This window comes from Amphiura filiformis, chromosome 5 (genome assembly GCF_039555335.1).
Source record: "Amphiura filiformis chromosome 5, Afil_fr2py, whole genome shotgun sequence".
Classification (NCBI taxonomy): domain Eukaryota; kingdom Metazoa; phylum Echinodermata; class Ophiuroidea; order Amphilepidida; family Amphiuridae; genus Amphiura; species Amphiura filiformis.
This window is the reverse complement of record NC_092632.1, coordinates 72,128,472-72,200,560: the sequence shown is the minus strand read 5'-3', so window position 1 is coordinate 72,200,560 and position 72,089 is coordinate 72,128,472. Positions and strand designations below refer to the sequence as shown.

At 35.1% G+C, this 72,089-nt stretch overlaps 1 protein-coding gene across 1 annotated transcript; it reads left to right on the top strand.

The window, feature by feature from the left end:
• The first annotated feature begins 29,622 nt into the window (after positions 1 to 29,622).
• Positions 29,623 to 69,129, top strand: LOC140152374 (homeobox protein SIX6-like). The gene is made up of 3 exons (XM_072174681.1): positions 29,623 to 29,819; positions 60,488 to 61,141; positions 67,542 to 69,129. The coding sequence occupies exons 1-3, from the start codon at positions 29,623 to 29,625 to the stop codon at positions 67,801 to 67,803; spliced, it is 1,113 nt and encodes a 370-aa protein (XP_072030782.1). The 3' UTR covers positions 67,804 to 69,129.
• The last annotated feature ends 2,960 nt before the right edge of the window (positions 69,130 to 72,089 follow it).

Sequence of the window (72,089 nt, the reverse complement as noted above, 5' to 3'; positions counted from 1 at the left end):
AGCCCGTCGTATTTAATTCGCGTTTTGTGATTGATATTTATTTTTTCTTTATCGTTGAAACGAAAAAAGCAATATTATATTAACAAAACGACGAATTAAATGTTTAATTCGCGAATTAAATGTTTAATTCGCGAATTAAATATTAAATTCGCGAATTAAATATTAAATTCACGAATTAAATAATTTAATTCGCGAATAAAACATTTAATTCGCGAATAAAACATTTAATTCGCGAATAAAATAGTTTAATTCGCGAATTAAACATTTAATTCGCGAATTAAATATTTAATTCGCGCATTAAATTATTTAATTCGCGAATTAAATGTTAAATTCGCGAATTAAATGTTTAATTCGCGAATAAAATAGTTTAATTCGCGAATAAAACATTTAATTCGCGAATAAAACATTTAATTCGCGAATAAAACATTTAATTCGCGAATTATATTATTTAATGCGCGAATTAAATATTAAATTCACGAATTAAATGTTTAATTCGCGAATTAAATGTTAAATTCGCGAATAAAATAATTTAATTCGCGAATAAAACATTTAATTCGCGAATAAAACATTAAATTCGCGAATAAAATAGTTTAATTCGCGAATAAAACATTTAATTCGCGAATAAAACATTTAATTCGCGAATAAAACATTAAATTCGCGAATAAAATAGTTTAATTCGCGAATAAAACATTTAATTCGCGAATAAAACATTAAATTCGCGAATAAAATAGTTTAATTCGCGAATAAAACATTTAATTCGCGAATAAAACATGTAATTCGCGAATAAAACATTTAATTCGCGAATAAAACATTTAATTCGCGAATAAAATAATTTAATTCGCGAATAAAACATTTAATTCGCGAATAAAATAATTTAATTCGCGAATAAAACATTTAATTCGCGAATAAAACATTTAATTCGCGAATAAAACATTTAATTCGCGAATAAAACATTTAATTCGCGAATCAAATAATTTAATTCGCAAATAAAACATTTACTTCGCGAATAAAACATTTAATTCGCGAATAAAACATTTAATTCGCGAATAAAATAGTTTAATTCGCGAATAAAACATTTAATTCGCGAAAAAACATTAAATTCGCGAATAAAATAGTTTAATTCGCGAATAAAACATTTAATTCGCGAATAAAACATTTAATTCGCGAATCAAACATTTAATTCGCGAATGAAATAGTTTAATTCGCGAATAAAACATTTAATTCGCGAATCAAACATTTAATTCGCGAATAAAATAGTTTAATTCGCGAATAAAACATTTAATTCGCGAATAAAATAGTTTAATTCGCGAATAAAACATTTAATTCGCGAATTAATTCGCGAATAAACATTTAATTCGCGAATTAAATAATTTAATTCGCGAATAAAATTTAATTCGTTTTAATTCGCGAATAAAACATTTAATTCGCGAAAAAACATTAAATTCGCGAATAAAATAGTTTAATTCGCGAATAAAACATTTAATTCGCGAATCAAACATTTAATTCGCGAATAAAATAGTTTAATTCGCGAATAAAACATTTAATTCGCGAATAAAACATTTAATTCGCGAATAAAATAGTTTAATTCGCGAATAAAACATTTAATTCGCGAATAAAATAGTTTAATTCGCGAATAAAACATTTAATTCGCGAAAAAAACATTTAATTCGCGAATTAAACATTTAATTCGCGAATAAAATAATTTAATTCGCGAATAAAACATTTAATTCGCGAATAAAACATTTAATTCGCGAATAAAATAGTTTAATTCGCGAATAAAACATTTAATTCGCGAATAAAACATTAAAATCGAGAAAAAATAGTTTAATTCGCGAATAAAACATTTAATTCGCGAATAAAATAGTAAAATAGTTTAATTCGCGAATAAAACATTTAATTCGCGAATAAAACATTTAATTCGCGAATAAAATAGTTTAATTCGCGAATAAAACATTTAATTCGCGAATAAAACATTTAATTCGCGAATAAAACATTTAATTCGCGAATAAAACATTTAATTCGCGAATAAAATAGTTTAATTCGCGAATAAAATAGTTCAATTCGCGAATAAAACATTTAATTCGCGAATAAAACATTAAATTCGTTAAAATAGTTTAATTCGCGAATAAAACATTTAATTCGCGAATAAAACATTTAATTCGCGAATAAAACATTAAATTCGCGAATAAAATAGTTTAATTCGCGAATAAAACATTTAATTCGCGAATAAAACATTTAATTCGCGAATAAAACATTTAATTCGCGAATAAAACATTAAATTCGCGCATAAAATAGTTTAATTCGCGAATAAAACATTTAATTCGCGAATAAAACATTAAATTCGCGAATAAAATAGTTTAATTCGCGAATAAAACATTAAATTCGCCAATAAAACATTTAATTCGCGAATAAAACATTAAATTCGCGAATAAAATAGTTTAATTCGCGAATAAAACATTTAATTCGCGAATAAAACATTTAATTCGCGAATAAAACATTAAATTCGCGAATAAAATAGTTTAATTCGCGAATAAAACATTTAATTCGCGAATAAAACATTTAATTCGCGAATAAAACATTAAATTCGCGAATAAAATAGTTTAATTCGCGAATAAAACATTTAATTCGCGAATAAAACATTTAATTCGCGAATAAAACATTAAATTCGCGAATAAAATAGTTTAATTCGCGAATAAAACATTTAATTCGCGAATAAAACATTTAATTCGCGAATAAAACATTAAATTCGCGAATAAAATAGTTTAATTCGCGAATAAAACATTTAATTCGCGAATAAAACATTTAATTCGCGAATAAAACATTAAATTCGCGAATAAAATAGTTTAATTCGCGAATAAAACATTTAATTCGCGAATAAAACATTTACTTCGCGAATAAAACATTAAATTCGCGAATAAAATAGTTTAATTCACGAATAAAACATTTAATTCGCGAATAAAACATTTAATTCGCGAATAAAACATTAAATTCGCGAATAAAATAGTTTAATTCGCGAATAAAACATTTAATTCGCGAATAAAACATTTAATTCGCGAATAAAACATTAAATTCGCGAATAAAATAGTTTAATTCGCGAATAAAACATTTAATTCGCGAATAAAACATTTAATTCGCGAACAAAATAGTTTAATTCGCGAATAAAACATTAAATTCGTTACTTTGTTAATATTATTATTTTATTTTTTTGATTAATTTAAAAAAAATTAAATATGTCACATATCATCCACCGTATTAACCTCATAGGATTCTACGTCAAAATATGTGCAACTATAACGTGACTGTTGCACTGAATTAATAAAATCCGTTTACTGTCACCCTATATGGAAGCATTTTAAAATCACCCTAGGCGTGAAACTAACATGCAATATTAGCTCGCCAAGCTTATCCAACTACTCACCATGTCATTAACATTTAAAAAGTTTATTCAATTTAACGACGCGCGTACTCGGCCCAAGACAAATATTTTCGTGATATTGACCAAGGAGTTAAGTGGCATATTTTCTAATTTCCTGCAGACGTGAAAGATGAAGGTCGGCCGCCATCAATAATATTTTGGGACATTGATAGGTTTTGATAACACTTTTCAATCACGACACTAAAAAATTCTCTGGAGCCCCCGTTAAGAAATATGACCACCCCCTAAAAATCGCTCCAAAATCACCTAAATATGTTTTAAAAAGCAGTTTTTCATCGCATTTCAAGGAAATATTGTAAGAAACTCCATAATTCAACAGGTCCCAAACAAATTGGCATTAAAAATACATATATTGGTGAATCTCCTCACAAATTTGCAGAAGCCAGCAATTTCATTAAGGTGGATTTTTCATAAACTCAATATAGCCATATTTTCAAAATGTCGAAAATGAGAAAAAATGCAAATTTTACCTAATTTCTAACTTAATTATTGCCTTTATTCAGGCTGAGTTTGATATGACCTTTTTAGATAAACATTTCCCATCCTTTGACTATAGGAAAATGCTTTTTCTAGTGTGGGATCTTTTTTCAATTTATTATGAGAGGTCTTTAAAATATTGCATTTTGCATTAGTTCGTAAATCAACAAAATCAAAATGAGCATATTAATATTGTCTAATACTATGTACAATCTGTATTAATCAGAAAGAAAATATTATATAACATCAGTATGTAGATTATTAATAACAACTGAGTGCAAGTTTTTACCTAGAAGTGACTTTTTAATGTCCAAATATCCCATTTTTGGCTGTATTTGGTCAATAATTTACATTCATATATGCCTACATACATGGCGCTACCTAACGGCGCGCTTGATTGTTTGAGACTAAACAACGGCGATATGGCCCAGCGTTTAGGACCGGCTGATCTGCGTAGGGATTTCAGTTGGAGAAATAATGGTATATGATGAAGAAATAGTATAGTATCACAAAATGTTCTGGTATAAGCGTGGTTTTCATGAATGAATCCCTGAATTAAATTTGATGATGCGCGAGAATTTGTTAGATTTTACTACATCCACTTGGTCCCATTACCATTTGGTACAATAACCATTTGGTCCTATTTACCATTTAGACCAAAACCCAATAGTCTAGGGACCGTTCACAAACACTTGTGGGGGGCTGATGCAAATCGCGAAAAATTTTCGGGGCCACCCCTTTACAGACCTCAAAGGCCCCTCCCCTTTTTGACATGAAAATTATGGGTCAACCTGTTTTAAAGTTTGGAGTGACAGATAACTCATACTGGCCCATGTCCCATGCCTGTGGCACCCCGATGATGCATGATGAGCCTATACCGGTTATATTATTTATATACCTTGTAAAGACCGGAAAAGAAGAACAAATAGCCCGGCAAAATGTCACTTTCAATACATGCAGGCCGCATATGTCTTCTTTTTAATTTTTTGGGTACACTATATTTGATGAATGTAGTATGTTTATACACGTGCCCGTCTCATTTACATATATTTACAGCCCGTAACCAGTTGTAGACGATTTTTTTGATGAATTGGCAAATACACGACATAGTATTAGATTATAACTGGTTATTAGACCATACGGTTAATAGACCAAACGGTTATTAAATCAAAGGTAATTAGGCCAGATTGTTAATAATACTAGAATTTACGCGGTTCATAATTAAGGTGGCCCCACCCAAAGGTGTGTAAACAACAAATAATATGCAATATGTTAATAAGCTCATTAATATCAATAAAATATATGCAAATAACATGACACAAAACTATCCAGCACATCAGGCCACCATATACTACATGTATCACAAGACCAAGTTAGAAGATGATCGGTTGTTGCGTTTTAAAAGCTGTAGAGTGGATTGATGAAAATGTAAGCAAAATATGCAAATTAGCTCATCAATATTCATAAATATCACAAAACTATACAGCTTATCAGGCCACCATATCCAATCACCAAACCAAGTTTGAAATTTATCGTTTAAGCTGCAGAGTGGATGAATGAAAATATAGGCAAAATATGCAAATAAGCTAAATAATATTCATTGATATACAAATAACATGACACAAACTAAACAGCACACCAGGCCACCATATCCAATCACCAAATCAAGTTTGAAGTTGATCTGTTATTGCGTTTAAGCTGCAGAGTGAATTAATGAAAATGTAGCTGCAAAATGTAGGCAAAATATGCAAATAAGCTCATTATTAATATTCAATAACATGTTACATGACAGAAAACTATACAGCACATCAAGCTACCATAACCAATCACCAAACCAAGTTTGAAGTTGATAGGTTATTACGTTTAAGCTGCACAGTGGATTAATGAATTTGCTTCCGCCCGGACAGCCAAACAAAGAAACAAACAACCAGTCAACCATTTGGATGATAACATAAGCCCCACATATATGTGGGGCCAAAAATATTAGACCAAATGGTTATTAGTCTACATGTATATGGTCAGTAGACATACTGGTTAATGGACCAAACAATATTATACTAAATGGACATTAGACTATATGATTATTAGACGTGGTAATTAGCCTTTCTGGTACTAGACCTTTTGTATATATACAGACTTGATATTTAGTATGGAATATTTTTTGCAAAATTCCAAGACTGGTCTGGAAGGGGTCTGCATAAACCGCACGGGCTAAATATTAATCGGGGTGTGTCGGGAGATGGTGTAACATAATTTTTTGACAGAAAATGTGCTTTCCAATTTCCATTAGTTTACATTATGGCGCTCATAATGTAGTGAATTATCCTAAAATTGCGGTTTTAAGGAGACTGAATTGGATTTTGTGGGGTAAAATTTCTGAATTTGAGCAACATCATTCTGTTATTATCAAATTTATTGAGGTTTAAGGTGATGTTTACTGAACCTTAATACCAATAAGTGTTCATCAGAACTGAAATGCACTTTGTAATTTACCAGTTTTGAAAGTGGGAGGAGCTTTAAAAATATGGCTCTTAAAAGTGGTACGCACTCAGAAATTTTAAATGGCCCCTTACAATCTTACTGTACACAAAGAAGCAGCGTGAGTTCATTGGACAACCAGAAATCCGCGCAGTTGTTTTTGTACCATAAGTTTATAACATTTGACCCCCTGGGGGTCATTTAAACTTTCTGAGTACGTACCACTTTTAAGAGCCATATTTTAATCTCCTCCCATGTTCAAAAATTTGTACATTGCAAGTGTATTTCAAATGTGATAAATGCCAATTGCTGACGAAGTTTAGGAAATATCACCTCAAACCCCTATACATTTGATTTTGATAATAACAGAACAATTTTGCATAAAGTCCGAAATTCCAGCCCAGTCCTCGAATTTTGCGAGAAATATTCCATACTAAATGTCAAGTCTGTAGATAAAATGGGTATTAGACCAAATGGTATTAGACCAAATGGCAATAGATCTGACACCTGATAAAGTCCCCGAATGCGTGAGTCTCACGCTCAATGAGATATTGTAAACGTACATCATTACATGTACATATTCACATTCAATTTTAGACAATGCTTGAAGTACCTGTAGTACATGTTATTTGATAGATAACTCATATTATCAAATTCGCCTTTGAAAAGAAATGAAAATTCCATTGCATTGGTAGTAGATATTATACGAAGTATGGCGTGGTGTTTGTTTTGTTTTGTTATAAATATGTTGTTGTTTTTTGCCTGATCTAACAGTTAACTAAATATTAGTCAATTTTATTTTCAATATGATTTATTACCTAAACAGTGTAATGTTGGTTGCAAATTCCACTTATATATATGTTTAAAGACACAAATTCCTTGGAAAAAACAAATTCCATTAAAAAAACACATTCTGTTATTAGAAACATATTTCTAAAATCAGCAATCAAAATAAATATCATATCAATCTAGGAAACCCGAGTTTCATATCATTAGTTAGCAGGGAGATTCATATGCAAATTCCATGAAAATTAACAAATTCCACTATAATAAAAGAGCAAAATCCACATGAAAATAGTTATCAAACTTAAATCGATAATAACCTTGGTTGAGAATTGAAGCCGTATTGTGAATGTAAAATAATTAGTATGTTTATACATTGGAAAACGTTAATTGAGTCTACAAAAAAAAGCAAAAAACGGAAAATCCGCCAAAATCAACAAACTCCCCCTGCAGTATAGGGAAAAGTCCCATGCTAATTTAAACATATTTCAGAAGTACAACATGTTGGTTATATTATCCAAAAGGTTTGATCCAATGTTAGCCTGAATATAGCAGAAAATGTGATTTGAAAATGCTCTTTTTTCGCTACTTTCAAAATTATGAAAAATCCTGTTTTTGCCCAAATTCCACGATGATATTATGTAATTATATCAAAAGAAATAAATTTTTCTGAATAGGTCATCTTATAAAGCATAGTTCAATTCCAATATGTTCAACTTTCTGTCAGACCCAGGTTATTTCAAAGGACATTTTCATGATTTCAAATGTTGTTAATTTTTAAGCTGTATCAATTCTGAGGCAGGTCAAAAGAGGGCCAATTTTAGGGGGGTCATGGAATTTCCCCCAGGGGGGGTCACCTGATTTTTTTACTATCATAGTTGTGAACCATCTGACCTAGCTAGACTACGTACCAAATATCATTGGATTTGGCTGACCTTCATCTTTCAGCTTTGTGTACAGGCCGCATGGTGCTTAGAAAATATTCCACTTAACAATAATGTACCGTGACCATGTTTATTCTTAAATCGGACACAGCATGGGAATTGTCTACCGAGATCCATCTTCGCCAGTACAGGTATATATATAATGTTGGTGGTGAGAGCCATACAAGTGCTATCTTTATTACACATCGATTTACTTCTTTTCAGAGAAAACATTGGTCAGTTTTTGGATGTTTCTTGAGACTCGAAGTCCGCTGTAGTCAGGCTGGAGGTAGTAGAACACACCGCAGACCAATATACGTATGATATGTGTGTTTTCGATTGCGTCTATGATCAACAATAGATTCGATTTCTGGTCTATTATTTTACTAAAGCGATGGTCAAACATAAGGGGAAAACACTTTTCATCTCTTCCTGTGCCCATGCCCTACGTCATCTAACAAACACACAAAACGTGTGATTAACTAAACAGTGACAAACGTTAATTCTGGAAACTTGGATAGTTTATAAAATGACGTCAGTAAACCGTCAATTGGGCTCCGTAACTGATCTTTCTGTGTAGACTTTATTTTAGAGAAAACACATTTAGCAAATTATCGTAGAAGAGTCTGATGTTTGCAGCTGTTAAGGTTAGCAACTATTTTAAACTGTTGCGATTTGGTAGTTCACAGCATCTTGCGAATGGTAGTGAGCTTTGGAAAAAATTGCATTGATCATTAATAGCGAGTGTGTAGAAGAATTCAAATTTCACATACCGGTATTATATTTTTGTAGATCACGTGGTTCTTGAGTTATGCTGTAAAGAGGGCTGAAACAACAACACTTTTGTCAAACGTACATAACTATTTCACAACAATAAATCAAGCAAGTTTTCAAATATATGATTTTTGTAGAATAAACTATTGTAAAACATCAAAGTGTTATTTTTCAATAATATATTGATTAAGATAATGAAAAGTTTTGGCTGCTTCGACCAACAATACATCGTGTACCCTTAAAGCTCTGAATGAATAGTAATAAAAGGTATGGTGCGGTGCAAAAAACTTACGACTTTTGCCCCTTTTCTTCCTTACCGTTGCTAACTCAGGCAGGCCGAATAGATCAGAGACTGGATCAAGCCCGACCAAAACCGACACATACACTTTGAAGCAACCCCTGAAAATTATGTAACAGTAAACAGCTCCTAATGTACTCATAATATTGTACATGTATAGACACAAAGTATCCACAAATATAGGCTAAATAATATAGATAGATTAAAAAGTAACAAAATGAAGATGTAAAGAACAACTTTAAATAATTCCAATTTTTTGCTATCTACCGTAGATAGCAATGGACACAAGAGTAATGGATACGTCGCTATTTGCTATAAGTCAGAACTATATGCTGAATATTAAACGGAGAGATCGTGTCTCAAATGCCCGTATATGCCCGCCATGACCAGCACCGATTCTCTTACCCACTGCCTAAGGAATCGTCAACTGAGATTCCTGAGGCACATCCTTCGTCTACCAGAGGAGGGGCCTGGTAGAAGATATGCTCTCTATATAGCAACTCATAGAAGACTGGGACGTTCTCGCACCTCCTATGTAATCTACATTAAACGTATGATACGTAGTCCGACGAGTAGGGCATTTTTTTCTTTGTTACCAGACTATACTCAGCTCAGACTATGATCACTATCCCACATGGCGCAAGAAAGACGAATCGCGAAAGCCCAGTGACCACACCGCGGTTACTGGACTTTCGCGGTCAATCTTTCTGGAGCGACCAAAGTCTGGGTATAAAGTTGGTAACTAAGATAAAAACATGCCCTACTCGCCTGACTTACGCTGGGGTGTGATGAAGGCATTGAAGATGAACAGATAGCCACATTTGTCAAACATTGCTGTGCATGGAGAAATCTTGTAGTCGCCTGCTCCGCAGCCGAAGGTTTTATAATGATGAGTACCGGTATATGTTTGAAAGAAACTGGTATACACAAAACCCGGGAGTTCTTCGAAAAAAAAGTTACGTTGCACTCGATGTTCTAGACGACTGTTGTATACCCTGATTCAAACTTGTCCAGCGAAGACCACTGTTGTCTTGCGTAATGTATATCCCACTCTGCTTCCACTTATATACATTGACAAAGGCTATGTGTTATTTCATAAACCAGACTTCAGCAAGTCGACAGAAGAATATATTCCTTTTTTGGGAAAATCGTCCTTTTGGCGTACTCTAAATCCCCTTCGTTTTTTATGGATTAATAGCTATGTAATTATTGGCTATATGCAAATTGACTGGCTCACGTGAACTGTTCTTTAAAGGCACATAGCAATAAATTACAATAAACTGCAGAACAACTCTTTCATAAATCTGCCATGAAATAGTGTTTACATTTTATTGTATATGAAAAGTCTCCTTTATATTAATATCTCACTCTCTCATACCCACATTAAGGGTAGACGAGGTATTGTTGGTCGAAGCAACCTAAAAATCGATTTTCATTATCTAGATCAATATATTATTGAAAATTAACACCTTGATGTTTTGCAAAAGTTCATTCTACAAATTGTATACTTTGCAAACTTGTTTAATTTATTGTTGTTAATGAGTTATGTACGTTTGACAAAAGTGTTTTGTTTCAGCGCTCTTTACAACGTAACTCAAGAACCGCAGCACCTATAAAAGTATCTCTGTGATATTTTAATTCTTCTACACGCTCGCTATGAATTGAGCAATGCAGTTTTTGCCAAAACTCACTACCATTCGTAAGATGCTGTGAACTACCAAATCACAACAGTTTAAAATAATTAATAACCTTAAGCAACAGGGTTTTTGCAAGATGTAATGGAATGAGAATATTGAGTCATCTGGGAATTCCTGATCTATAAATAGATCTGACTGACTTTGTTAGTGTGAATCAAACTAATGAGGGGGAGATTCCCATCTGTCATGAAATAGCCGTTAATACTTTTGTAAACGACTGGAAAATAATTTGTTTCGTATCGTTATAGAAAACAAAATTGCCTGCTATCCCTCTGTCAAATTTTGACTTTTCCATTCTCAAAAATTGACATGATATATTTTGTACCATTGCACGTTCAAACATTCAATATCTGTATGCTATCTACGGTAGATAGGAGTGGTAAATATATAGATCACGTGCAACACAACAATCTTGAGACTAATAATTACACTGATTTTAGAAACGAATATAAACAAATTCGGTGCTAACTACTCTACATATTATAGACCCAAAAATGAAAGAGCTGAAAAAAACGTACATATCCTCATTGCATTAATTGTTGCCATTAAATACATTTATTGGATGATTACGATTAAATATAAAGCTTTGACCACGATCCATTGTTAAGAGTATAATCATGATAATGAAAATTTGCAGTTCCAGAACCGCTTCATCAACATGATCAGTATTCCAAGCACACTGTTCTAGTTTATCGGTGTGCGGTTTTTCCTGATGATGTATCTAATTGTAATTCATAATACATCCTGACAAAAATGGAATTCTACTGAGAGATACTATAAATCTAAACCAATTTATGACCATAACCAATTTTCTTTAGTTAATACGTTTAGGGTGAAATGTAAGAGCCGCTTTTGGATATGGACGACACTTCTTAATATTTGGCGTTTAATTTAGGATGTCATCAATAAAAGATACACGTAAGAAATGTGATGTGAAGAGGTTATAGACGAAAAATTGCAATAAAATCAAGTCATTGACCAATATGGAACTTAAGGTTGGTCTGAACCCTGGAATTATGAAAACTTTCGGGCCTCATAACTGCTAAATTATTAGTCTAAAGAATATAAAAGTATACATTTTAGAATGGAAATGACTTGATGAATTCATCTGTGAGGTCCAATTTGGGCCAAAATGCTCATTTTTGGAGAAAATCCCCAAAAACGGTTTTTTGGCCCAAATTTTTTCGTGCAACGTAACAACAAAATTGTTTGGCCAAAAATTTTTTTATTAATTTTTAAAAACTAGATAAAAATATCTAGGGACCGTTTTTTCATTTTTTTGAATTTTGACCAACTTCACCAAAAATATTTGAAATTTGGGCGAAAATCAGAAAATGAGCATCTTGGCCCAAATTGGACCTCACAGATGAATTCAGCAAGTCATTTCCAGTCTAAAAATGTATACTTTTATATTCTTTAGACTAATAATTTAGCAGTTATGAAGCCCGAAAGTTTCCATAATTCCAGGGTTAAGACCACCCTTAATTCAATATTTGCCCTTTTCTTACTTCTATCGTTTTCTTTTACTTCCGTTTTCTTCTCTGCCATGTCTGCTGTGTGTTGTGAATTTTCCCCCCATACCTTTATTTAGCCTTTTTCGTCTCTCTCTCTTCCTCACATTTTCTGTGGAGTAGAATTCCCATGCCATCTTTAACGTTTTGAAAAGAACATGATTTTTCTTAGGAAATAATTCCCACTACTTAAAATTGGGTTTATTGGGAATTCCCACTGCTGAAAATCCAAATTAATTGTTGGAAACACTTTCCATGTCTTTTTTATGTTTTGAAAATAACGTGAATTTTTAGGAATTTCCACTCCTTAAAAAAGAGGGATTTTTTTCATCGGCAATTTCCACATTCTCATTTTTTTTTAGTGTTTTGAAAAGAGTGATGATTTTTCTTGGGAAATCCCATGGTAAAAAAGGCTAAATTTTTGGGAATCCCATGACTACTTTCTGTAAGGGATGCCATTAATTTCTGGAATAGCCCAGTGTAGTAGATAAAAAAATAGTAAATCGATGGTTTATTACCTTCTACCAAAGACAGCGGTTTTGCTAATGTTTACTGCTGCTATCTACGGTAGATAGCAATGTTCACTCGCAGTCGATGGTAATAATGTGAAATGTTATAGGCGAGGCAATTTTGAAAAACACATGGATATAGATGATAACCTTAATATTGAAATTGCTTACTCACGTAATAATTGAAATATTTAGAATGTCTACAATATTATGGTAAAATTGACTATTGATGAAAAATCTATCACCCACTTCACCCCTAGATTTTGGTATTTAGGTGAAAACTCATATTTCACTCCTAACTTTATTGAAATTTGATATGTTTGGCTGTATGGTAAATTACCATTGGTAATTCGGTGGTACACCACCCCGAAAGTTTTGTACTAATGTGATACACGCTTTTGCTTCCAGAATCCAAGCCAAGCAAACTGGAATAAGAATGTTTGGGTGATGTGCCTCAAAGTGAGGAAGAAAACTTTAATGTATTACTCTCGGACAAATAGTAATGAGCTGTTCCATTTAAAATACACACTACCCCTGTGGAAGATTTTGGAAATATCTTCTACAAGGGGAGTATGAATTGTTAATGGAATTAGTACATTAGGTGGCTCCATTTGAATTTCATACACCCTCTGAGACAGATTCAATCTGAATCTGCAGAGGGATGGTGAGTTTTAAATAGAGTTTGATGTGCTAATTCCATTTGAAATGTCCACTCCCCCTGTGGAAGATATTTCCAGAATCTTCCACAGGGGTAGTGTGGATTTCAGCTGGAATAGCCCAATTTTATGTTTTTAATTTTCGATATATGTTGACATTCTCTACGGAAGATAGTAAGATTGATAATGATTAGGTTGATGTCTACGGTATAGATAGCAAGCTTGATAATGATTAGGTTGCTGTCTACGGTAGATAGCACGCTTGATAATGATTAGGTTGCTGTCTACGGTAGATAGCAAGCTTGATAATGATTAGGTTGCTGTCTACGGTAGATAGTAAGCTTGATAATGATTAGGTTGCTGTCTACGGTAGATAGTAAGCTTGATAATAATTAGGTTGCTGTCTACGGTAAATAGCAAGCTTGATAATGATTAGGTTGCTGTTTACGGTAGATAGCAAGCTTGATAATGATTAGGTTGCTGTCTACGGTAGATAGCAAGCTTGATCATGATTAGGTTGCTGTCTACGGTATAGATAGTAAGCTTGATAATGATTAGGTTGCTGTCTACGGTAGATAGCAAGTTTGAACAATGCACGTGAAACTCTGCCCAAAATGGTCAGCACTATTGTTTATAAAAGACGGGAACAATGGACAACTTTTATGCTCAAGACAAGCAAACTAACAATGATGATGTTGATGAACAATAAACAACTTGACTTCAAACATAAACATCAACTACATTATATAAACGAAATGGATATCTTCTTATTGTGTCTTGTGTCGTAATCGTATGAAAAAGGTTATTTATAGAATGGGCATCTTTGGTCGGACACATAAATGGTTTGAAGTAGGACAAGTGGACAACCGCCATTTAATGCCATATCCATTTCATGCATCTGACAGCCTGTTGTTTTGTCATCTAACACCAGCAATATGAACCTACAAAGAGAAGCATATTCCATATCTAGGATGCGCAATATGGTCACCACAATGAAACAATATAAACTAGACCATGGGTGTTATTAACAAATCGATGTTATATTGTGACTAAATGGGTGCCTTAAAGTGACCAAAGTCGCCTGGCCGGGCGGTGGAGGCAAGTGGTGTCGAGCTGGACATGCTGTAAAGGTCCAAGGCACGGATTGAATTATATATTTGGGATGGAATGAGATATGTATCAATTCAAGCAGGAGCCTTAAGCAAAGGACGTGCACGTGCCTACAATGGGATCGTTATCATATGGTCAACTTTTGGTAGAAGGAGAAAAGCTGGACTTTTGTTTAATTAGCCTCCTATGAAGCGGTTCTTCATTTCCTTCCTTTTTGTAAATGTTAACAGGGGGTATTTTTTTCTGGTTTAAAATGCCATACAAACTCCGTGCCAATTCAAGCTGTTCGTGAATATATTTTTATGGATTTCAATAAAAGAATATCCAGGAAAATTATTAAAAGCCCTAAATTTGTTTTGTGGCAGAAAGAAATAACGGAGGAAATATTTTACTATAATGACAGTATGAAAGATTGTACATGCTGACGACGTAATCGAATTCGTAAGGTGAAACGTATGCTAACAGATGAAGTACGTGGTGTGCTCGCCAACCCTTTACTACGCCCTCTTCCGCTGAGAGATGATTTCTTGCATACTTTGCTTTTTGCGAAAAAATATTCTTTGCTTGCTTTATTTGCCTGTGCATTACACTTTAACAGACATACCATTACAGAGTTAGGGAGAGTAAAAATAGAGATTAAAACTGGTTTTATTGCTATTTGTAATTTCAAAGCCGATTTCTTTTCACAGTATCGCACCCAAACTTTCCAACTGCTATCTACAGTAGATAGTAAATTTGTCATTTATTTGGCAATTTTTTGCATTGTACTAGTATGTCGTTGTCTGTGGACCCTATTTAACATTGTGTTATGTTATCGTTTCGTGTACTATATTTTACTATTCAGTAGCTTAACAATCGACAGCATTGTTGTTCATGACTATAATTATATTCTCACTATTTGTCGATCTTTCCATTCTATATGTACTCAATATTCCAGCATTGGCTTACTTCTCGCAGTCAGTTTTCTTTCCGTTGCGTATTTGCTCAAAACCATCGCTTAAACCGATTGATCTGAATACAGAGAGCATACTTAGTTTAGTTGCGGCAAAGTGTAGACTATTTTGGATGAGAATACATTTCTAATGTCTGCCATTTTAATTTTCTTGTACCATCTTACCTTAATTTGTTTAGTTCATTTTTCTCTTTATACCTTAAATTTGATTTTAAAATTCACCTGACTTTTACAAACCAACCGGCTGTTATTTTAAATGAAAAAATATCTAATCTTTGCAGAGAAAACCCTGATGATCTGAAGTCTATTCTGCAAGCCCTCAACAATGGAAGTAGCCAAGTGGGGCCGAAGATCAACATGAGAAAGACCAAAAGCATGTTCAACAGATTCATCACCCCCAGAACAAATCTACATTCACCAAACAGCACTAGAAGAAGTATATAGAAGAAAATGTGTACTTGGGTCAAGTTGTCAAAACGAGCCACAACCACTTTGACGAAGTTAAAAGAGTAAGAGCAGGATGGAGTGCTTTTGGACCTATACGGCTCGGCTATGACCCGGAGAATGGAGTAGAAGTTGAGAGTGGTTCAACACAGTATGTATGTGAGCATGCTTGGGATCACAAAGAGAGACAGGAAAACAAATGAGTGGATCAGAAACATAACACAGAACAACGATGTCATCCATACAGTGAAACAAAAGAAGTGGTCTTGATCTGGTCACCTACCTAGAACATCAGATGGACCAAACTGGTAACAGAATAGATACCTAGAAATGGTACTAGACACCCATGAAGACAGAAATTTAGGTGAAAGGATGAAATTACCAAATTTCTTGATGTGACCTGGATGAGAAAGACGTGTGATAAATCAGAGCTTGGAGAGGCCTTCACCCTGCAGTGGGTCGACGATGGCTTAGGATGATGATGATCTAGACATGTTTTTGTTTGGTCAAGTTTATTCTTTGGCCACTTCCTTCTCCTTGAGACACCTACTACCGACTTTTTCTCCGTAGTTTGTTCTAAACATGTTAAAAGATTTTATCCTTTGCGTATTTCCTTCACTGTACATATATGCTTAAGCTTGACCTGTTCCTCCGTTATACAAGTTATCTTTTATATAGTGTTTTTGTTTGTAAAATGCTTGAAAAGCTAGAAAATAAAGAGTATTTTGTTCAAATAAATCATTCTTTTATCTTCTTTTACTCCTTTGATCTTTATTTGTCACTGTAAGCAATATCTTCATCAAATTATCTTCAATATTTTATACCCTTTTCGCATTTTCTCCACCCCACTTGTTTCCTATTGGCCAACTGTTATCTTCAGTAGATAGCTACTACACTAGTAGAGAAAGGATATTTAGTTTCAACTTGATTTCATTTTCTCCATTATCCCTTTTAGTCTTTTACTCTACTTTTTTCTCCCCCATTGTCTTTAATTAACATCTGCAACCGTTTCTTTTTCTTGTATATTCGCCACACCCCGTAATTTCCTTCTCAAACCATCTGTGGATAGTTTGACTAGTACAGGCATGATCAAACGTGTCATTCTTAGTGAATAGATTAATTGTTCAAACAATGACATGTATCACACAAGTGGAATGTCAAGGTCATTCAATATAAACCACAAATGAACGAAGACAGAAAGCTTTCAATCAAAGGTATTACCAAATTATTTATGCATTTAAGAAATTGTGGTAATTAATTGACGCGTAATTGTATATTGCAAATTGGTGAATTCTCGTTTGCGAATAGTTGTTGATTTCTTGCATTATTCTGCTTCTACCCAGGCAAACATATAGGTTTTCCTTGCTGCCAGTAAGACGTTTATTTTAGACAATACAAACCTTTGTAGTAATAGTATTTTATATTTCTTATTAACCTGGTTTACTAAGCTCTTTATATAATCATCTGTCCATCACATCACATTTTTAAGTAAAAATAATTCAAGCCATGACACGAAATCGCGTTAGTTTTTTTATGTTTTTCCATTTTTATTCACCTGTACTTGGGCCTGGTGGAAAGGAAAAAAAAACATACAGTCATGGTCCACCAGACCCCATCTTAATTACTGTAACCAAGATACATACAAAGATCAGAATATGTATGAGATTTTAAATAATACCGCCCCACCATGACAACAGGACCCAACCAATACCTCTGTTAAAAAGAAAGAGCAAATGCTGCGCACTACCAATCCAAGAGTGATGAAAAAGGCAAGCAAAATAAGAAGTGGTAGCCCAGCAAAAGCATGAAAAGGCCTACACAAAGGTAACTGTTGGGTCTCCCTGCCATGGGTGGGCAGAATCAGCACTATACAACATATACTTGTATAATATGAACAAATTATGTTGGTTACATGTACATCAATAAACTAGACCAGGGATTTTCTACACAAAACAAAAATCCCACCCAAACACCCCTCAACAGTCAACACACCCATCCCCAAACACACATACATGCAGACAAGTGACAAAACAAAACACAGATAACTTTCCCATATCACAGTGCAAATAAAAATAACACACAATGATCTTTGAAAATTACATCCCATTAAAAACCAAGATCAAAGGAAAATTTCTTGAAATGATTACCCGAAATCGCGTTAGTTTAGCAAAACGATCAGGTTTGTCTTTAATTATTGATTCTGTATGCTATTATGAATCCTTTTTAAAAAACAATAATCAATCATGTTATATTAATGATCACATTAAAGTCATCATTACCACCTTAAACTTGAAAAGTAGTCCTACTTTCTCGTAATGATAATAGATTAATGACTGCACACCATCATTCCCTTAAAACAATCCTGTTGCACGCGTGGTTTTTCCTTCATTAGATCAGCACCGAGATTTCCACGGTCGTGTGTTTATTGATTAGCATTGATCATTAACGCAGGATATTGCTCAGATGAAACAACAAAAATCATGCATTGATCGTCTTAATTCAGGATGCTGGCTCCCACTTAATGACAGTTTGAGGAAGAGAACCCAAAAAAACACAAGCGGATATTGTCAGAATTATATTAATTTCTACTCAGGCGTGATATTACATATAATGTTTGACTAAATAACTCATCATACAACTATAACAAATTATTGATGGATGAATTGAAATTGAAAGTTAATGTTTCAGACTGTTTTTTGCTTAGTTTTAGACAATTTCTGAGGTCGTGTTTGGTACATATTTTACAACAATATGCTTTGAAAACTAAAGGATTTTGATAATTTTTTGGTACAAATGGTAAAGACAAGATCGTCCTTATTTTCAGCAAAATAGAGCCGAGATGCTATAGAATATCATCTTCTTGAATAATAGGCATCAAGTTATGCCACCATGACAACCATTAATATTTTACGAAATCGAAACGAGGATTAAAAATTCTGCAGTTTAATTTGAATTTGATGATCTTGTTTCAGTTAAGATCTTAGCCAGTGCAAGTGTTTTTAAAGAAAGACACTATTTTACCGATAATTGAAACGTTTGTATGATAAGCTTAAATGATCTTTGCAAAAATGTATATTCTGTGAAACTTTAAGCCAACTCGTATATAATTATGGGTTAACTTCACCATTGTTTACGAGTTTATTTCTCTTGAGAATCAGTAAATTACTACGGTATATTAATTGATGCAGGCGTGCTATTACATACAATAATTTCATCTCCCAAGTGAGCTCTCATTGTGTTAATAAACGGAGCTTTTGTTGCAACAATAAAATCATACTACTTTGTTAGGGAATAGAAATCAATATTTAATTTTGGTAAAATTGGGTGTTTAACACGTCAAATTTTCCCAAGTTGCACTTTTTGGGGAAAAGGTAAAAATTAACCATTTTACTTTCATTGCATTTTTTATTGTTTTGCAATCACAACATTCATAGAGTGACTTTACCAATATCAATAAAATGCAATAAATAGACATGAAGACAAGACAAGAGAAATACCAGAGTAGAATGCAACGTCGTTTTGAAGACAATTAGACTACTATTTATCTATGACTGCTTATAAAAATGTAGTAAGGCACATCAATAACTATCGGGAATATATTGTACTGTGAACCAAACATTTTCCAAGATATTTTGATATTAAATACGCTACAAAAGTGACAATATTGTAGAAACATTTACTGGAAATGCTACATCACAAATTTAATAAAATGAGCATATTTTGATGTGTAACATTGGTTCAAAATGTATTCACAGTTACAAACTGTAGCATTTAGAGATAACAACTAAATAAACTAGCCTCAAAAAGAAACTTATAATTTTAGTGTTTAGAGTAGAGTATTGAAGTAATCCTGTGTGCAATTTTTGTTCATTTTTATGGAGAGGATTTTAAGAGATGACCTTGTGAACAGTTATATAAGTTTCTTTTTGAGGCCAGTTTATAATAGCATTATACAGCAAGCTGCATATGGGGTAGGAGCAAATAACAAGACACAGACTTACTGCAGTTTGCGGTTACACTATAAAAACCTAGATACAATAACACTACGGATGCAGCGGTACTAATTTCATTTAGCAAGTACAAGCTGGGAGCAATGACGAACTTGAGTTAGGCCTATAAAATAAAATGATATTTCACAAGGTGCCGAGACGCATTGATGCAATGTCACTTCATAATGAACATTCTGGGTACAATAAGTCATACAATCTGGGTGCGATACAGCACTTCATGTACAATCTGGGTGCAACAGTGAATATCACAAGGTCGGGTGGTTTTTCCTAACCATAAAAGCTCTCCATATCCTCTTGTCATGCATCCAAGTTCCAAGGTCAGATGCCTCCAGTCCATTGTCCTGCTTGGGCACATCTACGTAAGGGATGGTCTATCAGGAATTCCTGCTCTATGCTTGGGTGTCCAATTAATCAGATTGGCGACAGGTGTGCTCTTACTCCTGAAGCAATGTCCAGCAAAGCGTTTCCTTCTTTCTTCTCTGATCATCGCTGAGAGTCTTGGAAGGTCTCCATACAGCTCTTTGTTGCTTATGTGTTATTTGCAGTGGACATTGCACAATGTCCTATTAGCATTCGGGTGTAACAGCCATTCAACTCTTTGGACAGTTTGTGTGTGGGGTCATGGTTCAGGCTTCACATACATATGTTAACACAGCCTCCACTGTTGCACTGAAGACCCGCATTTTGAATTTCTTTGGTAGAGCAGACTGCTAGATCTTGCTTAGGCTATTACATGCTCTCAAAGCTGCTGTCTTACGTGTTTTGACACTATGCTCTGTGCTAGCCAGCCATGCTCCGAGATATTTGAAGTCTTTCAATTCATCTAGATTTGTGGCGTTATTTGTGCCGATGATAACCTGCAGGTTTTAGTTAAAAGACATGAACTTCGTTTTGATGGCATTAATCTGTAAGCTGACTCTTCCAACAGATTTTCGACCCTTTGATGTAGTTGAGGTTGTTGTACTTCTTCTGACAGGACGGCGATGTCATCATCGAAGTCCAGGTCCGTTACAACTTCTGGCCCAAAGTCACACCAAAATAATAATATAATTTGGGTGTAATAGACACCATAAGTATTGGTACAATGGTACACATGATGCAGTCTGCATGATCTGGGTGCAGTAGCACATCGCAAGGTACAATTAAACAATCTGGGTGCAATGGCTTATCACACGGTGTAATCTATATAGGTACAATGGCACACCACGTGGTACAATCTAGGTGCAATAGTACACCAAAAGGTGCAATCTGTATACAATGGCACCGCGTGGGCAATCTGTGTACAACTGCACACCACGAGGTATAATGTTGGTACAATTGCACACCATGAGGTACAACATGTGCGCCAGTATATACAGCAAGGTGCAATCTGTGAACGGCACAAAAAAGTTTCAATAGGGTAAAATAGGACACACAAGGTACAATATGGGTACAAGTCACAAGTCATATGCGTACATTATCACACCAGATGGTACATCGAAAGGCACAATTGCAAAATCTGGTATAATGACACACCACAGTACATTCTTGGTACGATGGCACACATGGTACAATGGTACAATCCATGTCCAAAGGCATACCATAAGGTATAATCTGGGTGAACCACACTAAATAGTATTTTGGGTGCAATAGTACATCACAGGTTATAATCTTGATACGATGGCACCGTATGGTACAATATAGGTACAAAAGTACACCATAATGTACGATATGGGTGTAATGGCATAGTCTTCTGGGTGTAATAGCACATCACAGGTTACAATCTTGGTACAATGGCATTACATGGTACATTCTCTTGCGTGGAAATGTATACCATTGGGTGCAAACTGGATGTAATGACACACTAAATAGTCATACACATGGATGCAATAGTTGCGCGTATTTTTTTTGGGGGGGCTTTGGGGGTGCCAGCCCCTGGGGTAAAAGCAGGGCGGCCAAAATGAAGGGGCGGCGGAAGAAGAAGGGGCGGCAAAAACAGGGGCGGCCAAAACGAAGGGGGCGGCAAAAAGAATTAGTAAATAAAAAAGGGCGGAAAAATTTGATAACGCATAAAAGTTTTTGAAAAAATGGTACTCTACATCAAAATGTGCTGCTTTTAGGGCGCTAGCGCCTGTAACCCTTTTTTTGCTCTTCACTTTTTCAAACGACCGAGAAAAAAATTGGGTCAACCTTTTCGGGCTGTTGAGGAAGGGCGGCAAAATTGAATTTTCTTCAGCCCCCGGGGTTGGGGCGGCAACGGTACGCCACTTATACCACAGGGTACAATAATGTTGGTACAGAACAGAGGTACACCACAAGGTTCAATCTGACACTGACACTGGTAAAATCCGGTTGAGTGCAATAGAATAACAGGGGGTATACAACAAAGGTACAAGAACTCACCACAGAGTAAATGATCTAGCAATGGCACACCACACAGTACGATCTAGATGCAATAGTGCACCACAAGGTGCAATATAGATACAAAGTATAATTTGGATACAATGCCATACCAGTTACCACAAGGCACAATCTGGGTAATAAGGTATTGAGTTGGATTCCCCACGATCCAGCTCACCGTATTGTGCCATCTGAGTGTAATAGCACACTACATGTATGCAAGGTCCAATCTGGGTGCACTACCAAACCACATGATAAAATCTGGGTGCAATGGCACACCACAAGGTCCAATATACGTACAATGACGCCACCTGGTACAATCTGGTTGCAATGGTAAACCACAAGGTACAATCTAGGCATGACACCACAAGTATACTCAACACGGTACAATCTGGGAAGAAATGCACTCCACATTGTACCATCTGAGTGTAATGGCGCGCAACATGTATGTAAGGTCCAATCTGGGTGCACTACCAAACCACATGATACAATATGGATACAATGGCACACCACAAGGTACAATATACGTACAATGGCGCCACCTGGTACAATCTGGGTGCAATGGTAAACCACAAGGTACAATCTAGGCATGACACCACAAGTACACTCAACACGGTACTGGATGCACTACCAAATCACATCATACAATATGGATACAATGGCACACCACAAGGTACAATATACGTACAATGACGCCATCTGGTACAATCTGGGTGCAATGGTAAACCACAAGGTACAATCTAGGCATGACACCACAAGTATACTCAACACGGTACCAGTGTTTACTCTCTCTGGAAATTGAGTGCGCCAAATGAAGCATTTCTAAAACACATTGTACCATCTGAGTGTAATGGCGCGCAACATGTATGCAAGGTCCGATCTTGGTGCACTACCAAACCACATCATACAATATGGATACAATGGCACAACACAAGGTACTATTATACGTACAATGGCGCCACATGGTGCAATATGGGTGCAATGGTAAACCACAAGGTACAATCTAGGCATGACACCACAAGTATACTCAACACGGTACAATCTGGGAAGAAATGCACTCCACGTTGTACCATCTGACATGTCTGAGTGTAACGGCACACTACAAGTATGTAAGGTCCAATCTGGGTACACTACCAACACGTGATAAAATCTGGGTGTAATGGCACACCACAAGGTCCAATATATATACGTACAATGGCGCCACATGGTGCAAACTGGTTGCAATGGTAAACCACAAGTTACAATCTAGATATGACACCACAAGTACACTCAACAAGGTACAATTTTGGCAGAAATGCATTCCACCAAGTACAATCTACAATGGCATTGGACATAATACAGTCTATGTACAATGGCACCACAATGAACAATCAGCTTCCTCAAGGTCACTTGAAATTAAAATATGTCATTTTGGCTGAACAATTAACAAGCTAGAGTATTTAGCTTTAATGGGGGGTGTAATGGTGCACCAAAGTAGTGTAATAATAATGTACAATAATACAACATGCGGTACACATGCACTCTCCACAAGGTGCAATCTGGATGCCATGACACACCATGTACAATCTGGATGCACTGGACTTACACAAGGTACAATCTGTGTGTAATGGCACACAACAAGGTACATCATACTGTGTGACATAGCGCCCACGTGGTACATTAAGGTGCAATCTGGATGCCATGACACACCGTGTACAATCTGGATGCACTGGACTTACACAAAGTACAATCTGTGTGTAATGGCACACAACAAGGTACATCATACTGTGTGACATAGCGCCCACGTGGTACAATAAGGTGCAATCTGGATGCCATGACACACCGTGTACAATCTGGATGCACTGGACTTACACAAAGTACAATCTGTGTGTAATGGCACACAACAAGGTACATCATACTGTGTGACATAGCGCCCACGTGGTACATTAAGGTGCAATCTGGATGCAAGGACACACTATGTACAATCTGGATACACTGGACTTGCACAAGGTACAATCTGTGTGTAATGGCACACAACAAGGTACATCATACTGTGTGACATAGCGCCCACGTGGTACAATAAGGTGCAATCTGGATGCCATGACACACCGTGTACAATCTGGATGCACTGGACTTGCACAAGGTACAATCTGTGTGTAATGGCACACCACAAGGTACATCATACTGTGTGACATAGCGCCCACGTGGTACATTAAGGTGCAATCTGGATGCAAGGACACACCGTGTACAATCTGGATGCACTGGACTTGCACAAAGTACAATATGTGACTCCTCGCCACAACTGAGCCCGGATGTCGCCAATCATCATTTTTGAGATATTCAACCAAAATATTCTGCTTGAAATTAGCTTTAAAATGATGTATATCATGTCTATAGTACTTGACATTTAAGTAGTGAAAAATCAATAAAACAGTCAATAAATCCTTTCTTTCCTATTGTTTATTGTTAAGTTCGATGGAGCATATCTCAATAGTGGCACTGGCGACATCCGGGCTCAGTTGTGGCGAGGAGTCACATATGTGTGTAATGGCACACAACAAGGTACATCATACTGTGTGACATAGCGCCCACGTGGTACATTAAGGTGCAATCTGGATGCCATGACACACCGTGTACAATCTGGATGCACTGGACTTGCACAAAGTACAATCTGTGTGTAATGGCACACCACAAGGTACATCATACTGTGTGACATAGTACCGACGTGGTACAATAAGGGCAACCTGTATGCAATGACACACTATGTACAAATCTGGATAAACTGGACTTGCACAAGGTACAATCTGTGTCTAATGGCACACCACAAGGCACGTCATATTGTGTGACATAACACATACGTGGTACAATATCCATCGCAAGTTACAATCTTGGTGCAATGTACTACCATGACGGTATTATAAAAGTGTGTTGGAATATGTTTATCAGTACAGTTTCTAAAGATACAAATGCTTCTTACAATGTCTTACGTTTAATAATAGGGAGAGCGTGACCTAGTGGTTAGAGTATTCACTTCTGGTGCTTGTCTCCCGGGTTCAATTCCCAGCGGTGGCAACTTGCTGGGTACTGGCTTGGAAAAAAACCATTTAAATGATAACATCTGTAGAATACTTCCGCTCTACACATCATGTTTTGTTTACAAGTGGCTAATTGTACCATGATCGTACTCCGTCCTTCATAGGAAACATTCAGAGGAGAGGAGCCGTCGGTCTTGTGTATAGATTCATTCCTATAGATCTATATTACAGTCGGTATCGAACAGAGTAGGATGAACCCTGACTATCACAGTCCGTTCCTAATCACATCCAAAGAGGGCACATGGTAGTCATTTCATTAATGGTTACCCTCTATAAAGATGTCTAAAAGCACAAAAACAAATACACTAAGTTGAAAGCTGGGTTAGGGTACTTAATTGTTTTTCATTCTGGAAGGAGACAACAGTGATTTGTTCCAAATCAAACACCGATATAACCCATCTATTTTCTATTTATTCTTTACGTTGTTATTCCTAGTCGTACGACTACCTTTAATACTGTGAGAATTTCGTCCAAACGCCGCTGAGAGGAAGCGATTTCTTCAGAAGGGTCCCACGGAGCCCCTCGTGCTAGAACGAAGAGTGCGTACGACCATATGCACGTAATTGCTCCGTATATATCAAACAATTGTTATTTTGTCATACATGAGTAAGACGAAATCATAACATTTTAATCATATTACACGACTAACAATTAATCATGACACGATTTAATAATCATTATTAAATGAATATAGTGTGCTGCGTTTTACTCGGTCTATTACCATTCCATCGTCGATCACTTATAAGATTTATGTTGATATTGTTTGAAAAAGCAACTAATAGATAATTAGGGTGTTCCCACGGATTCAAATAAATCCCTGTGGATTTCTAACAGACAAGTTTAGTCCCTGTACAAGCTTTTGGTTTTGAATTTGGCAGTTGCAGCACCCCGGGGTAAAAAGGCAGGCAGCTAGCTAAGCAGGCGCACTCGTTTGCCCTATAATTGTAACTTGTCATACACATGTTTAATCAACCAATGCTAAACTACTCCACGTGCTAAGCTACCACAAAATGGAAGCTTTTTTGTCATTTTGTGACACCAATTTTTGTAAACTTGCAATTAAAAGCTGGTTTTCATGATTTACTTAAGGTTTTGTCTGGTTTTATTGTTTTGAGTTTAATTCATTAAAAGATTATTAATTTTTACCACAAATTCTCTGGAGGGATTGTTATAATATATGTCATAATACATGATTGACGGCAAAGAACAACTTCCTGATAATATGATGGACAATTGAAAATAGTTACTGTAATGGAGGGAAAGTTACAGGGTCATGAATAAAAATAAAAATTAATTGACACTATTATATAAACAAACAGCACGCGCCTTTTTTTTTTTTAAAGATATGGTTTTAAATAAATTTAAACAGTTAGCTCTCCTTCAAAATACACTGCGACAAAACGCAGATAATTGTATTTTCATTTTTAATCATAATAAAAATAATAATACAAAAGTTTGAGAATGCGCTGTGGGAAAAGCAAAATGCATTGTATTTTACATTAATCTTTGACCCAGGAAAAACAACAATAAAACATATGAATAATCCTTGGGAATTTGAATCTTCAGTTTATTTTATTGAATTAGAAGCAGGCATGAGAATTAAACGGTGTAATTAATTGCCCCATATCTTCAGATTTCGGTATTTTGTTAAATCTGGCAGTTTGACCCTGGAAATTGGCTTGTTTCATCTTGTTTTTACTAAGCACCGTCATTGCAAGAATAATCGTTAAGTAAAACCCTTAAAAGGACGTGAAAAGACAATACCCACGATTACATGACAAAGAAATGAAAACAGGGCAATCAGAACACAATAATGAAAAGGATGATGAGTACAAAACTACACGTAAATATTTGTGACAATAGCAACAAGATGAAGATAATAAACAATGAGGAAAAGGCGAATGGGAAGGAGCAAAGGGCTGGTGTAATAGAACAAAGGTTGTCAAAGGTTGACGAGAACCTGTAGCTGCGCGGATTAATAGAAGCCAAAAAAGCGTAAGAAATGTCAATAGAGATAATAGAGAAAAAACGTATAGTTGTAAAGCGTAAACTTGTTGAAAAAGAATATTAAAAAAAGGAAGAGCAAGTATTTACAAGTTGACGAAAGAACAATATCTAAAATAAAGACTATCATGACAATGGAAATACACAGGATATTGGTTAATCCAGATGACATGTACCGGCTGTGTTTCTTCGTAAAACCAAAGTCAATTTAATACTAATAGATACCATCTCTTGTTTATTTCAGTTTGATGAACCGTTATGGGCCCAGGTTGATGATGCCAGATGAAACTATTGAAACAATGTGCTATTCCATTTAAAATCAACTCTCCCTCTGTGGAAGATTTTTGGAAATATCTTCCACAGTGGGCGTATGAATTTCAAATGGAATGAACACATTAGCAGCTCCATTTGAATTTCATACACCCTCTGAGAGAAAGGATTCAACCTGGATCTTCCACTGAGGGAGGGCGTGTTTCAAATGGAGCTGATAATGTGTTCATTCCATTTAAAATTCATACACACCCTGTGGAAGATATAGGCTATCAAAAATCTTCCACATGGGGAGGGTGGATTTTCAATGAAATAGCCCAATGTGCACACATATCATCCATTGGTATAGAATTGAATTCACCCTGTGTAATTAATCGACGTGCATTAGCAATAAAAAACCACGCAGTTGACCTGCTAAATTGTCAAATTAAATCTGAATAACGCGTTTAACGATTTTGTGTCCATATATCATTCGTACGGGTCTATATTGCAATTTAGATTAGCCATATTAGATACGGCTCTAGATTCATGATTAATTCCATTGCTTTACATATGTTTGTAAGAATTGTAATTTTAAATTTAACGGCAGGAGTATACTATTTAATATAAATACGACCAAATTGTGTAAGATTTTGAGCCTCAATCAGATGAATATTTACATTGGTCATTTTCTGTTAGATGCAATGTTATTGTTCTACATATATATTCCTTCATCTATTTCTCCCCGCCATTTACGCCATGACTGCGATGCTAACGATACCTTACCAACTCACGGGTCGATCCCCCTATCTTGTTATAGTCATATTATTGGCTGCACCGTGATATGTTATTATTAAAAGCAATTACCGGTAAACCACCAGGCCAATATTGAACATCTATCCAACGGTCAGCTGCTGGTCTCTGATGGCCACTTCCTGACCAGTCGTAAGTCGCAAGATAACTTGGTGTTATTTGCCTCCTTGTCTATCGTTCTCCTTAATGACTTATCAATACGAGGAGCATCATGAGTGTCATCAGACTCCAGTTGGTCCTGGTAATCAGATCTTAACCAGTTCCTCATTTAGTTCCGTTGTGGATTCAATCGATGGCTGAAAAAGAACCTTGGTGATTAAGCATATATGCTTAAACCTTTCAGGATATTTCAGAAGTAGAAGTAGCTTAATCCATGTACGTAAATATAATCTTTACAGACATGGGATATCCGTATGAGAAACATTTAGTTGTTAAATTAATGTTTACTAAACTAGAGCAATAAATAAAACAAAAACATTTAAAAAAGTTCTTTTGTGTCCAAATGAATCAAAAACGTCAGCGAAAATTCAAACTGGATAACCCAATTGCGTTTGTGGCGTTTAGTGGGTGACGTAATTAAAGTACTGAAGTATGTATCGTTCACATGCATAATGATGATCTCATGAACGAGACGGTAATTATTCGCCGTCGAAGTGACGTAATATTCGGATTAACTACCATGAATAGATCACCCTGCACTACAAGCAGGTTGCACCCATCACCTGTGTATATCTGTTATTATAGATAGAATACAATAACCGCTCTTTTCAAAGATACTTATCTTACAGGTGCGAGTGATCAACATTTCTTTGACATCTATGGTTCAATGCATATGAATGCATGAACTATTGCCATGGTTGTTAATCCGATTATTACGTCACTTCGATGGCAAATAGGAATTATAATGACGATAACGGAAGCGATAATGATAACGACAGTACTGATAATGATGATGTTGCTGATTCTGCTGCTGCTGATGAAATTGTTAAATACTTGGTATCTTCGAATGTTATCATGATAAAAGGTAGTCTTTTCATATCCTGGAATGCCTGGTATCATACATTGTATACAAGGTGATTACAATGTACAAGATGATGACAACAATGATAGTGATTACCCGAGTGATAACAACGACAATGATGGCAACGACGACAACGACTATGATGACGACTATAAAGACGACTATGATGACGACGATGACGACTATAATGATGTTTATTGCCCTAACTGTATTTCTTATAGGTAGTGCAAATCTCCTTCTCTCTTTTTTTCCCTTGCAGACAAATGATGATGATAATGATGATGGTGACGACGGTGATGATAATGTGATGTTGTGCTGCTGCTGCTGATGATGATGGTGATGATGATGGTGATGATGATGATGATGATGATGATGATGATGATGATGGTGATGATGATGATGGTGGTGATGATGATGATGATGGTGATGGTGATGATGACAATGATGATGATGATGATAATGATGATGATGATGATGATGATGATGATGATGATGATGATGATGATGATGATGATGATGATGATGATGATGATGGTGATGATGATGATGATGATGATGATGATTTACACGATGATGGAGATAATGATGATAAGCTAATGATGGCGCTGATAATGATTTATGTAATGATGGATATTAAACGAGGATAATAGTAATGACGATGATGATTACTTAAAAGTACATTAATAAAATAATAATGATGAGTAGGGATGGTTTATATTTCTTTGTGTGTCAAATTTGATATCATGTTAGCAAGAATTAAATTCACGCATCATTTCCCTGTCTTGTCATGACCCGTCAAAAGATAATCAACACATGGTCCTAACGGAATTTTGTGTCACAATTTTACATCGAAATATTTGGGTGAAAAACTAATGTGACATTCACAATCTTATCAATGAAATTCTCTTCGGGGTTTAAATTGCACTGGGAGTGGTTGAGACATTTCCTATCCATGAAGTGATAACTCCAAGGGCTTCTCTTTGACATGACAGATGCAAAAAGGCTTTTACGTGTGTGAACCGTCAAAGATAATAGACAGCGAAATCTAAACAGCTCTTGTCAGAGGGACCCCTATAATCCCTGGGATCTTGACATGCGTCGTATGGTGCAATTGTATCAATCGCTTGGCGCTTTCCCCGATGTAAACCATATTGCAAACTAGCTGACAAGTTAAGAAAGTGACACGCATTCCTCTAAGACCAAATCAAGGATGCTTCGCGTATGGGTCATTGCTTTTGTTATATACAAAATATTGAGTCTATCACACCTTTGGAATGTGTTAAGATGAACAGAAGATCTTGTTACATTTTTACAAGACGCGAATGGTTTACAAGCTTTAGGCCAAAACAAAAAGTTGTTTGTTTGTCCTCCACCGCCCGCTCCTCAGTTTAAGGCCTGACCAACAATTTTTTTTAATTAATAAAAAAAATTAATTTGGAGTATCTCTGGACCTAGCTAGAGCTAAATGCTAGGATCTTTCAAGGTTGAAAATAAAAAGCCCCCTCAAAAACATTTTGTGTCTTCAATATGCAAAGTTATAATTTGTGTTCATGTCATAGTCTATTGTTATTAATGACTTCAAAATACATTGGATTTAAATCCATTTTGAAATCATTAAAAGACTATGACATGAACACAAACTATAACTTTGCATATTAAAGAAACAAAATGTTGTTATTTTTTTAAGTCACCATGAATAATTGTAGCTTTTAGCTCTAGCTAGATCCAGGAATACGCCAAATCCGAAAAAAAAAAATTTAAAAAAAAATCCGCCCACCCGTACCTCCTCTTTCAAAGCTGTGGAGGACAAACAAACAATTTTTTTTTTGCCTTACCTTGCTACTGGTTTTTATTTATTTGAGTCTGACAGTTTCCATTAAGAAAAGTCTGTGATACAGATTAGTATATACTCTATTCTTGAGGTATATTAATCCTGAATTTGATACCTGGAGCATTATTTTGTTTGACAAAATCAATGAACGTTTTTAAACACATGTAATGCTTGATGCCATCATAGAGGTCCACATCTGCAAAGCGTGACACATCTGGTTCTAAGTTGACTATGATAGCTCGCTTAAATGTCATGAGATCTTCTTGGAAGGTTTCTATCACCATGTTTTAAGAATCATTGTACAGAATCTGAAAAAAATATACAGCGTATTGTACATAGGGGGCATATTGGCTTAAGTTTAAGCAAAGCAATCTATAACTGATTATTTTAAGGCTTTCTCTTAAGGTTAGCAACTATTTTAGACTGTTGAGATTTGGTAGTTCAAAGCATCTTGCCAATGAGCTTTAGCAAAAATTGCATTGATCATTTCACAAGGCGTGTGTAGAAGAATTCAAATATCACAGATATACTTTTGAGCTCTTTTGTAGGTCCTGTGGTTCTCGAGTTATGTTGTAAAGAGGGCTGACACGACAACACTTTTGTAAAACGTACATAACTCATTAACAACAATAAATCAAACACGTTTTCAAAGTATATGATTTGTAGAATGAACTTTTGAAAAACAGCAAAGTGTTATTTTTCAATAATATATTGATTTAGATAATGCTTCGACCAACAATACCTCGTCTACCCTTAACAATGTAGGTCTACTCTGCGCATGTGTTGTTCAAGGTCATATGAATGCGCATTCTCATAATTCTAAGTTGACTATGATAGCTCGCTTAAATGTCATTAGATCTTCTTTGAAGGTTTCATTTATCATATTTTAAGAATCATCGTACAGATTCTGAACTATATACAGTGTATTTTACATATGATCACATTGGCTTTAGTTTAAGCAAAGCAATCTAACTGATTCTTTTAATGTTTTCACTTGATAATGTACTCTGCGCATTTGTTGTTCAAGGTCAAATGAATGCGCTTTCTCAAGAAGTATACAAAATCGTACTCGGTACCCCGATGACTCGTGCGATATTAGGTTTACGATATCATAAACTGTCAGATTCTTCGTTTTAAAACATTTGAACTCAAATGACTTAACTGTCTGACCGCGAAAACATGGCCAAAGTGGTTAAACAATAGATGGCCTGACCAATGCTCCCTAATTACTCACCTTAGAAAGATAAACATAGGTTGTTGCCCTTACAACACTGAAATTCATATAGCTAGGGCAAATCTCGTTCTCTCTTTTTTACTCCCTTGCAGACAATTTGCCTCTTGGCGTGAAATATCGACGGAGCCTTCTGGCATGGTTCTGATCCGATGCAGTATACACATAATATTTAGCGTCTTTTCAACGCAATTCGTGTAGCTATTAACTTTCTAAATGAAAGTGAGCTAAGAACAACAATCTGATTAAAATACAGGGTAAACATTTAATTAGAAATAATAATATGGCAAAATGACTTTATCTTGTAACATGGTTTAGACATTAACTTTGAAAAACATTAAGACACACAACCGTTTTGTGCGGGACGCCTCTTTGTTTAATTGTTGCGCTAAGGTAAGTGGTTCGTTATTCGCAGCAAAAAAATATAAACAGAATAAGCACAAATTAAGCTTCAAAAAGCTCGCAATTCCTATAGAAGGATTTGAGCATATCTTTATTTTGTTTATATGTTATGTTTTCTTGACACCATAACATGATGAGAGAACTTGATGTAAGAAAGAGACTTCAAAAATATATTGTAACATTGACCATTATTTTCCCATTAACCATTAACGTATAATCTGCGCCTTTTGCATGTTTTATCGCTTTTTGCTGACCATATACCAATTCTATTTTATTCTATAGCTGCCAAAATAAGAGAAGTACCAAAAGACATTTCAATTAAACCAATTTAATACTAATTTCCCAGTCAGTGTGGCTAGTTAAGTGATAATTTTGATGCCTTAAAGCAATGGCTTCAGGGATTTAAGTAGACTGCCAAAGGCACAAGTTTTAATAATTTTCAGTGCGTCTCAAAGAAGATCTTAGATTGCACCTAGTAATTTTCACAACTTTATTGGTTTGACTTCGCGAGTGTCAAATGACTATATTATATGAAATCGAATAAGGTAAAAATTGCGTTTATTAACCCCAAGTGGCTAAAATATCAAATTAAACTTCATAATTCGACGTCAGGCTCTATAAGAAATCGTTATGTTCTTTGTAATGTAATAAAATAAAAATTTGCATTTCGTCTGTAAGGGTGAAGTACGTACAATGGTTTATACACAATAAAATTTAAAACTCATTATATTATATTCGATATTACAAACTTGTTGCTTTCTTGAAGAAACTTCAATATTTTGTAGAATTTGTTTTCAAATGGCATTTTGTTATTGCGTTAGTCTTTATGATTGTCTCTTATTCTATATATAAATCGAATGATATCAACAGGTTTATAGGAATAATATTGTTTTATTATCCCAAATCAAATCCGTAATTCTCAAACAGTTGAAACCTTCAAATCTGATCTCAAAACTCATCTGTTTCAGATTTCCTATGTTTAGTTTCTCTTGCTTTTGCCTTTTTGTTTTTATCTTTATTGCGCTTTGAATCCAGCGGTAAATGTAATGCAATGCAATGCAATGCAATGTAGAAGTTAACTTTGGTTATGGCGTCAGCACCCAGCCCACAACAAACCATGGTATGTTTTTGTCTTCTCTTTTCTTTTCTTGAAACATGCAGTTCTGTGATGTTTGTTTCTTATTGTAAAAGTAACAAATTTTTGAACATAATCCGAACAAAATATTCGTTATCTTCTGATAATTTCCTACTCTGATTCATTAGCTCAGTTTGCGTCTGACATCAGAGCAAAGGCGCGACGTGATTGGTAGCTGACCTGCGCAGTACGGCATGTTTGGTCTGGTTGACAGGACGTCATACGCAAACTAGTCTTTTTAATTCGGTCTTCAATTATACTCGTTCTGTTCAGGTGTTTCTATATGTTGATTCTGGCAATCCTTACTCTTTGCCTTCTTAGTGACGCCATTATAAAAGAAAATAAACTTTGCAATATCATGAAACACCACCTATTTGGATACGATCAAGAGGCCAAGTTTATTTATGCATATTCATGATCTGACATCATATCTATACTTTGGTCAACGAAGTAGGAAAAGTTACAATTAGAAGAGAAGTGATCGAATTTACCTTTTCGCATCGCCTATGATCTTACAAATCATGACCTGATTTTAAACCTAAATTGTATCCGCTTCTTCACCCTCCAGATGCAAAGTGAATGGCACACCGGATTTAAGTGTCATTTTTATGCGTCTCATCGTTGCAACGTTATGAAGCGAATACGGCCCATAGCTAAATAGTTACTACAATCTTGCTCTTCATTGATTTAGGCAAGCAAGACCATGTTTATATCTATGACGATAAAATGCTGCAAAAAATCAATCACGTTTTCTGCTCAAGGGAATTTATCAATACACATATGAATGGTAAAACGTCTAGTTTAAAAATATAAAGTGAACCTTGTATATCCGAGTTATAAGCCTGGAAGCGAGATGGCAACTATAGTTGCCGAAGCAAAAATGAAGTTAACACGTCTAAGAAATAACATATATAGGTCATATGGGTCACAAACATACACATAGTAAATGATATTTTGTCAACTTGCAAAAAAATATCTTACATTTCTTTAACCTTTATTTCCATATTTGTCATTAACCAATTTCTTCTTTGGAACTCTTGTCGTTCATATCTGATAATAATTAGGATGTTAAAGGCATATTCAGTGATTTGCTCATCCAGAGGATCATAAAATTCATCAAAATTCAGATTTCGGCACCTTTGATAGTGTTACAGGTGTGTTAACATAACCTGCTATAGTGGTTAAGACAAAAGCCCTGTATTATAGACAAAATAAGACATTTTACATGAATTTGTAATTTCTTTACTTAGCCACATGTATTTGAATGGGGTTTCAACTTTGCCAATAATGTAGTTTTCCTCGTTTTTGCCAATATTTTCATGCCAACAATACCTAATGACAAATTTTAATGACTTATATCCTTCACTTTTAGGTAACTTAATACACACAATTGTATTTTAGTTTTAACACTTTCGCTGGGATCACGGAATAAGCCTGTAAGAACTGTGTACCATGAGGCCATTCCACTTTATAAACATGGCAAATGGCGCGAAATATTATTTGTTCATCGACTCTTTGTTTTCATTTTAATGGTATCTTCTCTTTCAATTCTTGCTTTTCAAACTTTAGTTGAAGGACAATCATTTTGGTCGATTTAGCAGGTACATTTAAGTTCATCTTTTTTAGGAAACTCGAAGAATTTTCAAACGTTATCTTATCCGGTTGCGTTGCCTGTTTCATCTATTTTTTTTTTTCATCTCTTTACTCGATTTTTTTTTAAACAGCAAATTCATATAGTTTTCAAGTGTTGGGCTTTTAAACTGCTTAATGGAGATTCCTTTTTGTAGCAAATGCACAGCTTTCAAAAAAATATTTCTATATCTGAAGCGCTCGCAATCGGAATATTGCAAATTCGATTTGTGGCTTTTACCGGTGTCACCGGTTCTGGCGTTTTATTTTCACAGAGTACAGATCAGCCATGATAAGAGAAACACAAGCCTATCCAAATACTAGTCTAGGCAATATCACATAAAGGTGGCGAATTCAACTCACGGAACGCAAACATTTTGAGTTGGTCCAAGGTGGGATCTCTCTGGCGTCCCTGGAAACACGCGAACCAGTCATCAGCCTGTCTTCGCTATATTATTCTATGATATGTACATCCTTCCGGATAAAGGTGACGCGGAGTCTAGAAAAATATTGAAAATGTACAACTTTCACTGGGACTCTGTGCACTTTACTATTTTCTAATGTAACACTGAGACCCCAAGTGATGTATAGGGGAAAAGTAATCATGTATAAACGTCTCGGGATAACTTGGAGAGTTGATGCGTATCGAAATAACTTGGAGACTCTTTCCTGATTTGCTGATGGTGGCTTCCTTCCGATGCCAACGCTTCTAACAAATCGATGATACGGTTAAACTGATGCTATATAAACGTAATTCAGACCTGTAACCTTTCTCGCTTTGGAGAGACTTGACGTTGACGTTGCTTGCAATTAACCGGCTAGTATTATGTGCAGTTATATGAACACATAATAATGCAACGTCAAAATAGATACAAAATAACATAAATTAAATCTGCGGTATATTATGTTATTATGAACGACTTTTAGTCTTATTTATCAGATTTATGGCGGGAAAAGAGACAAAAATTGTGTAAACACTAGTTTAAAAAAAGGTCAAATAAGGTGATCGATATCGAATATCAAATGTGTGTGTCTTATTATTTATAACGTTTGTTCTTCAAAATAATATAAGTTGAGTAAGATATTGCAATATATACACCTCCCCACCCCTCCCCCACACACCCACACACCCACACCCACACCCACACACCTAGCAAGAACAGGTGACGAGACAACGTCTATAAACACTGGATCAGTTTTGACACACGCTGATATTTCGAAACTATATATAACGATCGAATTAAACGGAGGAGCAAAGAATACGGTATGGGCTGCAGCAGGATTCGAACCAGCGACCCTGTGTTGCATGCGCAGTTTATACTCCTACTGAGCTATCAAAGCCCTTATTCTGGAGTTGATACCTATTAGATACCATACACATGATTAGATTTTCGCACGTTGACGCCGTACGAGAACGTATGACATCAATTTAATTACCATCAGCTGAACGGGACAAGCATGGGAATGAAAATGGCTCCTGTTTATGGCATTCTATTTCTAGGCTTTCTTGAGCCATCCATTTACAATAACATTAAACAAGATGAGTACTGAGACATTTAATCATATCAATAAGCATCGGCTTAAATACTCGAGGATTGCTTCATTGTTTGGAACGTACATTCTTGATATTAATTAATTTATTACTTTTCTCGAATCTCTCTATAATTCAATTAGTTTTGAATATTCCTCAATCAGTTCTAACATTGCTTTTCTTGATAACGATGGTCCGATAGACGCGCTCCTAACTGACATATCTCATGTAAAGTGAACTAAATTCGAGAATGAGAGTTCACCGACAACAAAACCGTGACCCCAAAACACATCAAATTTCATTAAATGAATCCATCTATGTTTACAGTAAAAATAGCTGTAAAGAACTAAAATAATAGATATTATATGCATGGTAGCACAAAAAATGGTTCGGAATTGAAATTTTATGTTAGTGTTGTTAAACAAAGATTTAGTCACGTTAGTGCAAAGAAGAAAAAAGAAAAGATGGCCGGGAAAGAACCTACAAATCACATAATCATACAACTCGTTGCATTAAATGAGGCGTGATGTTTAGTGATGATTTGAGCAATCCCAAAGGGGCTGAGAATTTTTGTTTTAAAATACAATGATGGTTCTATCAAATCACCAAGAACACTCCCTCGGGGTTGCCCGACAATCGTCGTATATTTCACAAAAGTGCAGATGATGAAAATGGATTTTATGAGTGAAAAGTGGGTGAAATGCATTGAAGTGAGAAATTCATTCCTGTGTGACCCTTTTATGGACGTAAGGCTTCTTAAACGTTCATAGAGGCATGACCTATAGGTGGAGATGCATTTGTCTACTTATAAGTCATAACTTTTCTTTGCTCACTTCTCTAGTACATGTGTCATCCTGCTTTTATATCCCTATCATGTGTATATTGCAGGCTGTTTAAATATTGGGTGAATAAAAAAACGTCATGTTTGAAAACAAACGTATCATCAAACAATCAGACAAGTAAAGAATGATTGTTCTTGTTTCAAGCTTAACACATCTTACTGTTTAACTTGGACTCTCGACAAAAGAACAACCCAAAAGCTCCTTACCTGTAAAATGAGATGCCTAAGAAGAGCGGCTAATAAGTCAAGGAGGGATAAAATCATGAATGAGGATATCAGAAAGATGGTGGGCACCACACCCCAATCACAGAACATGTTGCAAAACAACAAGTTAAATGGTTCGGTCAACTTTTGCGAATGGCACCTAGCCAACCTGTAGCAAGAACTTATAACAGCAAAACAACAGGAACTAGGGTAAGAGGAAGACCAAGGAAGAGGTGGGCAGATGGAGTAAAGGAAGTGCTCGCAACTTAGCTACCCGGCTCGCCCTCAGACATGAAGGTTGCATTTCCCCACGACGCTATAAAAGACACCGGAGGTGGATAAAAGTAAAAGTAAAGTACTGTTAAACGTTGATCTCAAATGAAGGGAATATTGAACAAGTCGTGTCTTAGCAATCATTGGATGTCTTTAACTTGGAAAAACATAGAAAAAGTCAGCATTTGTCTTGCCACATAATGTCCAATCTATAAGACACGTCTAGTGAACCCAGTTTAGAGACACTTCTCTATAACAATTCATGTCACGTGGATCACGTTCTTATACACAGAAGATAGGACTGTTTATGTAAATGCAGATCTCAATGTAAGGCATATCCAAAGCACAGATACAAAAGTCATTTTGCAGTCGATTTCTAAACAGATTTGAAAAATCTGAGCATATGATCTAGAAAACGAGTATAGTTCCTTTGTTATTATTGCACCTCAGCTTTGGAATATAGTCTTCTCGATGACATCAGGGAATCGGCGTCTTTGTCTGTACTAAGAAAAACGCCTGAAACGCACCTGTTCCAGGGTTAATTTTTCCCCTGTATTATTTTTTCTTGTGTACTGTGTTTTGATGCTTCTTGTTTATTTTGTAAGACGCTGTGTGATCCATAGATCTATAAATATTGTGTAATAATAATAAATAATAATAATACGTGTCAAATGCTGCATGTTTAATATTACTAAACAATTGAATATATGAATACAAAAGCCACCTAAGTCCATACTTAAACCAAATTGAGTTAAGCATGGGAAAGTGTTGCTTTACATAGGCCTGTCATATGTATGAAAGAACAACTCAAATTCATCCTCTGTGTCAATTGAGCATGTGAAAAATAGCATGTATGAAAGAATCACCCAATTCCATGATTTGAGTCTTGTAACACATTGATTAAAATCCAGTATGTATAAAAGTCCACTTGTAACACATTCATTGCTAGAGAGTGACTTTTGAAAAAAATGGGTTTAATAAAGGAAAGTGTGTGGTTTATATTACATGGCAGAATGCTTATCAACATTATACATACCTGTGCGCTTTATTTTGTATTATCTTACTAGTGGTAATCTCATTCTAACATTATTGTCTTTGTATATGATTCAAAAAACCACCTAAGTCCAAAATTTAAAATGAACCCCACGAAGTCCCTGAAATGTTAATCGTCATACCTAATACAGGTTAATCCACTCATTTGCACGTAAAACTTACCATATTGACCAGGTAAATCTAACTGAAGGAATTAAAATGATACACAGGTTTTTCTCTCAAAATCACTTCCCATGGACTTAGGTGGCTTTTGTATTCATGTATTCAGTTATAGCCATCACAACTCTAAGTATGATTAAGTTTAATAGATATGTTTACAACATGTACAACATGACCTTGTATCTGTGATTTGGATATGCCTTGCATTAAGATCTGCATTTACACCTGAAGTCCTGTCTTCTGAATATAAGCACGTGATCCACGTGACATGAATTGTTATAGAGAAGTGTCTCTAAACTGGGTTCAAAAGACGTGTCTTATACATTGGACATTATGTGGCAAGACAAATGCTGACTTTTTCTATGTTTTTCCAAGTTAAAGACATCCAATGATTGCTAAGACACGACTTGTTCAATATTCCCTTCATTTCAGATCAACGTTTAACAGTACTATACTTAATTTGTAATACTTTTATCCACCACTAGTGCCTTTCATAGCGTCGTAGGGAAATGTAGTCTTCTTGCCTGGGCGAGTCGGGTAGCTTCACTCATGGTGTTCCATGTCTTGCGAGTACTTCATGAGGCAAGACACATGCTGAATATTCCTATGTTTCCATATAAAGAATATCTCAAGATTGCTAAGAACGATATGTGCAATATGTTCCCTTCATCGAGATCTTTACCTCAAAGTGTTTAATTCCTCTTTGTGTATGTTTACACTTCTTTACTTTTATGTGACATGACGTAAGAGGACATGCCTCGTAGTGTGTTGTGTTGCAGGAAGACGCATATTCTGGGGATTCTAATTTTTTTTATTGTTACATTAAAATACTAATTACCAAGACACAGTTTTCACTGTAAAGGAGATTACTCTTTTATTTAAATATGCTTAAGTGGTTTTTTTTTCATCCATTGTGTACATTCAGGCAAGGTCACTGTGCTTTCTGGTGTACCTCAAGGCTCTATTCTGTGGCCACTTCTTTCCTATTTGTGGTAATGATATTTGTCTTTCTCAGTTTTCTTCAATGAATGTTTGGGCTCTTTTCAGTGCAACAAATACTGTAACCATTTCATCAAAGACCTAGTCATGTGACCCAGTCAGGTAAATTTATGTTGCTTTTAATAAGCGAGAAATTACAAAATCATCTATTAATAATTATGTTTTTTTTTTCTTTTTCCAATTTATAAGTGTTGAATTTCACTCTTTTGGACTGATTGACCATTAATATATAATTAAATCATCAAAATCTTAATCCATTTTGATTGACTTTTAAAGGCTATGCTAAAACATCAGTATGAACTATTGTTCACTAATGGTGCCAAACTAAAATATTAGTATATTTAGACAAATTTGAAATAAATGAGTGAAATAAAATCAGATCTTAAAATCATTCAAAATGCATTCCATTCTGATTGACTTTTTAAAACCATTATGCCCTTACAGATCAACTTTCATTAGTATAAAATTTGAGATTTGTTTGATTTCTAAAAATATTCAAATTGCGTTAACTATATGCCTCACTTAGCCTGAATTTCATCGCCCTTAGGGCTATATACACCTATCAATTAAAGCATCATTTTATACTTATACAAATTGGCCTAAATTTGAAACGCAAACTTTCCCTTGCGACTATCACTGCACACCCAACACAATTCAGCACAATTTTCTGGTTCTCTTACTACCTGGCATGGCATTTCATATCATATAGCTGAGTACACCTGCATTTTAACATTAGGTTAACCACGAACAATGCAAGTAGTGTATGCATGCCTATCAATTTAGCTTTCCATTCTTCCTGTGTGTTTGGATTTGGTTAAGTTTGTCCGTGCGTCTAGATGCACACAATCACCTTGAATCCTATGCCTGTTTACGCAAGGCTCCCTTGGCTTTCTCAGTTTCTTTCTTTGTATTTTCACCCATTATGGCTATATTTCACTTGAATTAGGTATCAGCCTCGTATAACTGACGTACGCTGACACACCATCAGATGCTAATGGTTATTTTCCATCCAAATAAAGTATTGATATTTTTATTTTGCAAGCATACTGACCATGTTTTGCTTACTAGGACCATAGTGGTGTCAATCAAAAAATATACGTAAGCCCCATAGGCTTGATTTAATGCCCGAGTGCCGGAAGTGTTTCAAATTATTACATACACAATTTCTATCCAAATACAATTACGATTATATAAAACAAGAATGGTGCCATAATCAGTGATAATGAGCGCTCACTAACTCTGCCTAGCGGTCATTGATTAGTTAGCTAGCTGTGATTTAGCTCGCAATATTATTACGGTTATTGCTTTCAAATTGACAACTACGAAATTGTGACGTGACCCCCATTGCCAAAAATGTAGGTTGCACACCATTAACTATACATTTTCGTTGGTTTTTTTTAGAAATAGTATTAATTTTCATTAATTATCATTTACGTGTCTAATTGTTATGGATATTTCTTAAAATTAAAACCAAGTTCAAAATAAAAATAAAGCAATTAAACAGCAACAACAATTTTCATATTATACGTAAAACGTAAAGTATCGTTCAATTTTATGACTGCTTAAAATTAAATTTGGCTTTAGCTACACAACATTTTCAAAATTATTGAGTGAGTAGGCCTACACAGTAAAAGAGCTCATTGAAATTTACCATTATTAATCAGGAGCCACTGTGCTTAAGCTTCCTTGTTTTTCTAAAAGCAGTCATTTTAGAAATAAATAAGTCACAAAACGATTTTTTCTAGCCTTTTACAGACTTTTCTTGCCAAAAGTGTTGGGCGCATTTTTTCATTAAGCTATCTGAGAGATGTAAGTTTAATGTAATGTAGTGTCCAGGAGTGTGTACTGACCATACTGACCATTCCAAGCTCCGAATCCCCATGTTGTATCCCCCATGTGTATTCTGGGCCATCCGATCATTACAATATTGATGTTATGTCTGCAACTAGAGATCTCCATTTTGTTTCATATATACTTTCCTGCACCCACGCTCTTACCATTTAGTTACTTAATGCCAACGTCTCGTAAATATGTGGTGTTATTTTCTTTATTAGGTGCTTTTGCTCAGTACGGTGTAAAAAATACCTTATGAGAGATGCAAGAGCACAAGTTGTCGTGCCCTCGGCGCGTCCCTAAGCACCCAGAGCGAGCGATGCGGTCAATATTCCCGCATGCGTACCGGCCGGGCGGGTATTGCCAAGCGGCACGAAAATGAGATCATTCCCCCGTGATTCTTGTACTTTGGGACGGAGCTAAGAGTCGACATCGGTTTCTGTCCGTTTACTTTGTAAACTATGCAAGTTCACTGACCAACTCTTTGCATGTTAAAGGTCCGATTTCTTTTTATCATTCTAAAAAAACCCTTACATATATATGAAGAACAAAACCTATTACGCCGTTTTTGATTAAATTTTGGGTATTTTGTACAACAAATATTACAATAAATCTTACCTCACCATGTTATTTTAATAGAGAAAACAAACATTTAATACGTTAAATAGATTTGAACCTGGTAAGGATAAAAAGAAGTCGCCACCAGGTTGTTAATGCAGATGCCTCTCATCGTGTGCAAGTATGGCGTAATGAAGTATACTAGCGGAAATCATCGCCCCTATGCGCCTAAGTTCACTACGATATGGCCTGCATTTGAAATGCTATCGGGAAAAGTACGCTTTCCTAGATATGTGTGTGCAACTCCTTAGGCCTATATCATATGCATCAATGGATAAATATGTGGAAGGTGTAAAAAATTACGTGTTGTGTTTTCAATAAGATAAAACAGATTGGGGATTTGAATCGAACTGAAGAGGAACAAGGCTTAGACTTAATTCATTCTGTTAACTTACTTGGGAATTGTATTCCCAGGAAACTCTTCAGTGAGTTGTTGTCTTAACAATATCATCCTATGTACATTACCATAGTTTAGTTTGACTATGTAAATATCATATATAATCTCCCTCATGATGTGTTTCCATCACGAGGCTAAGCATATGGAAGTTGTCATATTAGAGGCATTAATGTCACAGGTTTGTGTGCTATCTTCAGTAGATAGCACACATCTCAATACGGGTAATTCATATACATATTCGTGTTTTATAAAGACATATTTGTGTGCTATCTTCAGTAGATAGCACACATCTCAACACGGGTAATTCATATACATATTCGTGTTTTTAAAGACATATTTGTGTGCTATCTTCAGTAGATAGCACACATCTCAATACGAATAATTCATATACATATTCGTTTTTTAAAGGCATGTTTGTGTGCTATAGATAGTAGACAGTAGATAGCACAGTAGATAGCACACATCTCAATACGGGTAATCCATATACATATTCGTGTTTTTTTAAAGGCATGTTTGTGTGCTATCATCTTCAGTAGATAGCACACATCTCAATACGGGTAATCCATATAGCACACACATCTAAATACGGGGCAATTCATATATTCGTGTTTTTAAGGCATGTTTGTGTGCTATATCTTCAGTATAGGTAGCACACACATCTAAATACGGGGCAATTCATATATTCGTGTTTTTTAAGGCATGTTTGTGTGATATCTTTAGTAGATAGCACACATCTCAATACGGGTAATTCATATATTTGTGTTTTTTAAAGACATGTCTGTGTGCTATATATCTTCAGTAGATAGCACGCATCTCAATACGGGTAATTCATGCATATTCATATGTTTGTGTGCTATCTTCAATAGATAGCACATATCTCAATACGGGTAATTCATATACATATTCGTGGTTTTTTAAAGATATGTTTGTATGTTATCTTCAGTAGATAGCACACATCTCAATACGGGTAATCCATATAAATATTCGTGTTTTATAAAGACATGTTTGTGTGCTATCTTCAGTAGATAGAACACACCTCAATACGAATAATTCATATACATATTCGTATTTTTAAAGGCATGTTTGTGCGCTATCTTCAGTAGATAGCACACATCTCAATACGAATAATTCATATACATATTCGTTTTTTTAAAGGCATGTTTGTGTGCTATCTTCAGTAGATAGCACGCATCTCAATACGGGTAATTCATGTTGCATATTCGTGTTTTTTAAAGACATTTTTGTGGGCTATCTGCAGTAGATAGCACATATACATAATCGTTGTTTCTTACATTTATCAATATATATTCTGGTGCTCAATTCGTCCGTTTGTCTTTGTATTTAATGGCAAACATTTTATGACGAAATCAAAATTTCAGCAAGAAGAAAAATATCATTCAACAACATTTATGATAGCTAAATATCATATATAATCTCCCTTATGATGTGTTTCCATCATGAGGCTAAGCATATGGAAGTTGTCATATTAGAGGCATTAATGTCACAGGTTTGAGCTCTATCTTCAGTAGATAGCACACATCTCAATACGTGTAATTTATATACATATTCGTGTTTTATAAAGATATATTTGTGTGCTATCTTCAGTAGATAGCACACATCTCAATACGTGTAATTCATAAACAAGACATGCCTATTTTTTTTAAAGTTCAACAGATATTTATCTCAACATCTTTATAATTCTCAAATTTAACAATATACATTCCGGTGATCATAACCAATTCGTTCCTGTTTTTCTTTATAACAACAAAAATCAGGTAGCGAGATAAACTGCATGGTGTTTCGAATGTCGTTGCAATTATTGATGTTGTGGATGAGGCCCTCGCGTGACATATTTTATGACGCGATCAAAATTGATCAAAAAAGGAGATGAATATCATTCAACAACATTTATGATATAGCTATGTGAAATAAGCCCAATGTGATAGTAAAGGAAACGAAAAAGAAAAAGAGAAAGAAAGGGAAAGGAAAGGAAAGGAAAGGAAAGGAAGGAAAGGAAAGGAAGGAAAGGAAAGGAAAGGAAAGGAAGGAAAGGAAAGGAAAGGAAAGGAAAGGAAAGCAACGGAAAGGAAAAGAAAAGAAAAGAAAAGAAAAGAAAAGAAAAGAAAAGAAAAGAAAAGAAAAGAAAAGAAAAGAAAAGAAAAGAAAAGAAAAGAAAAGAAAAGAAAAGAAAAGAAAAGAAAAGAAAAGAAAAGAAAAGAAAAGAAAAGAAAAGAAAAGAAAAGAAAAGAAAAGAAAAGAAAAGAAAAGAAAAGAAAAGAAAAGAAAAAGAAAAGAAAATAGAAAAGAAAAATCAAACCAAAAAAGCAAACCGAAACAAATTTATATGTCCATTTGTTTTGTGTGTGGGGTGGGTGTTTGGGGGTGGGTGTATCACAATGCAGGGGTAGGGGTGACTGAGTGAGGGAAAATGTGTGAGTGAGGGAAGATAGGGGTGTGTTGGTGTGGGTAGACTTGGGATATGGGGTGTGTGGTGTGTAGGATGTGTCGTACGTTGTTTTGATCTTGTTAAACATTTCATAACATTGTCGATTTTTTTCTCTCTTTTAAAAATGAAGATTGTTTTAGTCAGTTAAGATCGTGCTGATGTACGTTACTTCTTGGATAATAACTTCAATTAAAGATTTTAATTAGACAAACACAGTCTGAAAACAAATCCATTCATGTACAGAAAAAACACGCTATCGCTGTGCCCTTAAACCAAGTGGGTTTCTAACAGTTCAGAATAGCAAAGCCGTTCAATTTCAATAGTGAATTTGCCAGAGTTTATGTTTTGTGCCGATAGTCACTGAGAGCAGGGAGAGCAAACACGAGCCCGGGGCATATCCGGAGCGTCAAGAACTTTACCATACACTCACTGTTCCGCAATCATTTCACAGGATCCTGGACGTACCACATACACGTTTATTCACTCCTTTCTGTACGCGACCCAGAAAATATTGTAATAACTGTACCATTGTATAATGTATTGAATTTGATTACAAAGTCATAAATAACAAAAATTTGTATAGAGTATCATATTTTATGTAAACTAATTAAAGTGGTGTTCTTAAACGGTGTAGTAGGTTAGAGATGGTTAGAGGCAATTACCATGATTAGTTGAAGAAAAAGAAAGTTTAGGGTCATGTTCATGATGCAACACATATTAGGTTTCAGGTTTGTATACAAGTGTTAAATACTGGAGCGGGATGGATAAACATGTTAAGGCTATAGCGTATATAGCCCCTGAAAAAGGGTGGCGAACAAAGCCTTGTAAGACACAGACTCCTATATATCCGTCGCGTCTTAAAGAAACGCGGAATTATAGATTGTGAATTGTTTTCCCAAAGACGTTTGCCTAGAGTCTCAAATTCACAAGATTAACACCAATACTTAATCGTCATAATGTACTAGTATAACATAACTTTCATAACACTTTGTTTTTTATGAGTTTTATATACTGCTCAAAGTGGTATGATCACGTGGTTGGTAATGATAATTATACGGTAACCAAAGGGACTTTCTCACGATACAACTTAAGTTGAAGTTTAAAAGACATCCACTCACGATATATTTAAAGCGATTTTCCATTCCAAGCAGAATTCACTCTACAGCGACTGCGCATTTTCTTGATTTCCCCAGTATTGTCCTCTGGTGTTTGTTGAAGTCATTTGTTGTTATTTAATTGTGACAAATTTTGGGCGGGCAAGCAATTAATAGTTATTACACAAAAGCACCATATCAAAATAATAGAATTGAGGCGAGTACGGCCGGTTACAATAAGCCTGGGTAACAAGTTCCTCTGCCTTGCCCGTGGTGTGTGTGGGGTGCGTTGGTTTTTGCCTTCAATCGGGGATATATGTTTTAACCTGTAATTGGGGATATACCGCCAACCGGGGATATGAGTTTTATATACTGCTCAAAGTGGTATGATCACGTGGTTGGTAATGATAATTATACGGTAACCAAAGGGACTTTCTCACGATACAACTTAAGTTGAAGTTTAAAAGACATCCACTCACGATATATTTAAAGCGATTTTCCATTCCAAGCAGAATTCACTCTACAGCGACTGCGCATTTTCTTGATTTCCCCAGTATTGTCCTCTAGTGTTTGTTGAAGTCATTTGTTGTTATTTAATTGTGACAAATTTTGGGCGGGCAAGCAATTAATAGTTATTACACAAAAGCACCATATCAAAATAATAGAATTGAGGCGAGTACGACCGGTTACAATAAGCCTGGATAACAAGTTCCTCTGCCATGCCTGTGGTGTGTGTGGGGTGCGTTGGTTTTTGCCTTCAATCGGGGATATATGTTTTAACCTGTAATTGGGGATATACCGCCAACCGGGGATATCCCCGATTTTTAAAATGACTCTATACATGGTAACAGGGGCTATAGAGCGTGTTAAGACACTCTACAGGGCAATAGGGGGTGATGTCTCCATTTGCCCTGTAGAAAGTCAGGAATGTTTGAAAATTTCATAGTCAACTGGGGAAGATCGGGCTCTATTATGTGCCAACGGGGTGTCCCCATTTTCATGGTTACGCAACCTGTGTAAAATGTGTGTATCCCCGATTGAAGGGAAAAACCAGTGGGGGTGTGTTGGGGTGTGTGATGATTTATAATTACTTTAATATTTTATTCATTAGGCGGAGGCGCCGTATTTAGCGTTTCCACCCGTCTAAGCCGGGTGGAATATAAAGAAAATGATTAAATATCCAAACCTAACGCTAAATACGACGCCTGATCCTAATGTTCGCAAGTTGGACTCTAATGGCATACCAACAAATACAGGATGTATCAAAATGATCAGTACCGATCAGTTTCCATGTGATTATGGACAAAAATGCCATCAAAATCAGTATGCTTCCACTATATTTATAAATACGTATTTATAAATACGCACGTGACCATTTCCGCGCTACCACAACAGCTTGTAGAAAGTAATGTGCAATAATTTTGAACACAGATGAAATTTCATGCTAATAATTAATTGCTGTTCAATTAATACCTAAATTTGATGATATTTATCTAAAGAGTTCCTATCCTTTTCAATGGAATGAGGATTTGGTCATGCTTGCTGGTTTTGGTATGTCGTGCCTATGGGTCACGTGCGTATTTATCAACACGTATTTATAAATATAGTCGAAGGTAGCTAAAAATGTAACCAAATATCCAACTTGTATATTAATGTTTTTTTAAATACATTTTTTTTTGTATAAAATTAAAAGATCATAAAACGATGAATTCTGGTTAAAAGAACAAGACTTTTCAATAAATATAAAAATTGATCAATCATTTTAGTTCGTTTTATGTAAGACATGACCAGCAATAGTCTCATCTACATGTACTAGGTCCCAGTTGCAGAAACATGCATCTAGATTACTGCCCTAACATGTGGTCTGTCAATGGCTGTCTACGGCGAAACATAATTCCATAGGTATTGATAAAAGAAAAAAAATGGCTTTTACCCCGCCTCCTTTGAAGTTCAGAAGCGCAAGCACATATGTAGTAGAAGTAGTGGTGTGATTTATTTAAGGCTCAGTGCTCCACACTTCTCATTCGCTTGTTGTGAAAATTTGAGACCGGCTCTTTGCCAGTTGCTTGAGTAATTAGATAAAAATCGAAGGTCCGGAACAGTTTGATGCGCAGTGGCTCTTTCAGACATTTATGAAGGAGGACATGCCGCAACTAACTGGGACAGGAAACTAAAGGCGTCCAGAACAAACTAGCGATCGGAACTCAACACATTGCTCATACGTTTAAATTATGGCTAGAAATCGTTACCCATTCACGACAAAAGTGTTCTCTCGCTATGTTTCGTGAGCAGGCGGTAAATGTCGTTGTTGCAGTTTCCTTAACCGACAAGGTTGTTCTGAAATTATCAGTTACATGCGACCACATAAAAACTTGAATCGATATTTTGTATTTATACAGGAAGGGGGGATACGGGGTACTCAAATTCACTGTTGTCTGTTGGGACTCCCCAGATACAAACATGATTCACTTTAGGGTCTATAATGCTAGACATGCTATATAGATGGGGTGGTTTTGACAAAGTTTGTAAGATCGAAGCATAATTTCAAATTACGATACACTCTTAAAACTATGTGGTCTTTTTAACTCCTCGTGGCCGCGTCACTGATGTCAAAAATGCGCCAGACTAAAAATGGGGTCGAATTTTTGCCCATATTTTGTGGAAAAATGTACAATGACATGGATATGGGACCACAGAGGCCGATTTAGGGGGAGCCTATTTTTGCAGAGCAACGCGTGACTTTGTGTGGGCACCGGCGCCTGTCTTTGCGTGGGCGCCGGCGGTGGCTCGCCGCCGCCCCCCCTATTGAAAATTCCGGGTACACAACCAGCCATCAAGTGTTCTCGTGTATGACAATGATCTAATCGTTTTTAACGTCAGTTGTATGCAGAAAATTATAATTTTTAATACAATACATGATATCGCAGAAGATAGTGATCCATAGATTGCTGATGGCAGACATTTGCTTCGCGGGGTTTCTCTGGCTTTCTGGTGTCTTTAACTTTAAGGAAAACTTTCAAATATCTTGAAGCTAAAAAAGAAAGTTATAATTAAGCCCGGATATACTGAGTACTGAAATCCATCTGAGCAGCCTGTTCGGCAAAAACTAGTTCTACTTCGACCGTGCTATAAAGAAGTAAAGTATAGCTTGGATTTCGAGGGGTTGCCATAAGAGCCATTGCTGGGACTTCACCTCGGCAGGTGTGTCGCATGAGAGAGGGCGCAAAGTGGGATGACACGACCACCTTTTTAAATGGAGTGCATCGGGATACGAGGCACAAAGGCACCTCGTGGTAAACTATCTGCCTATCTTGAGGAGCATTTTGTAGGGTTAGATGAGCATATCAGATGAAAGATGCGACATTTTCGACCAGTCTCATCTCATCAACCATGGTGCCTACTCATTTACACTTTCACTTATTTTTTTAACCAATTCATTTCTATACCACCAGTCAGAATATTATACACATTCAGACTTATTGTAATATTGGATCTCCCAAACGTTCTCAGTCGTAAGATAGGGCTCGCCCAATGTCTAGATGTCGATACTACTCTGTGGACACACTACACATAATACACATCTAGCTAGGCGTGGATCTTCTTGATTGAATTTCCCATTTTGCCAGCCACTATATCGATTTCTTCTTGTTGAAGTTGAAATTCGATGTTGAATCACTTCATTAGCACCACAAAATTGTTTGCTCAATGCGAAACCCACAGTACAGCTGCACATTCAGATGGGTCATATGAGGCAAAAAGACAAGACATTCAAACAATTTTGTCCTCATTTTCTGTTATTTTTTATTCTCTCGATATTTTGATCATATTTTGGCGGGAAACAGATACGGAGCATTTTGGCGGGAAACAGATACGGAGCATATCGATATTTATACTCATTCTATTGTTTCTCTCTATACCTGGCACATAACATAACCTGAGCTATTACACCAATGTTGTCTATTGTTGCTTCACATTCAACATGCCCGTAACTATATTACACAATTTTAGTGAAATTTACTTTAGAAGACAGATTTATTTACAAACTTTCCAAAGGCATCCATTTCTATTAGATCACCGCGCCTAAATGTATCTTATTCAAATTACACAGCCACTAGCATGCTTGCCAGTTAACCTGATTCCCAGACACCTTGCCGATCAAACTTTTTGATTTTACCCCCCAAATATGTTCTCTTCAATATCCTCGCATATTTAACTTGTACAGGTGAGAAAGAGAAGGCAAATGACAAAGTTACATTTCGATAAAACCAGGGGTTACTTTTCTGCCCATAAGGGTTTTTGAAAATGATTAATGTACGTTGCAACTAGAGTGCTTTCGGTTGTTTTTATTTACCCTAGTAGTAGTATCGTGTCAGTTGCAGTTATGCTGCAGAGTACGGTGTCCCATCGACGCCAAAACAAAAAATCGAAAAACAAATCACAAAAAAAAATTATTAAAAAAAACAAAACAAAATCAAAAACAAAAACACGTTAGGTCTGTTTTTGATCGTTTTTCATTCAAAATTAATATTTTAAATTTATTTTACTTCACTCATGGGCGTCAATCCCGGGGGGCAGGGGGACGTGTCCCCCTACTTTTCGGCACTTTTAAACTATTTTGACCGGGTGTACCCCCACACACACATTTCAAGCAGGATTTGCGCTAATACTCGAACTGTTATAAGGGGTACTACATACACCCGTGGCCAATTTTGTGCCTATTTTTGCATTTTTCTCAAACTTTATAGCGCATTGGTGACAGGTAAAAATGTATATTATAGGGGTAGTAAATTTTACTACTGCACTGAAAATTCAGCAACTCAAGACAAGTAGTTATTGATTTATTAATCAAATATTGGTTTTCCCTCATTTTTGACTGTAACTCCACAACTGTTGTCTGTGCTGAAATAAAATTCCCAGTGCAGTAGTTGTAGTCCTTGCCCCTATAATATACATATCTTACTTGTCACCAATGCGCTATAATTTTGAGAAAAATGCAAAAATAAACATAAAATTGGGCAGAGGTGTAGTACTTCTTATAATATAGGCTATACATCATTCAAAAATAACAAGGCACAAAGATGTTGAAAATACAAAAAAAATGCAAGCCCGTATATAAGGGTAACAATCCTGGGTAGCATCCCAACAGGAAAACAAACTGCACGCAGAAAAACAAAGGGCCTGGTACTTAGTCTAAAATAAGGAAAAGCTTCGAAACACCGTCGTCCGCCGGCCAGCCAGATTATCAGATATGGACGTGACCGACCTAAATCAAGGTATTGGCTAGGACAGCCGAACATGAATTTTAATAACGAATTATCAATATAAAATCAGCATTGTCTATAAAAAAAACCCATGTCTGGTGTGATTTTTTCAAAGTATAGACGATAATAACTTTTGGCAAGTTTGTAAAGTATATACTTAAAGGTACTTTCATGCTGAGAGTAAGGGATGGAATCAAAAACTCGACCGGTGATTGACCGCTGGTTCCGCCCGGTTTATATAGTGTTCTGAACAATGGAAACCGGGCGGAACTGGGCAGAACCGGCGGTCAACTGCCGGTCGAGTTTTGATTGCATCCCTTACTCTCAGCATGAAAGTACCTTTAAGTACTTTACAAACTTGCCAAAAGTTATCATCGTAGTTATCAATTTCAAATCATTTAATTTTTTCCGTGATATCAGAACTATTTTGCACTCCTAAATCTTTTGTTTGTTTTTGCTCTTTGTTCGAAATAATATTTTGAATGACACACGCGTGTTTATATCATTCACATATGTAATATTATAGTAATTAGTGTGCATTATATTAGATGAGACCTTCCAATAATCAATGTTTAAATCAACATATCCCACGGGTAAAAAACAGGTAACAGCTAATAGCGCCATTATTACTATACCCCTTAATTGTATTGATCTACATAATGTTGGTTAATGGTAAAAATCATAACCATATATTGTGAAATATTATAAGGGTATTTTTGACACTTTGTCCATAACTGAGAGGACTGTTCTCCCTAATGAGAGGAAGCAGTAAATTGACGATGGTATCGAGTTATACACAGATCCAATTAAGTTAGTCACACCGTCATATCTACTTCTCTAATGGTTTCTCAATCGCCACAAAGCCACTGTGATTTCTTCTAGTTCTGGGCAATATCCGCTGTCCATGTCTTTAGCGCTTGTTTTTGGTAAATTATCGTGAAAACGAACCAAATCTGAAGTGATTCTAATTGGCCATTTTCCGACTTCTCGTATTTTTTAAACATCTTTCAAGACTTGTCATGGCATGTTTTGACCGTCATCTTCGTCCTCAATGTCGTCCTCCTCATTCTCATCATCATCATCGCCATCAATATCATCATCACCATCATCATCGTCGTTGTGGTCATAATCACTCTATAGCTGTATCAAAATGATTGGTACCTATCAATGTAGATATTTATTGAAAAGCGTGCTTCTTCCACATGCAACATTGGATACGGTACTCTTGCAATGTCCAGAATATATCGGTTATGACATGTTATACAATTAATCTACGAATTATTTTAATCTTACTGGTACCATTAATTTTGATGCAGCTTGAAATTGTTGTAATCATTTATATAGTACTAACTGCACTTGTTCGATACAGGCATGCATTTACTTTCATCTTTCTTTCTTTCTTTCTTTCTTTCTTTTTTTCTTTTTTCTTTCTTTCTTTCTTTCTTTCTTTCTTTCTTTCTTTCTTTCTTTCTTTCTTTCTTTCTTTCTTTCTTTCTTTCTTTCTTTCTTTCTTTCTTTCTTTCTTTCTTTCTTTCTTTCTTTTCTTTCTTTCTTTCTTTATATATTTATATATATGTTTATTAATTAATTAATTAATTAACTTATTTATTTATTTATTCCTAAATCGAGGGGGCAAGTTTAGCATAAAACACAGGGAATTTTACAAAAAGGGGAACAGTGTAAATTCAGTTGTGTACATAAATTGTGTACCAGAGGACACGAAGTATTTATTTATTTATTTATTTATTTATTTATTTATTTATTTATTTATTTATTTATTTATTTATTTATTTATTTATTTATCAAAGATAATACAGGCGTTAGTTCATTCTGTGATGTGTTCGTGCTATCTACGAAAGATAGCAGCATTTGTATATTAAATGACGGTGTGCTATCTACTGAAGATAGCTGCACTTATTTATTTATCTATTTATTCATTTAAATATAAATATACGTCATCAATTTATCATTATCTTGTACAATGATGAAAAAACATATTGTTGATAAAATAATTTATTTTCTTCTGTTATTCTTTCGTTTATTTCAAATTAAAACTATATGCCTAAACTTAAGATCAAACTATTATCGCCATGAATTTATTATCATGATTGACAGAAAATAATTTTAACATGGTGTCACTCACAAATGACATGGTAATTGGTTGTTAATTAGTGCGCTAATTAGAAATGTAATGTCGATCTTATCTTTAATTCAAACTCTTGGGAATATTTCTTTCTTATAAATAGCAGGGGAAAAGTTTACATGACTTGACGATGGTGTAATCTTTTGTAGCATGTCCAGTACGTAAACTTATACATTTACGAATAACTTCGGGATACACCTCAGGTATTTAACATGAGGGATTCATACATGTGCAAATGTATTATTTATATTAATCCTTAACGACATCTTAATGTTAGACATCATAGTAGGATAAACATGTCAAAAAGGTATAAATGGTATAAAATAAATTGCCAGATGAAACGCAGCTCAATATTCCCTTTGTTCCACCCAACCAACTGGGAATAAAAGTTAATATTCCATATTCAATCATGGAGGTTCTAAGTACGTCCATGATTCAAACCATTTTCCGAGAGAAAAACCTCACAAATATGCATTAATTGCCCCTTTTCAGTTTCAGTCTAGCCAATCAAGGCCTTAAGATGATTTTTGACAAATGTGCTTCATATTCTTATTTATATGATCAATTTATATTAAAGTAAAGACAAAGGGTGAAATACTCATCAAGTTTCTCCTCAAAGCCGGGCTTGGATGTGAACGTATGTCAAGCTTATACCCAAATTCCAAGAAAAAGATAGACAAGCATTTTCAACACTTTGAAAAGATTGCTACAAATTTTAGCTCAAAACACGGTGTTTTGGAGAATAAAGAAAAGATGCACATGGCAATTATTGCAAATAATACTAGAATAGATTGTTGGCTTCTGTTTGGAGTAACCAATGATTCGTCTCCAAGTCAATCAACATTAATAATAATATTATTTTAAAAAAAATTCATGGGAACTGTACAATCATTTTTTCGTAACAGAGAAATTGACAAACTATACAATATTGGAAGTTTCGTTGATCATTTTAATAACCGGATTTGTGTTTAATAATACTTAATCATGCTAATAATGATGCAATGGGATAAATCAAGCCTATTTTAAGGTCTACGGTGATTGATTTCATATGATCAGACATAATAATCATGTAATATAATAAAAAGAAACTCTACAAGCTTTCCACTCTTCAATCTCGTCTAAGAGGAGATCATGCGGAGCTGGCATTCTTCATTAAATGCATCTTCTTCTTTTTTTCAATATTTTGTCTGAATATAACGTTACTAATTTAGGCAGCTGACTGTCTACAATTAATCGGCTGCTCGGTTTTTTGACGTAGGCCCACCCGTAGGCCTATTCTCCAGGCCTATTCTACATTCCACTAGCAAACCAATAATCAATGCAGAGTCCTTCCTAAACAGCATGATATGGACACAAAATGACTAACATTATAATACGGGGCAGACATAATTACTGATACATTCAACCGTTGTTGAGCTTATTTATTTGTTACGATATCCCCCACACTGAACAACTACAAATCAATAGGCGGACGACCTGGGATAACCAACCAATAGACACACGGACGCAAAGATTGGTTGCTTGAAAATGATCTCTATTCACGTAAAAACCCACAGATTCTACCACTTTTTGGTAAAGAGAGAGCTTAGCATGGGGTGGTCCCAAAACCTCTCTATCTCATAATCACCTGCACTCCAAATTAGGATCACATCTTTTGTACACCTATCATGGCAGTCAATAGGGGTGATAATGACATCCCTCCCCCCTCTTAAAGAAACACTAAACTAACCTAACCATGATAAACATAAACTGGATTTATCCATAGGTGTTATTCAAGGGATAGTGTTAATAAGCTGGCGTCCGTTTTGTATTTTCAAGTGCACACACATTACCCATAAGTACATTATACCCGGAAAGCCTGACACGTCAATCATTATTGTGGGTTTTGGGGCATCAATTAGACATTGTTCGCGTTTTATGACATTTTCGTTGTGGCAGAACAAAAATCCACCCTCCAACTCATACTCGTTCGTTCGGCCTTTCACCTTTCTTGTATGCATTTTTATTTTTTGACACATTTTCCTCTATTATGCGAAAATTCATTGAACTTTATACGAACAACAAGGAAAATCAAAGAAGCGTAAAAAGAAATCTGCTCGTCGGGTCAAAGTTCTATATAAGTGACATATCCACAATTTATTCATTTTGTTAGAGTCAGGTAAACATAGACTTGGTTTCATGATGTTGATATTGCTGGATATGACTGAAGTTTATACCAATACTTTCAGGTGGTTTTTAATACAGACATCTGCATGTGGCTGTCTTGTGCACTTTCTATAATGATAAGCTAAATACCTTTAGGAATTTTAAAGGGACCATTAACAACAATACTGGAAAACGTGACCCGTTACTGCAAAAGCTGGAACATGTCGTCAGGTGTACTTCAATATTATATAAAGGCCTTTAACATGTTTAAAAGGTCTTGATCTCGTAAAAGGTGTAAAAAATCTGAAATTTAGTTTTTAGTTTTGAATGATCCATTGATCAAAAGACATAAAGGAGGATATAATCAATCATGTTCAAGTTCAAGTTCAAGTTCATTAATTGCTGACTTTTGTTTACCCCATTCTCTCATGCGTTGTTTTTTTAAATGCTTCATATATCTCAAAATATAGTTATGACAAATTGTAATGGTAAAAAATGGTGTAATTTTCAAGCTCATTTTCTAATCATTACATCTACATCAAAATCTCAAGAAGTGAAGCTTTGGCGTGGTCCGGATTTTACATGAACAGATTAATTTGAATGAGAATCCGAGTAAGTGTTGAATAACATCCATTCTTTTGCACGCAAAATGAAATAAATCTTAACTGTATATTAGCATGATTATTGCAACAGTGCAAAAAATTTGTTGTCTATTTGTAGGTTGCATATTTCCATGCCATTTACATTGCAAAAACAGCAGAGCAACACTTAATAAACACTTGAACACTTTATAAACAGTTTGTACAGTGAAAGTATAGGGGTGTTAATTTATAAACACTAAAATAATACTAAAAAACGTAAAAACGTTAAAAAATGAAGTGTTAAAAGCACAATTTAACGCTATTTTATGTTAAAACATGAAAAACATAATAAACATCTTCATATTTCACCTGTTTTATTGTTATTTTAGTGTTGAGAAATTAACACCCTATACTCCCACTATACAAACAAGTGTTTATAAAGTGTTCAAGTGTTTATTAAGTGTTGCTAGGCTGTTTTTGCAATGTAAAAATGGCATGAAAATATGCAACCTACAAATAGACAACAAATTAATTGTTAATACCCACATGGTTGTGATGATAAATGTCAAAAATCACTTACATTTTGGGGCAAATAAAACCAGACTAACGCAAAATACAGAAAATCGAGAAATCGTGTGTCAATTTGTTAAAAGTAGAATGAACTGTTAATGTTACGCATTGGTTAATAATAGTTTTGAATAAAATGTCGCAATATATTCCTATATATCTTGGTGTGAAACATTTTATCCTTCGGGGGGAATTTTGATTTTTTGCAACGATACCCTATTGTGGCTGTACTTTTTTTTCTCACACCACAATTTTACTACAAGAAAAAACAGGAAAAAGTACTAGAGCCTGAAGCTGGCGAGGCTCCATAAAATGGTATGAATAAACTCTTGCGTTTGGGTAAAGACACCCGATCTGGCCCAACCCGAGCCCGACGATTGCCAAACAACTCCTTCAACCAATAAGCAAGCCACCTTCTTAGATTAACTCGCACTCAGTCCCTTCTCACTTTGAAATTATTAGGTAAACGAGGGAAGTTGAATGTTTATCCAAAAAGCATGTCCAATGCTCTTTTTTTTTTTTTTTTAACCGTAAGCTGGCATAACAATGGATGCAAAACAGGGTGGTGTTGTATTATGTGGTAAATTAGGCATCATCATGGAACCAGGTCAAGATGTTTGCTTGATAACGGCGAAGATTTCAAAAAGAAACCAAAAAAAAACATCAAATTGGCTGTACAATCCTTCCTAATTAAAGCTTCAAATTACATCATGTCAATAAGGGTTTTATCCAATCAAAATGCAGTATTCATAAATCTAGCCTATGCCATGCGCGGTCTCCAAGTTAAACCATACTTATGATCACTTTTGAAAATGAAATCATAGTAGATTTATAAATTGTGAACCGCTGTCATTAAATCTGAATAAACACTATGGACAAAAGAGTATTTAAAATCAAATTTAAGATAAAGTAGGAAAAGAAAAGAAGAACAAAAAAATATAATCATATGACCAGGGGAGTGATAATACTCGCTTATTGTCGTCGCAAAGTTGGTGCGTCGGTTGATAATTGTTTTCAAATATCGAATTATGTTAATTGATGATTAAACGCTCAAAATACAATACAAAATAAATATATATATCATGGACGATGGGCCCTGTAAGATCGAATGAACGTATAGGAAGTGGCAGGTGAAAGTAAATGGTAGAAAGGAACAGAACAAAGTGACACTTAAGAGTTCCGTCGTCTGTCGAGTTTGTACAACAACATTTTACAACAACAACAACAATACAACAACAAAAACAAAAACAAAGCTAGACCACATGACCCAAAGTGACATTTATTAAATGACAATTGACTTCAACATGTCAATATGCATGTACCTGAAATATCCTGCATCGTATGGAGTCGTGGAATCCATACAATATTTGACTAATTTTGTCAGTAATAAATGCTATAATGTCTATTATAATAGAAATAAAGAAACTCATGCTATACCATTCTAATTATCACCAATTAAAATATTAAAAAATCAGAATGAATAAATAAAGCCCGGAAAATAAATAAAAGAGTCAAAAATAAGTTGATTAAGATTGCTTTTCGCATTTGAATGTTCTACCGAAGAGGGCGACATACCTGCTCATCACATTATTGCAATCGACGGAGAGATAAGTTTTATCACCACAACAATATCATGTAATTAAAGGTAATTACACCAAGTTTTGATTCTAATGCGGTTAGCTTGATATTTTCCTGTGCAAAACTGGCCTACATCACTTTAAAGTTGGAGACACAAGTAAGAATATTATTATTATAAGATTTCTCGCTAATTGTAGCGTAAAATAAGGCCAAAAAAGGTGCAATATTGGTCTTTTGCTTACAATAGTAAAAACCTTCAATGCTTAACCCCTGTGGTGGCGTACGTCTCTGACACAATCATTAGAATAAACCCTTAAAGTTCGCAATCTGACGCGGCAAAAGGATCGAAGCGTGAAAGCAAAAAATGGCTAGAGCGCTGATGTTTGGAGAAGCACCTTGCCTCGAAGTGGTAAGCATCTGATTTACTTGTAGTTGTACGGGCATAAAGACCGTTGACAGTACAAGCTTGTGGCTTCTCAATCGCTCGGTAGCAACCAGTAAGGCGTAAAGATATATTCACTCAGTGCACAGTTGATTCTCGCGAATCAGTGGAGTTGAGTTGCGTGGCGGCGCACACACGGCTTAGCTATTCTTTGCTAGCGTAATTGGACCTGCTATTCAACCCAGCCCATGTGGTCAATTTCTTTGTTTCTTAATAACATGATTGACAGGCGTGACATTGATTGACACCGTCCCCTTGGTGATGAGGCAACAAATTGCCTGTAAGCCAATCGAATACCATTTATCCAACAAATGCCTGGTATGATAGTGGCGATAATATGGGTTGTGTCACCGGCTCGGTTGATAAAACTGACACATATAGCAGGGCTCAACCACACCCCGGCATTTAGCGGGTAATAAGTGTTGTTGGCTCTCTCAGTCTCAGCAGAGATTACAGCTAGCCTTCAAAGCTGACACTACTAGATCTCAACTTTTTAATTTTCTTCAACTTGTGATACGGCCAGAGGGCAACATATCAGTCATGCATACCATGCTGCATCCGATAGCTACTATGTTCCTTTTGCTGCACTACCAACTCTAAGTTTTACACCCCCTCAAATTGCCAGCGTATGCGAAACGTTGGAAGAAAGCGGGGATATAGACCGTCTGGCCAGATTTTTATGGTCTCTACCAGTGGCCCCAGGAACATGTGAGGCCCTTAATAAAAACGAAAGTGTGCTAAGGGCAAGGGCCGTTGTGTCTTTTCATCAAGGAAACTTCAGAGAACTTTACCATATCTTGGAAAATCACAGATTTACTAAAGAATCTCATGCTAAACTACAAGCCATGTGGCTGGAAAGTCACTATCAAGAAGCGGAGAAGCTTCGCGGCAGACCACTTGGGCCAGTCGATAAGTACCGTGTGCGCAAGAAGTTCCCCCTGCCCAGGACAATATGGGATGGTGAACAGAAGACACATTGTTTCAAAGAAAGGACACGAAGTCTTCTTAGAGAATGGTACTTGCAGGACCCTTATCCAAATCCTACTAAGAAAAGAGAACTTGCTCAAGCCACTGGACTCACACCAACACAAGTAGGAAATTGGTTCAAGAATAGACGGCAAAGAGACAGAGCAGCGGCAGCTAAAAACAGGCAAGTATTTTACCCCTCTCTTCACATCATGTACCCAAACTTGAAGATTTGAGGCCACCCCTAGTGGCCAAATTTCAGAAAGCTTAACGTTAAAAGTGCGGAAAAGGCGATTAAAGTAGCCAAGATAATTGTCCAAATTGCCCAGTAGCGTAATGGAATGTATAATGGCTTAATTTAAGTATGGTCAAAATTCATCAGCGCTAATTCTCGTCAAAACGATCATTTTTAGGTCATTCAAAACCTTCCGTGCAGAAAATTTGGCTATATTTTGTTAAGACTTGGCTGATCAGGTTGACCACCTTGGTTGAAAAGTCGATGAAAAAGGTCTTTGGCCATTAGGATTATACCATGGTTGTGTACATTAAATAATTATGCTCAATTCTCTTGAATTCTCAATATGTTTGTGAAATTAAGTTTGTCTTTGAAATATTTAAGTGTATAATTAAGCACTACTCAAGTTCAAGTAAGGCTATAGAAGTACTTAGAAGAGTAAATGTTTTTACATTACACATGTAATTATGCATAAATTTGCCTTGATTATACACTACAATTTCAAACTTGACAAAACCTAATGAGAATCAAAATGCATTTGTAATGAATGTAATGTTTGTTCATTTGAGATGAATAATATATAAATGCCAGAAAACATTTTGTATAAGATATGAAATTGATTTAGAAAGTGAGCATCGATTTTTGTTGACTTTTTTAACAAGTTTAGAAAAGTTTTTTCTTTAACTTGATCAATATTTGAGAAGTAAAGTGTGAGTTACTTTTGTATAAAATACATATTGTATAATATGTAATGACATAATGCATAACTTAAGGATGAATTCTCACTATGGTGTACAATTATAGATTTAGAGGTTTGGTTGTAACAAGAAAAGTCATTTTGTATATATGTCAACATTATAATAGCAAACATTTTCATGTATCTCTTATATGTTGGCAAAGTAAACATTTTAGCTTTGTATGTCATTTGTGGAAGTGGGGTCTTTTCTGTGCAACTATGTTTTTAAAAGCATACATCATGCATTACTAAAATAAGATGTTCATTTGAAATAGTGCATCCCAAATCAGTTAATCCTATAGGCTATATACATTTGTAATGATTTGTTCTCTTTTATAACTATAGACATGCCTTTCTAATAGGCCAACCATGCAGGCATATGCCTGACTTTAAAACCCATAATTATACAAAATGTAATAACAACTGAAGAGAAATGTTTATTTACATTATTATAATGCAAAGAACTTAACAATCTGAATATGTCCAAATGTTCAATTAACATTTAAATATATAGGGTGAATGTTCGTCTTTTAGCAAAATTGTTTTTCAAATTTAACACATTCTTTGAAACCACACTTTGTTGCCATCTGGTTATAAAGAAATTAAAACGAGAAATTATCCGTTGTACGCTTTTATGCATCTTCATACATACAATATCTTCGAAGTTCGATCGAGACTTATGCGAACCTGCCCTAGGGCTGCCTGATTAAGCTCGCAGGATTTTTCCCATAGAGCCTGTGTATACATTGTGCAAAATTACCGCGATAACCACTAGTGATGATTAACCCCGTATTTTTTTTCTACCATCACGATTTCCCGGTAACATGTGTCAATTTATTCATCGTAATTTTCTCTAAAGAATTAGACGTTAAAGTGAATCAAAATATATTCATCTTGGCATTTTGTCACGATTTATGGTGAAAATTCGTCGCGAGTAATAATACAGAATCTATCATCACTGATTCTACTCATAGATGTTCACGCGAGAATGTTTGGATAGGCCATTGATGTTATGCTATGGTGGCCGCAATTTTAGCGTGTACAATTTGTACAGACTCGCTCGCTTATGGGTCAGGAAGTACGGCTTGTTCACGGGGAAATAAGGTGTGAGGTATGGTACACACCTTTGGTGCAATCTTTTGTATATTGTCATGTCACATTTAATTTCCGTACGCATCTCAGATTTTGTTAACACGTTTGACTTAAATATTCGGGTCAAAATATTAAGAATTTCCTTTTGTGAAGTAACAGAAGCTAAAGAAAATAAGCAATATGACTGGGACTCTAATTCTATTATATTTGTTTATATCATGTAATTTCCATGTAAGTGTTCATTGAAATATAAAGAATGAGTCATGCAAACATGCACCATGCAATTGAAACTAAAATAAAGACATTTTAGAATGAATACTTATAGAGTTTTACATGGTATATCCATTTTAAAATTGGAAGTAGGCTAAAGGTCTGCGGCATCAAAAATGAATTAAATGAGGTACAAATTATGCACAATTACTTTTCAAATACTAAAACAGCTTGCAAAATGAAAAGTAGATAATTCTCAATGCTTTATAATATTTAAAATGAGATAAAATGATACAAACATGATTGATATATAGCTCTCTTCATACCTGCCCCTGATGAATTCTTGCCAGTTTTGTGAAGGATGAGACAATTAAGTATTATCAAAAACTTCTCAAAAAAAAAAAAAAGACTCTTAACGGTGTCAGCTGCTGGGTGCTTATACTTCAATACGATGCAAAAGACATGTCTGATATGAAAAATGCCATCAAGTATATAGCTCGTAGTACAACTCCACCCTCTGTAATATTTGTTAACATTACTGTAACTTATATACAATTTTATGATGTGGTTGGAGTTTCTTCTGAATGAATTATTATAAAATAACATTCTAGTTTTGAATTTAATTTGTTTTATAAAGCAGGAATTTTGTGTTCATAAAACTTAAACGTCAAAAAAGATTATCATTTAAAAATTTAAAATAAACTAGAAACACTGTATATGATTGCCTCAGTATCCCTACATTTATTTAAACCTTAACACAAATTACATGCTTTAAAATTGCATTGTATATTGACTAATACTATAATCTTTCTCAGAACTATTATCAAATAAATTAAAATATATTTCATCTTAAAATCAAAACGCTCTTGTTCATATGTTTATTAGGATGACCATATTTTCTATAAATAGACACTATATAATAAGATACCTCTAAATTCAAAGAAACACAATCTTGGGAAATCAGACACCCTATATAAATTAATGTATTATGCTTGAGCACTTGAAAGTTCATTTGAAATATTGAAATCATTCTTCTAGTCATATGTTTGTTTTATCCCACACGCATGACATACGCATCCACTATTGTTCAAGTGTACTTGAAATCCATCTTCATTTTGGATGTTAGTATTATACCATGTACATGAAGTCATGAACAAATGTCACTATAAAGACATCCCATTCATCAACTTCTTACTCCTTAGAGTAATTATTATTCCAATTCAATTTGAAATGATTATAGTTTTGGTTCCCATGCTGGTTAATTGCTCAGATCTTTATATGCTTTTATTATCTTTTCTAGTCCTGTAAACGGACGCTGTTTCCCTGGTGAGATGACCAGTTGTGGGATTCACTCGGAATTTGGGTTTCTCTCATTCAGAACACCAGACTTGATATTAATTTTTTTCAATTGGCTTTTTTATTATTGTATTTCTTGTTTGTATACTGATTAATTTACAAACAATAATGACACCTAGCCCATAACCACCACCCGCAGGTACTTTAGTCTCCTCCCTGTGCAAATTGCTATTTTGTATCATCTGAATGCATGATGAGACGCATCCAACGACCTCTTCTTCATCTTCCGCTCTTGTGAATTCATCATCAACTCTAGAGATTCCCTACGATCAATTTTATTGCATGCGCTATGTCAGCATTGTGTCATCCTGATTATGATTGCATACAATGTGCAAAATTATCCACATGCAAGATATATTCGTTAACCTCATCAAGTCGTTCTTGTGGCATGTTTATTGATGTTTTATGGCACCAACCATTTAGCTTAATTTCATTATAACCAAGAAATCTCTGTTCACTCTTGAGTCGGTAATTCCAGCAGTGACTAGTGCTGTCTTTTGATACTCCTCACAGCAATATCAAAAGCCTCAATCAGTGCCTTTGACTTGGCCCAAGCACCGCAATGCCCATGTCTAGTCTGTGCATGCAACTGTACGCTAAACGAATTTCCTCCTTACGCCTGAACAACGATTCCTAGTTTTTTTCTTGCTTTTTCCCTCCTTTTTTTTGTATCGATGCGCTAGATTTGGCTCTTTTATGATAGGCAATCTGTCGTCCTGACGGAATACTATCAAGTCCCAATGCTATTTCTGTAATTCGTCGTCTTGTCAGGTTCGCTTCGTTGCACTGACATGGCTAATTTCAGTAGATAAATTCTAAGCATCGTCTTTTATATCAATCTTGTTACATTATATACACCCGCGTATTGTAAAATATTTCGATGGGAATATTGTTGGGGCGGGCCAAATCGAGATGCCTCATAAACGTTCGGCCGCCCATTCATCATAAGCAGGCGATACGTTAGGGACAATCCGTTGAATGAGAATCGCAAATTGGTGGAAGGCATAGCACATTTGTCACGGGAAACGAAGCCGACACTTCTTGGAGGGCAAATGGTGGTTTCGATTTCAGAAATTACTGACGGATCGCTGCTTGAACTGATAGAAAACAATGTAAAAAGTGCACCGATTTCTAATGATGCTCTGATATATCTCAGCCATGCAGATCCCTTGCCAATATATCCAATATATGCCTTGTATAATATCATGTAATTTTGAACTGTTCAATTTACCCGCCCAATTTTATAGATCTGTGTATAAAAGAAGCAAATGGATGTCATTGGAAAGCACATTCTGTATTTTGATTTTAGTATCTTATATCTTTACGGTCATGACTTCAGCAAAGAAAAAGTAAAAAAAAAGAAGAGATGAATCGCTTTCACAATTACAAATTGGCACGTCTACGTTACAGGCATAGTAGTCTGCTGTTTCAGGTGCACTGTTTGTTGTGGTAGTGAGTACGCACTGTTTGCAGGACCCGACCCGACGTTAAGGATCGAAAATCTTTCGACCTGTTTTCCCCTTTTGCATCTCATATCATGTGGAAACAGAGGAGAGAGAAAGGAGAAAAAATACTCAACTTAACAAATATCACCGTAGCCAAGTCAATAAAATGTATCCTGTCAAGGCACTGTCACATATATATGTACTTCTCTGTTACATATTAGTCTTACCAGTTGTTTGCTCAATAAATAAATATCGCTTTCTACTATCACTTCTTCGAGAGAGAGGCGTTAATGAAAAAGTAGCTTGATATATCATTGTTTTCATGGACGCCAAAAAGAACAAAACCACCTCATTATTTTGACTGCAACCATCTTCTTTTGATTAATGAAATCAGGCCCATTCTGATATATCGAGAAAGATAAACTATACTTGGAGTTAATATAACATCAAATATAATGATTATTAAAAAAAGAAAAGTATAAAACTCGCCTACGGGATGTAGTTCTCAATGATCAGAACAAGTGTGTGGTACTTTTTTGTGTGTGAAAAGGCAGAATAAAAATACGTATGAAAAGAAGCCATATAGCTTGATATTTTCTGCAAGTGCAAAGGCCACAGGCATATGCAAACGTTGCATATAATAGTTAAGTGTACACAAATAGTGGGTTCTCTGCACTTCGCTACTGCTGTCGTATCACAAGTCTATTCTATTACCAGTGTGGCTTTTCATTGCTTTTTTTGTTGTTGCAAAGTTTCCTACTATATTGACACAAAAAAGAGATATACATTTTCTGACTTCATTGTTAACCAGTCAAGTCTTGATATCTCCAAAAATCTCCCGATATAAAATCTTTATTCAAATATGGGAAGTTATACTTATAAAAGGCCTCCAGAAATTATTATGTACTTGGGAAGGGAAATCTGAGCTTAAGAATTGGCAGAGCTAACCTCAGGAAGTTTTGGGCATTTTTTGATTGAAATTGAACACAATTTGTTAACAATAGCACTTGAATGAATGACATATTATGGTTTTCGACTTCGATCAAGAAAAAAAGTGGAAACAAATTGCTTCAATCCGTCGTCTGTATACGAGTATTTCTTTGTATAGAATAGAATGTTGATTTTATGTGCTAGAACATGACTGGGTAGTGCCATGACCTCTCACAATCACTTTGTATTAATCCAACCTTTTCGCGCCTATTTTCTTTTCAAGATCAGTATATCGAATACAAATCAGCTGAACGTGTACAAAATGTATTAAGTTTACCAAATAAGATGTAACTTAACTGACTGAGAATTCAAGAAGAGGTACTCGATTATAATAAGCATGATAAAGTACAACATGGTAATTGTGTCGTTACATTGGTGGCAGATGGTGGGATTCAATCCACAACCGCACCATGTGTAGCAAGACAATAATTTGTAGTAAAATCAAGATCAATAATCATGATAATTAGTAAATATCAGCAATACTTATGTTTGTTTTTTCTTCTTTTCTTGTTCTTTTCAGCAGAATGCAGTCACACAACCAACCGCCACTGTCTAGTTCAGGTCTAAGCAGTGCTGGAAGTCCAGCGTCCAGTCCGCGGTCATTACCAGAGGGTACCACATCATTAGGCGATCACACAAGGGATTTGAGCCCGTCACCGCCACTTTCTCCGGCCATATCAGATTCATCTCTTGTTGATCATCATCATCATCACCATGATCACCATCACCATCATCATGATCATCGGTCGCCCAGTCCACACGAAAAATCCACTGACAAATAATAGACACATCTTGCATTGATGGCAAAACTTTTCTGCAATGACTGACTCTTGAAAACAAAACACTTGTATATAATTATTATATCAGAAGAGAACCCTTATTGTTGATTCGTCTTTGTTATTTTAGACGCAAGAAAAAAACTCTAAAAAAAAAAAAAAAAATGGGAAATGTGCAGTTGAACTAGACTGTCATACAGCTAGCCAATAAGGTACTGTAAATTCCTATGTGAACCCGTCGCCTGCTTGCCAATATATCTTGTCATGTAGTGTTGTGAGTCCTGTTATTCCAACTAGAAGGACATATGTTGAAGATGAGTGCTGAAAAAAGATAATAGAGATTTTGCACGACTCTCTGCAAGCAACGCTGTCACGCCGCATCAGATCACTGAGATGTTTATAATTTATATTTTTGTTGCAAAGACTCTTTAACTAAATTATTTCAAAGTCACCTGCACTAATACTGTATTTAGTCAGTCAAATGCTTGCTTTCCTATATTATTATATAGTTACATAACACATTCTATGTAATTTTGTGAATGCCACACTGTACCATATGTGAATATATATTTCATGTATTTAGTCGTATCATAAAATTGGACTTTATTTGCAACACATCCCTGATCAATCCTGCTGCTGTTGGTGGTTCCCTCGTTCATGTATTTCAGTACTTTTGTGTTTTTGTGAAACAAATGTGTTAACCGTAGAAAAGTGCATATTAAGGGCACTAAAACACAAAAATTTGAAACAACTTTTTTTTTTTGAGAAAAGAACAAACTGTTTTAAAACCAATGAAATTTGGTTGAGTTTTTGTAAATAAAAAGCTCGTGATTTTTTTTGAAAACTACACGAGATAAACATTATTATATTGTACATTTACAGCAGTCAAACTGCAGCTTAATATAACATCATGTATCACGTATATAGTTTTAAGTTCATATTGTTATGTTTGTAATTTGTAACGCTCAAACAACGTGTAACTTTACCCCAGTAGAGTTTTTTTAAAAGCTTTATTTTTATGTCTAAATCAGAGACCCATCATTGGCATGTGAATCGATTTGCTCGTTACATGCCCGAGGTTTGCTATTTTGACCTAGTGGCACTTACTCTTGGCATTAATTTCCCAGAGATACGATATTTCTGCGCATAATTTATTAGTATTTCCAATATCATCATGATCAAGTTCTTCAATTTGTATCGCTGTTATTATAGATTTTTTGGCGAGTACTTGTCTGTAATTTATCCCGACTTGCATGTCATTTTGGCACTGCTTTAAAACGTTTTTTACAAAACTGTTCTATTGTAGTATTGTTCAATTTTGCGCGAGTTTTTTTTTTTAATTTCTTGGAAGAGGCATGGTATTTTTAAGAGGAAACTCAGAGGATGATTTAAGCACTTCCCAGCAAGTCTTGCGGTTAGCACAGCTGTGTGAGTGAACATGACACCACTGCCCGTCCACTGCATACACACGTGAATAATTAAATATGAAAATAAAAAAATATATTTACAATAAAACACCTTCAAAAAGTTGGTCGATTTCACATTTTATGTTATCTACAGAAGGCGTGAATTATCCTTCATGCATACATCACTTTAGATCTGAAATCGACCAAGTAATAATGACACACAGGCAATTCTAAAACAACATCTTTTGCACAGAGTTCAATGGGATTTGAAAAGTAAAGTGGCAGTTGAAACTCTAGTGATAACACTTTTTACAGTGCATGATGGGGCTTCCTTAAACCATCCTCTGGAGGAAACTAAACATTTTTATATATAGATTTATATATATTCTAAATTACCGTATGTAATTATGCAAACGATACAAATATTTAATTTGTTGTCATCATAGTTTTGAAATTGCTTAAAATTGCTGAGCCACAAGTAAGGAAAAATGAAATTGCGTTTCATGGCGCGTTAACACCTTTCTGTTTGCAGAATAAACCTAAGAAAAAGCAAATGCGTTTTAATTAATCGGTTGCATAGTTTAAATCACACCCGGTCAATCTCACAGCTTCATCATTTGCATGTATTAAGAATGGCGTCTGTTTTCATATGTTTAAGCAATGAGCATGTTACTTAAATTATAAAAGTGAATCTTATAGATGATGTTTACTGCTATTTTGTTCCTCAAACATCTTGCCTATAACATCATCATCAGTTTTATTAATATTTTTAAGAATAATAATAAATAATAATTATGTTATTATTATTATTGTTATGTTTACCATTATTATATGGCACTCACTGATATTTATAATACAATTCTGATGAAGTTTTATGGATTTCAGATCGGAGAAATATTTATGATTGCTAAAATTTATACATATACAGTGACACATAATGAGATGATTAATAATTATTGTTCCCTAAAAGAACAGCGGGAGCGTCGAATTCAGATTATCCTCTTAAAAACAGGGGTGTTTTTAAACAATAGTGATGTGCATTAATATTAGTCAGCTAGCTGACACTTGCTCATTTGAAATTCAAATTTTACACCGCACCTGCGTCAAATTTACTACATGAAACCCCCTCTAATTGAACACAATACTGATTAATATCATATTTTATCCCAGCTAAAAGCTTATAGACGTACAACTTATAAAAACCAATATATCTTTGGATATGGATAAACACTTATAATACTTTTTTCAATTTATTGATATTTGTTGAGTACAAATGACACAATTCTTTTTTTTTTCTAAAACGATGTGGCAAGAGTTTTGATGACAATTGTCATTGAAAAGATTATCATAAAGTCAGTTTAAGATAAATGTGTGAAGAGGTGCGATAGATAACAGTTGTACAATAGATAAAATGCTTTTGGAATCAATACAAGGACAGACGCTTTTCTTATATGTATTACTTTGAATGAAAGTAAACACATAAACACATTGTTGAAATGTTAACTTTTAAGTAACTCGTATTATTTGTATAAAAGCAAAAGCAAACAAAAAGAAAACCTATAATTTTTTTTTTGTTTGATATTTTATTACGGAAAGCTATACATCGATAGCGCAGTATTTTATTTATCCATGATATAGCATATGGAAATATTTCATTTTCACACAATGAAAAAATCATTGCGAGATATTTATAGACCCTTATATTTTTATTTAGATAAACACAACGTGTAGACTTTAATGTTACCCGGTATTATATATGTATGTGTACGATGAGATAATAGTGAGCCAAAGAAACATGCATTAACAGTAATTATGTGGTATCTGGATTTCTTTGATGATTGGAATGTCAGTCAATCTTGATAATTTTTTTCTGATATTTTTATTAGAATTATTGTTATGGTAAATACTTCATAGATTACCATTTAAATGCTAACATTATTGATAGCGTGATATCATAATGATTATGATATTTATTCGTGGTATATGTGTTCAAATAAATGAGAGCATATGAACATGTGATATAAAAATATTAGCGTGAATTGTGCATTTGTTTTTTGTCTTTCCATATTATTACAGACTCAAATAAGTAGAATTTCCAAATTCAAAGATTAGAAATAAGTCAACAAGAATGCCTTTTAAACTTAAGTTGCACACTGCAAAATAGGAGTGCAACACTTAATAAAAACGTCAACACTTTTATGGCTAAGGTTTGTACAGTGAAGGTATAGGGGTGTTAATTTATAAACACTAAAACACGTAAAATATGAAGATGTTTATGTTTTTAACACATGGGTTAAAAGTGTGCTTTTAACACTTTCTTGTGTTAATAATAACAAACATCTTCATATTTTTTTCACGCATTTTGGTGTTAATAAATTAACACCCCTGTACCTTCACTGTACTACAAACCTTATAGCCAGTAAAGTCTTCAAGTGTTTTTCAAGTGTTGCTCTGCTGTTTTTGCAGTGCATATGACCGATTTCGTCCGTAATTTTTGTAGGGCCACAGTCCACAACTATAGTTTGCTAACTTGATAGGGCAGCTCTTTGTTAATTAATATAAACACAAAGTGAGAAATAATCAATCTGAGACATCAATTACAATTCTATCCCTGTGCTACAATGATAAAACAAACATACAATTTTGCCGAGTCTCGAACCACCCTGGGCTCGAACCATGGATTGTGATAATGAGTAGCGCCGCGATGAGGTGATTTACTATCTTGTGGTCCTATGCCACATGTTGCGGTCGAAATGTATCATATGCGACTTACAACTTCAAAGATGCATCGACATAATAATTATGATTCCATCATAATCAGGGGCGTAGCCAGCTTTCGGGGGAAAATTTTGGGGGTAAAAAGACGAAAAATAACTTCCGGTTGCA

What these genes read in the sequence shown, in the direction of transcription:
- LOC140152374 (XM_072174681.1), top strand. Translation starts at nt 29,623, where the DNA reads ATGCCTGGTATCATACATTGTATACAAGGTGATTACAATGTACAAGAT. An exon ending in CCTAACTGTATTTCTTATAG is followed by an intron (nt 29,820 to 60,487) that starts GTAGTGCAAATC and finishes CTCAACTTTTTA; the next exon opens with ATTTTCTTCAACTTGTGATA. An exon ending in GCAGCGGCAGCTAAAAACAG is followed by an intron (nt 61,142 to 67,541) that starts GCAAGTATTTTA and finishes TGTTCTTTTCAG; the next exon opens with CAGAATGCAGTCACACAACC.